The sequence below is a fragment of the Vigna angularis genome, chromosome 3 (assembly GCF_016808095.1).
Source record: "Vigna angularis cultivar LongXiaoDou No.4 chromosome 3, ASM1680809v1, whole genome shotgun sequence".
Lineage (NCBI taxonomy): Eukaryota > Viridiplantae > Streptophyta > Magnoliopsida > Fabales > Fabaceae > Vigna > Vigna angularis.
In genome coordinates, this window is record NC_068972.1 from 5836566 (window position 1) to 5891649 (window position 55084).

General features: G+C 31.7%; 5 protein-coding genes, 1 long non-coding RNA gene and 1 pseudogene across 13 annotated transcripts; 4 read left to right on the forward strand and 3 right to left on the reverse strand.

The window, feature by feature from the left end:
* Nucleotides 1–3539: 3539 nt before the first annotated feature.
* Nucleotides 3540–7072, forward strand: LOC108325308 (probable fructokinase-7). The gene is made up of 7 exons (XM_017558365.2): nucleotides 3540–3696; nucleotides 4806–5014; nucleotides 5175–5387; nucleotides 5471–5668; nucleotides 5762–5902; nucleotides 6154–6270; nucleotides 6709–7072. The coding sequence occupies exons 1-7, from the start codon at nucleotides 3675–3677 to the stop codon at nucleotides 6832–6834; spliced, it is 1026 nt and encodes a 341-aa protein (XP_017413854.1). The 5' UTR covers nucleotides 3540–3674; the 3' UTR covers nucleotides 6835–7072.
* Nucleotides 7073–10021: 2949 nt separating this feature from the next.
* Nucleotides 10022–14093, forward strand: LOC108324230 (uncharacterized). The gene is made up of 7 exons (XM_017557101.2): nucleotides 10022–10326; nucleotides 10404–10435; nucleotides 12043–12140; nucleotides 12255–12337; nucleotides 12958–13035; nucleotides 13108–13206; nucleotides 13593–14093. The coding sequence occupies exons 1-7, from the start codon at nucleotides 10243–10245 to the stop codon at nucleotides 13884–13886; spliced, it is 768 nt and encodes a 255-aa protein (XP_017412590.1). The 5' UTR covers nucleotides 10022–10242; the 3' UTR covers nucleotides 13887–14093.
* A 2292-nt stretch (nucleotides 14094–16385) lies between these two features.
* LOC108325257 (uncharacterized) lies at nucleotides 16386–19949 on the reverse strand. 2 transcript variants are annotated; one of them, XM_017558299.2, is made up of 4 exons: nucleotides 19651–19949; nucleotides 19387–19472; nucleotides 18165–19208; nucleotides 16386–17371 (listed from the first exon to the last, which is right to left on the reverse strand). In XM_017558299.2, the coding sequence occupies exons 1-4, from the start codon at nucleotides 19835–19837 to the stop codon at nucleotides 16673–16675; spliced, it is 2016 nt and encodes a 671-aa protein (XP_017413788.1). In that variant the 5' UTR covers nucleotides 19838–19949; the 3' UTR covers nucleotides 16386–16672. The 2 variants fall into 2 exon arrangements, with proteins under 2 accessions (XP_017413788.1, XP_017413786.1); XM_017558297.2 differs by having other exon boundaries at nucleotides 18165–19211.
* An 11291-nt stretch (nucleotides 19950–31240) lies between these two features.
* Nucleotides 31241–38321, reverse strand: LOC128195720 (uncharacterized). 5 transcript variants are annotated; one of them, XR_008247525.1, is made up of 4 exons: nucleotides 38110–38321; nucleotides 37730–37787; nucleotides 31577–31701; nucleotides 31241–31413 (listed from the first exon to the last, which is right to left on the reverse strand). It is a non-coding gene; the product is annotated as an uncharacterized LOC128195720 (long non-coding RNA). The 5 variants fall into 5 exon arrangements; XR_008247523.1 differs by having other exon boundaries at nucleotides 31241–31450; XR_008247524.1 differs by having other exon boundaries at nucleotides 31573–31701.
* Nucleotides 38322–44873: 6552 nt separating this feature from the next.
* On the forward strand, nucleotides 44874–46988 carry LOC108326149 (uncharacterized). 2 transcript variants are annotated; one of them, XM_017559455.2, is made up of 5 exons: nucleotides 44874–45093; nucleotides 45316–45563; nucleotides 45901–46123; nucleotides 46268–46422; nucleotides 46767–46988. In XM_017559455.2, exons 1-4 carry the CDS (start codon nucleotides 44947–44949, stop codon nucleotides 46388–46390), a joined length of 741 nt encoding a protein of 246 aa, XP_017414944.1. In that variant the 5' UTR covers nucleotides 44874–44946; the 3' UTR covers nucleotides 46391–46422; nucleotides 46767–46988. The 2 variants fall into 2 exon arrangements, with proteins under 2 accessions (XP_017414944.1, XP_017414943.1); XM_017559454.2 differs by lacking the exon at nucleotides 46767–46988 and having other exon boundaries at nucleotides 44877–45093; nucleotides 46268–46675.
* Nucleotides 46798–51416, forward strand: LOC128195774 (uncharacterized). Of its 2 annotated transcripts, XM_052874412.1 has the most exons (3): nucleotides 46798–46864; nucleotides 50007–50154; nucleotides 50228–51416. In XM_052874412.1, the coding sequence occupies exons 1-3, from the start codon at nucleotides 46819–46821 to the stop codon at nucleotides 50274–50276; spliced, it is 243 nt and encodes an 80-aa protein (XP_052730372.1). In that variant the 5' UTR covers nucleotides 46798–46818; the 3' UTR covers nucleotides 50277–51416. The 2 variants fall into 2 exon arrangements, with proteins under 2 accessions (XP_052730372.1, XP_052730371.1); XM_052874411.1 differs by having other exon boundaries at nucleotides 50007–51415.
* A 258-nt stretch (nucleotides 51417–51674) lies between these two features.
* LOC108326150 (peroxidase 66-like) lies at nucleotides 51675–52333 on the reverse strand (annotated as a pseudogene).
* Between the last annotated feature and the right edge of the window lie 2751 nt (nucleotides 52334–55084).

Sequence of the window (55084 nt, forward strand, 5' to 3'; positions counted from 1 at the left end):
ATAAATAATAATAAAAGTAGTTTAATGTTTTTCCCTAATGTTTTTATTTAATTTTTTTTATCATATTAATATAATTTATTTATATATTATAAAGTATAAATTTTATCATGATTCACATGCTTGCATTTTTTTATTTTATTTTATTTTTTTATAATGTTTTTGTATGACATATTGATAAACTTTTAAATATTAATAGGCCTTAATTGAGTGATTGAGATTTGCATAACCGTAGTTTATTGACTTAACCTAACTAGCTATTATATATATATATATATATATATATATATATATATATATATATATATATATATATATATATATATATATATATATATATTAAATAGTAAAAGGAAATCTCTTTCTTAAGTGGAGTATGTGTCCTATTAAAAATAGTTTTAGAGTTGAATATCAATATACTTGATGTGATTTGGATAAATTTTAGTATATGTTGAATAGTATTTTCAGTGGTTACGTTAATGATAATTTTTGAACTATTATTTAAGTGATAGCTAATTACTTAAAAGATGTCAAAGCAATATGAAATGATTATTTTTCACAGTTCATTATTGTGAAATAGGATTTGATTCTAATGATCAGTGTATTAAGTATAAAACTCATTAAGAAAACAAGATCATCAATACTTCACTAAATGTATGATCATACAGCTTAATATATCATGTACCGAAACCACCATCCAAATATAACAAATTGAGAACAATTTTTATATATGATATTTCCCATAAATCAATTGTTAATTTTTAACAGAACATGCTTGGTAATAAATGTCAAATGATACATTGAATTACAAATTGAAATATATTTAAAGATTCAATATTTTATTAATAATAGAATAACTTGTATTGCATATTGGGGGATATTGTGCATAACTATTTTTTAAAATATCTATAAATTATTTAAATTTTAAAAATAGTAATTAAAAAAATAAAATTATAAAAATAAAAGATACATATAATTATAGATAAAATAAATTTTAGTTATTGAAATAAAAAATATATAAGTAATATTGTGTAAATAATATTATGATTAGTTATTTAAATTTTAAAAAATAGTTACTAAAATAATAAAAGAGTAAAAAAAGTTACTAAAGTGATAAAACTAAAAATTATATTTTTTATTAGGAAGAATTATTTAAATTTAAAAAATAATAATTAAGATGGCAAAATTAAAAAAAAGAGTTATACTCGTAGATGTATTAAATTTGATATTTATGAGATATATTTAATTTAAATGAACTGACTGACTCTTTCATCTCTCTATGTATGAATTACTATGATACATAAATGATTTAAATTTATTTAATTAAAGGCTATAATATCATCATTAGTCATTAAAGCTATACTAATAATGATAATAAATTAGTATGTATTTACAATGTAGAATTTTAATTAATGTCTATATTACAAATTTATTAATTTTTAATAATGATTTTAAAAATATTTTGGATAAGTTTTGCTAACGTTGCAAGAAAGTTAATCATATAATGATAAAATAAAGAAGGGCTGTTCTAATAATTTTTATATTTAATTTTTTTATTTCTAAAATTTGGAGTAAATTTGTGTTTTTTTGTTAGGTTTAAACCCTTTAGTTCTTCCTATTTGTGTGGGTTTTTCCCATTTTGATCTCATTCTTATTAGGATTCTCAATTGAGTTCTTAAAAGTGCTAATTTGAATCAATGGAGCCCCTACCGTTAAATTTATTTAACGGGGTTAAGTTTGTGCACAGGTTAGAACGTTGACGTGACCAGTTTTTGCTATATCACTCATACTACGTTAGAGTCATCTTTTCCAACAGCACAAACCTAATTTCCCTAGCGTCGCCGCCGTAAAGCCGTTGCAAAGTCTTCAGTCTCGCCGTCACCACCTTGCTACGCCGCAACCGTAAAGCCATCGTGAGAACGCCAGTAGCGCCTTCGCTGCACCGCCACCTTCTTCACGCATCCACCATCTCGTCGCGCCTCAATGTTGAAGGATTTTAGTGGTCAACGACAAGAGTTAGATCCAAAGACAAAGGCAAAGTTAGATCTAAAGACAAAATAATAATCTTCGTTTTCTACCCTCACACCTCTTTACTTTCTTCCTCTTCTCATCTCTGTTCGTGTTTGTACTTTTCAATTCAAAGCCAGACTCAAGGAGTTCAAAGACCTCAACTTTGGATTTGATCTGCAAAATCTGATGTACGCCCTTTATTGCTTTTCAAGATTTTCTAGTCTTTATAGTCCCAAAAACTACCACAAGGACCACCACCACAACAACAGAATGAATATTTTTATGGTGGTTCTCATCATCAAAAATCCAACAACAAAATCAATATCCATTCTTATCATTTCTCAGTCACTTCAACACTGAAACTGACGTCTTTACCTTCTACCTTAATGCCCTTCAACTCCAAGGTATCATTTTTCGTTCACCTTTGGTTTCAATTTTTCAATCGATTCACGTTAAAGAGGGTATCTTTTTTTTAAAATTAGCATTAGTTAGAGAAAATTAAAACAAAGAAGGATAATAGGTATGGTAGGAGATTTGGAACCAATGTGAGTGGATTAAAATACAGATTAGAAGAAAAAAGTTAGCTGTTTTTGTTGAGAATGTCTTGAAGAAGAACAATTCTGTGGGCTTTGATTTCAATGTTAAATAGGGTTGCTGGATTTGTTTAGGATAAAGAAATTATGGGCGGATCAGTTTGATCTGAATGTTAAATGGTTCTTCCAGTACTTCTGACAATGCTTTTGGTGGCTCTTTTGATGTGGTGAACTCCATGGCCTCTGAAAATCCTCTTCAATCTAAAATGGGTGCCAGGAATTGCTCCAATCTCTTCAGGCAAAAGAGCTCCCATGCTGGATTTTTCTCCATTGAAAATGGTTTTTGCTGTTGGGGAAGATAATTTTTCTTCATTTACCCACATAAATATTAAATTATTATATTTTACCAAATTTCAGGTCTCACCATATCACGTTTCAACTCTCACCATGCCACGTCTTAAAAAATAGACACATCAACCTTCCACCTGTGTACAAACATAACCTCGTTAAGTAAATTTAACGGTATGGGCTCAATTGATTTAAATTAACACTTTTAAGGACTTAATTGGGGATTCTAATAAGAAGGGGATAAAAAGGGGAAAACCCCACGTAAATAGAAACAACTAAAGGGTTTAAACTTTTTTTTATTTAACCATAAAAATTAAAATTCCTTTCAAACACACTGACATGACTGGGGATATGAACTTACATAAATTTAATTATTAAAATATTTATTAATGAAATAATTGGTAAAATTGACGTTCATAAATTAAATAATTAAATGAGTCTACAAATTTTTATGTGTCAAATATCATTATTAAATTGACGTTCATTATTAAATAATTGGTAAAATTGACGTATTTTCATAAATATTAAAGATGGCCGTGGTCGTATTCCACGTTGTCAGGTATCACAGTGTAACATTTCACCTTTCTGTTAATCAGAACAATACAAATCTCCATGCTTTTATAAATCCAACCAATTTCCCTCTTCATTGTATTCCCTCGCTTCTCTTCTCTATCTCTATAAACTATCCACTTTCTCCATAACACATTCTCTTTCTTTCTTCTTATTCGTCTTCTTCTGCATTTCCAATACTCTGTTTCTTGGTTTCCAATTGTTTCCATCTCCCTGATGGCCCACGTTACCTCCTCAGGTTTTTACTCTTTCCTCTCTCACTCTCTCTCACGCATTCTCTTTTCTTTTTCTTCTCTTGTCTTTTCTTTTCTGGGGTGTTCTGTTCTACGTTTTCATACCTCTTATCGTTGTTCGGCCGAGGGCGTTGTTTGTTGTGTTCGTTGAAACTGCGTTTTTGAGTTAAAGATGGCATCTTTGATGTTTTTCTGGCGTTGGGTTCCCGTTTTTTATTGAATTCGTTTACTGAATCAGATTCGAGATCTTTTTTCTTTTGCTTTTGTGTTGATGTGCATGTGTTACTATATTTTCTTGTTAATGCACGAGGTGTGATTTACGTTATTGCATGAAGAGAAATAAAATCAGGCGTATGGATTCTTTATTATAAAGCCTGATATAATAACACACCAGGCCGTTGCGTAGTTGCTATGCGGTGGTTGATGTGAAGATCTGATTGTTTGGGTGGTTATTTATATTTACATTTTTTTGGCCTCTGTGTGTCTCTGGGATCTGTCTTTGATTTAGACCGGGCCTATTGGGGAGCATAATTCATTGAAATTTTGAAGAGCTTTATACTCAACTAGTTTGTTTCAAAGTTATAATCCAATGAATAATCTTTTACATATATTTATATTAGGTACCTATTAACAGTAAATTCAAGTAATAATATATATTTAATCAAATCACTACTACTATTATTCTTACAAAATTTACCATCTACTAAGCTAACTTGGCTCATCTAACAGACGTCTCAAAATTTTTACTCTCTGAGTTCTTAACAAATTGAGTTAGAGCTAGCTCACAAGATGCCTTGGCTCGTAGCCAATTCTTTGAAGGTCTGTTATTGGTTTATTTCCGAGCAATACTTGAATTCAAAATACTTACACTTTTGTTGTTATGGTTTTGGCTCCAAGGAAACAGAGAGCAGAAGTATAATGTCAATTTATCTATTTAGGATGTCATGTTACTCTTGGTATTAGCATAAGGAAGTTTATGGTATTCCACATTTGAATACACTAATAGAAGTCATCCTATTACGAAGATAAAACTTTCTCCTTTTAAAGTATTGAGTGTCTGCATCTTGCATTGCTTACACTTCACGTGGGTACCTCAGCTGCTCCATTTGTGCAGGTAAATCAAACGATCTCACAAATGATAACTGTAAGGGAAACGGTGGACCCGTTGTTTGCTTTGGTGAAATGTTAATAGATTTTGTGCCAACAGTGGGTGGAGTGTCACTAGCTGAAGCACCTGCTTTCCAGAAAGCTGCTGGTGGTGCTCCTGCCAATGTGGCTGTTGGCATCGCTAGGCTTGGAGGTTCATCTGCTTTTGTAGGCAAGGTGTATTTCTCTATCCATTTATTTGAATAAGACTGTTCCAGGACATCTCCTCGAACCCTTCCCCTTGAAAAGAAAGTATCAGAGAGATAGATAGCATGTTGTTTGCTTGATCTATTTGATGGAAAAATGATAGTTTAATTCTTTGTCATCTACATTTTAGGTTGGAGCAGATGAATTTGGGTATATGTTGGCTGATATTTTAAAGCGGAATAATGTTGACACATCTGGCATAAAGTTTGATCCTAATGCAAGAACTGCTTTAGCTTTTGTTACACTTAGAGCTGATGGCGAGCGTGAGTTTTTGTTTTTCCGAAATCCTAGTGCTGATATGCTTCTTCAAGAGTCAGAGCTTGCTACCGATCTCATAAAGAAGGTTTTTTTTTTTTTTTCTAATATCTGTTTGTACTTGTGAAATTGGTCTTAAGAATGTCCAGATACTCATGATATTGATCGCAGGCTAAAATATTCCATTATGGTTCCATCAGCTTGATTCACGAACCATGCAAGTCAGCTCATCTTGCTGCTATGAAAATTGCTAAAGACTCTGGTTGCATTCTCTCATATGATCCAAATTTGAGATTGGCACTATGGCCCTCTGCTGAGGCAGCTCGGAATGGCATAAAGAGTGTATGGGATCAAGCCGATGTCATAAAGGTATATTGTATGTGGCTGGAAGATTTCTGAAAATAAGCATTGTGTCATTTTTCCCCTTAGTAAACCGGATGTGCTATTTTTATGTTTGTGCAGATAAGTGAGGACGAGATAACATTTTTGACTGGTGGTGATGATCCTTACGATGATGATGTTGTATTAAAAAAGCTTTTTCACCATAATCTTAAGCTTTTAATCGTTACTGAAGGGTCAGGAGGTTGTAGATATTACACACAGGTATGTTAGTTTTGTCAAAATAATTTGATTAGTGTAAGTTTAGTCTGTACTGGTGTGTTTGCTGCGTTGCTTGTATTAACATCTGTGATTCGAATGAGCGGGCTGAATTGATGGCTGTGACTTATTAAGAATGTTTCATCATGTTGTAATGTATGTACTTGACAACTACTGGCTACTTGTAAATCCGATAACAAGGTTTTCTTTGATGTCCAATCTGTTAGGCTAATTGTTATTGCCTAATTACTGTGCAGGAATTTAAGGGCAGGGTTGCAGGTGTTAAAGTTAATGCTGTTGACACAACTGGTGCAGGGGATGCATTTGTTAGTGGGATTATCTATAACTTAGCTTCTGACCAAAGTATTTTCCAGGTAGTTCAGAATTTTTTTACGCACTCCTCTTTATTCTTGATGCATTTTTTACACATTTCTCTTGAATCTTGATGCATTTTTTACACACTCCTCTTGAATCTTGATGCATTTTTTACACACTCCTCTTGAATCTTGATGCATATTCCACTTCTACATAGTCTTGCCCAATATTTATGTAATCCATAATTAAATACCATTAACTATTTAAATGCCTTACATACTGTCACTTAATAGATTGGCTGGGACTATCTAAAACCATATGCTTCTAATCTTAGTTTTGTTGGTATTTAATTAATCTTGTTTCCTTGTCTCTTTTCTGGTATTCAGTACTATTTAATGGGATAGTACTCTTGAATTGAATTCTGTATAATATCAAAGAAAAAGAAACTCTAACAGTTAGTTTTAGGCATTAACTTGAACGTAAAATTTGTGTGGCAGAATGAGGAACGTCTCCGAAAAGCTCTGTATTTTGCGAATGTATGTGGTGCCATCACTGTAACAGCGAGAGGGGCAATTCCTGCACTACCCACAAAAGAAGCTGTCCTGCAATTCGCTGAAACATAACATCTTTCTTTTCTCATCAAATGTTAAGCTATAGCTTAGTTCTTACTAAGCTTCATGTATTGTATTCTCCTTCTTTTATGCCCTGTATTTTCCTTATATATAATAATAATAATAATAATAATAATAATAATAAATTCAATCTCTAGTTATGTCTTATAGCAGTTGTTGAGCAGCACAAAAATTAACGCTTGAGTTGAAATGTTGTATATTTGAGACATTTAACAAAATTCCAAGGTAAAATGAGAAATATGTCATTATATTTTTTTTCTGAACATCTGAGCTTGAATGATGTAGTCTTCCTTCTCTTTTCTAAGTAATAATTGTTTGCGACTGAAACATTTTCAACTAACCTATGTTCGTTGGTAGATTGAGTAATTAACCTGTAGCGATTCCGTTAAACTGAAAAATTGGTGAATTTCTTACGTCCAACTATATTAATACACGTCTAAAAAATGGTTAAAAAAAGTAAGTTGCACGAACTAGTTTAAAACAAGCCAAAATTAGGGGCAAATAATAAGCTTGGACTGATTCTTTTTAATTTTGTTATCTTTTCAACTTTTTTTTATTGGACATTGATTCGTGTACTAATTTTATTTTATTCTCATCCTACACTTAAATAAATAAATATTTTATTATAATATAATCTTTTATTAAAAAAAGTGGCAAATATATGTTATCTATGAACAGTGAGGTCAAATAATTTTTTTCCTTTTTTTTATAAACAGATTTTTTCAAATGCATAACGATTATTTTCTCTCCACAACTTTTTAAACTATAAAGGAAATACATGAAATGTATTAAGTTTAATAAAATAAACATAAATATTACATTTTTCATATATATATATATATATAAAAGATTAAGTGAAGGAAAGAAAATCAATGTTAATGAATATTCATATGTTTATTTTTTAAATGTCGTATTTTTATAAATATTTATTTATTTAACTTTTTTTTAAAACTTAAGATAATTATGATTTTTGTTATTTATACCATTATTTTGTATTGAATATATACATGTACTGTAAATTTAGGATTTAACATATTTTTTTCTAAATATATACTAAAGTACATGTATATTATTAGATATATTATATTTATTTTATATTTATCTTTGATTAATTTGTTATTATTTCTTATTTATATTATGAGTTTAAAGTCCACTTCTTAATATAATATTTACTCTCATCCTCGAGATGTATATACCTTGGTGTGAGGGGGTGTGTTAGAAATACCATATCGACTAGAGGTCAATTTAGAGTATATACAAGTAGTTTTGTGGTGTTGAGTTAGACTTAAAGTCCACTTATTAACCTAATATCAAAACGTTTAGAGCATTGAAGTTGCTCTTTTTCCTTTTTCAGGTACCTTGATTGGAGAATCTTGGAGTTTTATGCTTTCTCTCTCCTGTTCATCCACGACTTCTTCCACTGTCGTCTCTTATGACCTCCATTTTTTTCATCGTTGCGTTTAACTCGTCCATATATGCTTTTTCTCCCATGAAAAATGTGGTTTTTATTAGTTTATTTATAGCTGTGGTGGCTCTCTAACAATATCATCTTTATAGTCAACAATGCATTCCTCAACGGTGATTTGCAAGAAGAGATTTACATGAGTCAATCCTCCAGTGTAGAAACAAATATTTTCATTAAGACTTCATGAATTATATTAGTAACAAGCTTAGTACATATGTGTGTACTAGCTTGACAGGAATGTTAAATATATTATCTTTATTTTATATTTATTTTTTATCTTTAGTTAATTTATTATTATTTCTTATTCGTATTTTGGGCTTAACCGATACTTCTTTTATTATAAATAGAGAATGTATGTGTATATTCAACACAAAGAAGATTAATCTCATACATAATTTTCACTGTCTTGAGCGTGTATATAGTTAGAAACTTTTCAAGTTGTAATTATGCATTTATATCTATATTTATTTGTATATATTATATAATCACAAAGTTCACAACATATTAACAAAACAAATTATTAACATAACATAAAACAAATTATTAACATAACATATATTATATAAAACAAGATATTTTAACTAACAAATTACAACAATTAAAGTTTGTATATACATATATGACATATGTAATATATAAGAGTTTTTTCCTCAATTTTTTATCACATGATACTTTAGTCACATAGATTATTACTGAAACAAAAATATATCTGTTACAATATAAATATGAATACTTAATTAATAACAGTAAAAAACATGATTATGTCACAAAACTCGTTTCATGGTAAAAATCGGAAAACATAGTTTCCTTCACGCTAAACGGTTTGCACAACACTAAAAGCACCGTATTATAATCAATACAATCAATTTAATCGGTTCAATTTGAATCGAATTTTATTAAACAAAATTAAACTTCTTTAATTGATTCGATTTATATCATCATATTTGATTGGTTGGCCTAAATTATTAAATATTTTTATCTCATGCAAGACAATGGAAACATTCATAATAGTATGACTATTACAGATAACAGTGCTAAAACATTTTAGTAATATATATTGACGGATCTTTAAAAGTATTTTGGTATGAAGGATAATGATGATTTTTATAAAAAAATTACTATAATAATTGAAATTTAATTTTATAAAATCGTTTTACATATATATAATAAACAATCAAATACAATTTATTAAAAAGATAAAAGGAGAAAAATAAAGAAAATAAAAATTAGCTTAAACGAAAATTGACCTGTTTGAGAGAAATCTAAAAGTAAGGTTGATTTTTAGTTTTATTTTTGCTTAATAAAAAATAAGACCAAGAGTAAGGTCTCGATTTTTATTTTATTTTTGTTTTAGCGAAAATGTTGCTTTAAGCGAAAATATCATATGACCAAACTCATGTAGTATAGCAAATTATTTTTTCAATGTTTTATTCAAAATCATTCTATTAAATACAAGTTTAAAAATGTTCATAATGGTTAATACAATTCGTAATTTGTTCAAATATCATTCTTCAATTTTTTTCAATTCAATCTTGATCCTACTTTCGCCATATCTGATTTATTCTTACTGTTTAACATAACAAATATGATTGGCAGAGAAAGAATTCATGTTTTATGTTCATTTTCTTTAATTAAAATTAATGTAAATTTTAAATTTTAATTTAGTAATTTTAAAATATGATAGTGTTATAAACAGGGCGACTCCGGCTAACGTGCTATGCACGTGCAAAAGATTGAATCATCCATCCACGCTAACTGAATCTGTAACAGCGTGACACAGGCCATCTCCGCTTTGGGTTCTTCAAACCGCGTTTCTCTCGAACCGGACGTCGTTGGATACGGTCCAACCGGGTTGAAGCCGCTGCTTGGAAATCACAGACCTGGAGGCGGCGGCACACGACGGATTTGTGGAATGCGAGTGATTGGATTCCAAAATGACTTCGAACCCTTCACTTCTCCCTGAGATCGGACCTGACGGTCTCGCTAAAGAAGCCCCCGTCATCAGCTACACAGAGAAGGTTCTCCTCATCGCCATTTTGGTTTCGCTTTGTCATTGCTGGATTTTTTTTCATTGTTTTTCTTCTTGTTGTTGCAGATCATCGAAGCAGAACAGCTTCAATTGCAGAAGTAACCTCTCTCCCTATTTCTCTTTACTGGGATCTGATAATTAATTTGTTCTCCTTTGTGTTTGCACTTATTATGTGTTTGCACTTACAACATTGTTTGGATTTGTTGAAATCGAATTACTTGACTTAGGATTTTGTGTGTGCTATTTTCATGTGCTTATTAAGACTTTCGGTAGAAATTGGAGATTTTATAATGAATTTGTGTAATTCTGTGACTCTCCGTGCAATATCAAGTAGCCAATGGCTGTGGAAGATATAGACTTTATTTTGATATCTACTTAGCTATAAGCTACGGAATGACTAGAATGTTTTTTTACTGTAATCCCTGAGTGAATGGTTTTAGGTCAGTGATTGTGTTGTGAGGGATTCAGTTGGGTATATGAAGCAATGATCTTAATAACATTTTTTGTGAAATATGGTTTCGTAAAGCTTGAAGAGCAGGTAATATGTTGCTAGCAGAAGGAATTAAAGCCGCTGGTTTTTGCCGTGAAATGTTGGTTGGAATGTTAAGGTGAATGAAATTCATTGTGATGCTGTGGTGATAGTAACATTACTGATTTGTTTGGGCTGAGGGAGTGGAAAAGGAAATAGAAAGAGGAAAAGAGAGTAGAAAATAAAGTTGGTTGGATTAGATGAGAATTAGTGTAAATAACTGGAAAATGAGATATATCTATTCGTTATTTTGTAAGAAAGTAGATTTTAACTTGATCATAATTCAATATGAGATTTGCATCTTAAAAAAAATATTTTATGTTTAACTCAATGTCACAAATCTGTATTTAAGACGATGTTTGCGTTGTACATTATAATATGACTTTATCTCTAATAATATGACTTTATCTCTAATTGATATGAGATTTCTAACATTATTAGTAGTTTTCTCATTTATTATTTTAATTTAATTTAAATTAATTATTATTGTTATTATACTAATAAAGAAAATATAAATATTAATAAAATATTAGGGATATAATTGTTATGGCTCAATGGCCTCTTATCACCTTAATTTTTCAGATTTTTTATTTTGTTTTTCTTGTTTTCCAGTTCTCCACCCTTTTCGTGGCTTGTATAAACCTTCCTCACCCTGAAGCAAACCGCCCTTAATTCATTTTTATGATGTACCACAAGGATGGTGGCGGCAGGAAATATATATGGAATTTGAATAGTTTTGTTGGGTGTTTTCACTGTTCTGAACTTGTAATTTCGTGTAAAATATATAGATAATGAAGTAATACCTGTGTTTTGTGTTTAAAGCAATTCAATAGGGTTAAGATCGAGGAACAGAATCATTGTTAACTTTGTTGAGGAACTAATATCTAGCTGGGACATACAAGACATTTGGGATTATAGCAATTAATCTTGCAAAATGTGAATAATTGGGAAAAAAAAATTGCTGTCTTGTAGTACTGATAAAAACAGGATCTTGGGTAATTTGATCCTTTTTCAACTTTACTGCATGATGTGATTGATGGTTTGAAAAGGTCTTTATTTATTATCAGTTTTGATTGCGTACTCTATGTAGGCAAACAAGTAACTGGACTCAATCATCTTTACCACTCGTTATTGTTATTATTATTGTTGTCAGTATTATTTTGTTATTATCTTCAGATACATTCAAGAAAACTATTCTAAAATTCGTGATGTGGAGCGTGAGCTTGCAAATCTTTCACTGGAGATGAAACTTACAGCTGGTCCGAAAAAAGCAGGTTTCTACAAATTATTGTTGGCCTTTCTGGAACCAATTTAAAAAGGTTGTTATTCCCTGGTTATTGTAGTGAAATGACTTTGCTTTATTTTTTATACATGATGCATACTTTAAGCACTTGAACATTTGAGAAAGAAAATTGAGACGTCAACAGAAAGAATCCGTGTGGCCAAGCTAAAGGAAGAGCAGGCACGGAAGGTCTGTTACTATACTGATCTCTATTTTTCTCCTGCAATTTTCATAATATCAAATTATTTGTGATATTGATATTATGTACTGCATCATGCCAGTACTAGTATCAGCTTTCTGTACAATTTCTGATGTCAAGTTCACTATTAGTTCAATGAAGTTGCTGGAATAGATGACAAGGATATATATGTTAATAAATATAGTGTACCACTGAATAAGCTTCTAGGGTTAAAAGTTAAATCTATCAGTGCATTAGAGATACATTAGTTTCTTACTCAGTATTAATCACAAAAATTGCAGATAACATTATTTAAGCACTTTATCCAGAAAATGCAAATACATTTGTAGTAACAAAAACTCATTTGATCATCGTAAATGACATAAATTTATAGTTCGTTTTACGTAAGTAGTTTCCCACTTTCTGTTTATAGTTCGTTTTACGTAAGTACTTTTTCTTTTGCTCTTAGTTCAGTCTAATGATTAAATTAACAAATTGGTGCACTAAAGTAAATGTTATTTATATGCATATGGAGGAGTGTAGATGATCTGAATACTTTGATCTACGAAATCAATTGGTATGCTAAGTACCTTCTCAAATATAGTTGACATCTTAATTATATGTGCTGTAGGTGTGGGAATCAGCCTCACAAGTAGTACGAGATGAGGAAGCAATGAAACAAAAGCTATGTGAAGACTTGAGTAATCTGGTAATTAGTGTTAAATGAAGACATAATATACCCCTGTTTAGCTGGTTGTTTGACTGTGACAATTTTATACAGGTTCAAGAAAGCAGTAACTCTCAGTTTGCTCGGCTGGAGGAATTAAAAAGAAGATTGGAAGCTTTGAATCCAAGTCGTGCATCAACTAATCTTTATCATGTAAGTATTTTATCACTGTATTCATCATTATTAATTATATAGTGGTGGCCCCTAAGGTATGAACCTAATTTTGGGGTGTACGCTGCACAGTGTCCTTAATTAACAAACTGTTTTCAGAACTCCTAACTATATGTCCTCCTAAACTTATCAACAAGGAGTCCCTTTGCTGGGAAACTGATTATCTGCCATTTGGAATTGAAATTTCTTGAGAATGTGAACATGTGCTGAGAATGGAAACCTGCTTGCTTTTTCTGACTTCTCTACGGAAATGTTTTTTTCACACCATGTTGTTAATGCTACATTTCGTCGGTGTCGAGCACAATACACGCTTTTGCATATGCATCTTCATACTAAAGCATTGAATGTTAAAATCGTGCACATATTAGGATGGGAGATCGGCAGCTTCTTCTCAGGATAGTACACCCCAGCATGGTTCCTCTGTCCCCAATGCAAAGGAGTCGAATGAGGGATCAACCGAGAGCGTTTCCAACCAAAGTAATTGTCAGAAAGCTGCAGCGAGAAATGGACCTAATCAGCAGCCACATAATGAAGGCGAAGGAAGAAGTAAGAAGAAAGTCAACTTGCAATCAAAAGGGAAGGGAATTGGTGTTGTGACCAAGGGTAGATCTTCAACTCCTGGCTGGACTGGGGCTGGCTTCGATGTAGATGGCAGAACCTGAGAGCACTATACTATCGTAAGATATTACTGAACTAAATATTTTTTTGGGTGAGATGTCCATGGTAGGTACATATCCTTCCGTCCTTTGTTCTTGTTGCCCATTAACTTGGAAGTGTAATCTTCTTTCTCCCATTATATTATTTCCGTGACAGTTGGTTTAGCCATGATCCTATATAATCCTATATAAATCTCACGTGATCTTTTTGATTAGAAAGGAAGTATATTGTGTGGTATTTATGATTGAGTGCACAACCTGAACGCCTAGTAGTTATAATTATTTTTTGTTTTGTTTCTCAAAATAGTTGGGTGTTCTTGTCTGATACACTTCATATATGTGTATGGGATTTATATAGTGAAAAGATTAAAATCAAAGACACGCAACCATACTTGAGCGAGCTTATAGTTGATATTTATTCTTGTTACTCACAATATAAAAATTAAAAAAGTCTTTAATTTGATAAATAAGAGCCAAGCCACCATCGTTCGGACTGTCGCCAGCACAAAGGCAGCAATCATCACCAGCGGCATCGTGTTTGGGGTTTCTCTCTCCATCCTCTTCTCTAACGCGCCCAAGGGAGGAACAGTGCCTTCATTCTTCCTCCTCAAACATGATCAATGGAAGAATGGGAAGAAGATGGAAGGTGAGGTTGTTTTTGTATGGTGGGAATTGAAAGTGGGGATTGATTTTAGATGGAGATCATGGAGTGTCCAGGAGCCCGAGTGAAGTTCCAAATTGAAAGAGAGAAACGGTGGGACAAGTGTCATCTTCAGGAGGGTGTTTAGGTGGTGTCAAAAGAAAAATAGGGGAGTATGGATGTAGAAAATAACTTTTGACCCAATAGCCCATTTTAGAAAGGAATGTAAACAAAAAACACTTGTAGTTGTCAGACTGATTTTTTTATTTTGTTTCTTATTATTATTTTTCAAATTTTATTCCTTTTTTCTCAAATAAATTAAACACCAGTTTTTAATTGATTTTAGAAATAAAATGTATTTATCCGGATAAAATTTGAATGTTATGAATATAAATTTCAATTCAAAGACAACTATAAATATAATTAAAATCCATATATAGCATAATTACTTGTTATCTCAACCCACGAGCTTTGAATTACGTTTTAATCATAATACTTGTTAGCGCCACTTAACAATATACTTAACAGTTTCACCATTTGTATAAAAGTGTTGAGACACCTTATATATATATTCTTTTGTTGATGAAAAAGTTAATAATATCATGGTAGCTACCAATTTAATGTGTAAAGTTAAAAGTAATTATAATAATATATATCTACAAACAATCCACAAAGTTCCAATTGAGTCCACCATAAAAGCAATTGCTACCAACATTACTACGATTTCCTTTTTCAACACTACTAGTTTTACATTAAGAAAATCAAGTTTAAGTGGACTTTGATTAACCTTAATAACCCTTCTAACATCAATGATTCGGACCAAAAAAACCTCTCATTACTTATTTATGGATTATTCCTTCAACACTCTCCATACTTACAGATTTATCATTTATAATAATTATGCAAAATTTACTAGAAAAAATATATTTATTTAATTAGCTATATTTAAATCTTATATACTTTTTTGGGTGATATTGACATTGGTGCAAGTAGGACAACAAAACTTGAACTCGTCCAAAGAATAAAATAATTAACATACTCTGTATGAAAATATATAAATATATAAAATTACAACATACTAATAATAACTCATGTTACCTAATTTACGTTTAATAACAAAGAAGAAACTCATGTAAAGATAATTTAGTGAGAATCTATCGTGTCCAACATGAATATTCTCTTTAATATTATAATTATTATATCACAAGTAAATCTAATCTATTAAATAATAGATATTATTTTTAATATGGCTGATTGTTTTGCTTTAAAACAAATAACATAAAGCAAAGCGCAAGAGATTTTAAAATAAAATTATCAGTCAAGTCATGTTACAAAGACTTAAGTTTTTTTTTCAGCATATCATGATAATGATATATTTTACACATTAAAGTTCATTTCCATTCTCAATACTATTTTTAAATTGGTTGAAAGGTGTTTTTGTGGATCATATACTACCTAATATCATAATTTCATTTTCACTCTAACTTTCTTGTATTTTTTAAAATTTTTATTTTTTATAAATTTAAATATTTTCAATTGAATTTTTATTAATAATTTTCTAATATAGTTTCAATAAAAAATATTTAGTATTTTATACATCATAACATTATTTATATTAATTATAAAATTTTACATTAGTAAACAATAATACACAAAACATGAAAACAATTTAATTTAAAAAATATATAATTAGTGAATACTTAATAAAAATAAATAAATAATAACTTATTTAAAAATATTTAAATTTATAAAATACTTACAATTTAACTAATCGTATTAAGAATAATAAAGAAGTTTCAGGAAATCAATACCCGATGATTTACAGAATTTGATAACGTCAATCTGCTTCCTCGTACTGGAACTAAAGCAAAATTCATCGACCATTTGAAATTTTACATTAGCAACCTAGGAGATACAGAGAGAGAGGGAATAAAAAAAGGGAAACCTCTGCAAGAAAATCATGAGTTTTACAGAACAAGGTGTGAGGCCATCCTCGTTTTCATGGTTTCACAATGGGACCCACCGCCACGGCTTCCACGGATGAGGGATCCATGCCGTAGTCACAGCCAAGGGCATCGCATCTCTTCTGATTCATCACGTGAATCCTTTCCCATGTGAGCCCCACACTTACCCTTCCAAACGACGCCGTCACTTACGTATCCACGCCACCAACCATAACGGTTAACGTTTCATGCACCAACCACTCCACTATGTTCCCCTCCATCTCCTTCACCAACCCTTTTTCTTCCTCTTCTTCCCTCATCTCCTCCATCTCTACCAACCCATCAATGTCCTCCAAAACCTCGCACTTCGCACGTGGTAAACTCCGAACCCTCTCCCACACCGTCTCCAACAGCCTCCCTCTGAAACGCTTCGGCCTAACTAGAATCTCCGACAGCAACTCGTCCACCAAATCGAACAGCAATCTACGGTTGCAGCGCGGACCCAGCCCGTGTTTCCGCTCAAATACGCAATCTTTGTTGTCTTCTGGGAAAGAGACAAAGGAATGGGATGTTGGGTAGCGCTCCAGACTGTGAAAGAGTGAAGGGTCCAAGGGGTGGGTGGGAGAGAACCACTGAAAATGGAGGTGGGGTATATGTGTGGTGGCGTTGCTGTGGGACCCAGTGGCACGGGACAAGATGATCGTGACGTAGTGAAACTCTGGTCCTTCGTGGAGTGCGGCGGAGGAGATGGTGGTGAAGGCGCCGTGAGATTTGTCGTGATCGCAGGTTGTTGGTCCTCGGGGTGCGGGTGGTCGTGGCGCTTTTTCTCTGTACGTCTGGCGCGAACAACTAAATAACTGTGTGTTGCGTTTTGCATCTCGACATTCATCAGCATAACTCACCCGTGTCTGTGTTTTTGACCGTATGACACACGCAAGAGTTAAACGGAATGCACAGAAAACAGGGGCCAAATAAGATCAATACACTAAATTTGAAACATTTTTTTTAATGTTTTATGTACACAAAATATATATTTTTTATGGAAATGAAATTATTACTAAAATTACTAGTTGGATAAATAAATAAATTATATATTTCCATTTTGTAATAAATAATTTAGGTTTGTTAGATAAATGTAAAACTTTGTTAAAAGAAACCAATAATTTAAACGGCATCAAAATTTTTAGAAATTAATAATTTCCTTAATATCAATATATATATATATATATATATATATATATATATATATATGTATGTATATATTAAGTTAAAAAAAAAGAGTTTGATATTATTGGAGTATCTGTTTTCTATTGGAGGAATAGTATGCAAATGCAATTTAAGAGAAAAAATATGGAAAGAAAAAAAAGAAGGAAAAAGTGAACTAAAGTGTGTATTTTATAAGAATATGTATATAGTAAAGAAATAATATTATAAATGTAAGCTGTGTAATTGTATGTTGATGATTAAATTAAAAGTAATGATCATTTTAAAAAGTTAATTGTAACTATTTAAATATTATTCAAGTTATATTATTAAATTTCTGACTTGTGAAGTTGTTAATTAAATATAATATTCATGTAATGAAACTCAATAATAATGTATTGTTTCTTTTTTAACGAGAACAATGTATCGGTGTTTGAAATGAGAATAGATAATAGAGAAAGAAAAACTTGTAATTTATGAAATTCATTTAACGGGTACCTGTTTTTGAGGAGAAAGACCTATCTTGACAGGGAGAAGATTTGGAACCGTGTTGTGACTATTAAAAAGATCGCTTGAAAGTGGAAGAGTTCTCTTCTTTTTGGTTTTGATGTCATTGACTTTAGTGACTAATGGATAACGAATAATAAATGGCTCTTCTTGCTGGTTTCTAATTGATGTTTGTGGAGGCATATTGACTCTCGTACTCGACTTTCCAAAGGTTGTTTTCTTGTATTTTGTGACTGCTTTTTGGTTCTGCAACTCTTTCTTGGCCAATGCCTGAGGCTTTGGCTTTGTAGAAACTTCTGAAAGCTCAGTTTCAATGTTGATCGCACGTGGAGGTGATTGTGGTTTTAGCACTGAGTGTGTGCTTTGATTTTTTGGAGTTGTTGGCGATGGTTTTGTGCTTGATTTTTGTTTGGATTCAATAAATCTGCTGAGCCTTGGGGAATAAGACGAGTTTGAAAGTTTTCCAGGGCAAGATTCATTCACTGAAGTTTTTGAAGTTTTCTTGAATTTGATTTTGCTTACACATTCCTCTTCTTCATGGTCTCTGTTTTTGATAGTGTTGGTGATGTCGCGTCCAACCTTTCTGCTCACACTTTCTCTAACCTGTTTGACAATTTGCTTGGCATAGTGACTTGGACTCCGGCTATTGTTCTCATCATATTTTCTCTTTGTAAAAGAAAACAGAGGAACCTCAAAATCCTCATACGGAACTGTGTTCTCCTTGTTGATTTGGAGTGAGAGTCTATGCTCAACATCCGATTTTCTTGCAGAGGACATTTTAGGAACCCCAGGCAAGAAGTCACTTCCCGTGCTGTTTCTATGTTTGATTAGTTTGATATGTTGTCGTGATCTATAAAGGTTTGGAGTGGAAAGGCACGGGGAAGAAGGGGAGTGTGCATCAGGAAGAAGATCCAGACCCATTAACCTTGCAACCAAAGTCGGTGTCTTGGTCCCTGGAGAGACACTGATTTCTGACGAAAGATCACTAATTTCTGTTTTTGATCTTGAGCTCCCTCCTGTTCTGATCTGAATGTTCTTCTGGTTTTCAAAAATCAATAGTTAAATGATTAAACCATGATTATTACCATCCGCACTCAACTTTAGAGTACAAGAAAACCCAATAAAAACATATGTGAAAGTGAAACACAGAAAAAATGGTGAAAAGTTGGAGGTGATGTGAAACTTGTGAAAAGGTGCATGCTAATTAACTTACTGGTATTTTAAAATTTGCTTCTTTTGAGATTGATGACACTGTAGTACCATCTTCTGACTCCAAGCTATGCCTTGGTCCTTCAGCTCCTGAAATATACAAAACCATGAATTATCCATAGTTGGCCAGAATAAGTTGATTTAGGAGTATAAAGAAGTTAGTTTAGAGTTGTAGTAAAGTGGTCATTTAAGAGCATAAGGGCGTTTGAGAGTTGGAGAAAAGTAAGCAGTGGAGCGCTTAAAGTGAAGTGTAGTAGAGAGAAAGTACCTTTAGAGAGAGTGTGGTCTTCTCGGGTGCGAGACTTGAAAGAGGATGGCTGGTGGTTAATGGAAAAGTGAAATGGATGAAAATCGAAAGCCTGAAAGACTGCACACATGCAACCAGAAGGGATTTCTGTTTGAGCTTCTCCACCCCTCTTGGAGGACCTTCCACCCCAATGCCACTCCTTGCCCATAATTGGTAAACTTACGGCTTTGCTCAACTCTCAAAGTAAGAAAGATGATTTGTGTCAAAGTGACTATATAAAAGGAACCAGCCAGCGGTGTATTAGTTTGTTTAAGGTGTTGGCAAAATATTCTAAAATGGCTTATGGTATATATATATATATATATATATAGGCAGGTGAAGAAGCGAGAAAAACGGATCCGTTTTGAAACATAAAACGGTCACATCTGATGAAAGGAATTAAAGTACACAGTTGAACATGTTTATTTTGGCAAATCCATTTCTCTAAAGCTTAGGTCCAAACATGCAGTTAGGGTGAAGAATGACCATCGCTATTGTGGTAGACAAGTCAAAAGCGATATCTGGTTTAGTGCACACTTTCATGCTGTCGTAATCTTGAGGTGAGAGAGATTTTTTATGTATAGCACCAGTTCAGTGCTTCGTCTTTGATCTCTATATGTTCACCAAGCCCACGTTTCTACCTTGGATTTCGTTCTGTCAAAAACATGGCTTTTTCTCCTGACAGTATAGCTGCATTTTTTTCACCTTTCAATAATATAATTTTCATAAAATATCTTTTTAACACCACAGTCAATGTTCAGGACTATTTTACTTATTTAAAAAATTAACTTTTTTGTATTTGTAAGAAAACAAAATAGTAAATATAAAAATTATTTTTTATATTTGTAAAAAGAAATCAAAAAATAAAAATAATTAATGTAAAATGTTAGTAAAAATTTGTTTAATGTGAAAATAATACTAAACATAATTTTCAATAGAGTATTTCACCATTCATCTCTTTTCTTTCTTGTGTATCTTCAAAATTACAAATATAACTTTCAATATTTTATTAATTTTTTTTTCTTCTTTTCTCACTCATTACATCCATTTTATTTTTTAATTAGTTTTCAAAAATCAGTTAAAAATTCAAAGATTTAATACATTTTTCTTTTAATTGATTTTTGAAAGCCTGTGAGTTCTTAACCAATTTCAAAAACCGATTAAGAAAAAAAAACGTATTTTGAAATATATGTAATAAAAGAAATAGTTAAAATACGTTTAACAAATAAACGTATTTCAAAATATTCTATCAAATCAAAGAAGAACATGAGTTTGAGGACAGTTAAAAATCAATTTCAACTGCGTTATCAACCAAGTAAAAGTTTAAATTTAATACACGTTAATGGCACTGAAAACTAAATTCTAGTTGAAGAATAAATACCAAAAGTACCTAAAAGACTATTTATTTATTTTTAATCCGAAAGCATTAATTTAAATTATTTCAGTTGTGCATGCTATATATCAAAGTACTTTTTTAAATAAAGTACAAATTTCGTTTTGGAGTATTCAAATTTAAAGTAGAAACTGATAGTACAATTTTAAATGCCTTGGGAGAAAACTGAAATCTCAATTTATACATACATTTAAAAGAAAATCATCGTACACAAAAAATTGATGATTTCAAGAATAATAACGAAAGAAATTTTCAAAGCTCAAACAATTCAGTGCCATGACATCAGTATGCATAGTGTAATATGATAATTGGTATATCGTTTGAAATATTTGAAATAAGGAGACAAAAAATTGTAACTCCCGCTTTTGTTCTAAACCGTAATTTGAGAATTCCGGAGTAAAAAGCAAAGACAGTACCTCTATTATCTCATTGTTCTTGTACAGCATCCAAACAATTTGTTTGCTGCCAAGGCTTAAGCAAAAAATTCACACCAACCCATATTTGTCCCATTCTGTCCCAACTTTGGAAATATCAGTTTCGAAATATGCAAATATTTGCCTTATTAAACTTATTATGATAATAATTAAATTATAGGAATAAAATCAATTTATACAGTTTGTGTGTCATTATTTGTTTTAATCACAATAACATCATCGTAATTCGAACATGTGTATGAGTCGATCCAAAATTTAGTTCATAAATACTATAAAATTACATAAAGAAAAAATGGCGGGAGGGTAGGTTTTTGTTCTATTCCCAATGGGGTAGGAGGGAGCATCGAAATTTTATCCCCACACCGATAAGTATATTATGTTCATGGTGGGATCGAGTATTGCCATGCTTTTGAACGAACAGCATTATCACACAAGTTTGGAACATAATCATTCTGAAGCAAATTGCATCTTTTCTATTGACGATTTTCAGAAAATAAGAATTTTTGTTTTGTTGTGTAGATGTCCTAAAAAGAAAAGTGGTGAAAAAGAAAAAGGAAGACGAGTGATCCAACGTTAAAATCATGAATAGATTCATTCTATTATATGCCATATTTACATATAGAAGGTAAAGCAGGTGCATTACCGAATGGAAAATTAGATATAGTGTTTGTCACGAAGCTGAAATTGAAGGTGGTAAGTTTTTTATGGGTAAGCAGAATAGTGTGGCATTATAATTTGACGATGGGAGAGTGAGTGTACAGTGAAAAAGAATGAAGAGAGGGGAATCGTGCAGAAATAGGTCTGCAGTTGTAGGAAGTACGAAGTAAGTGGTGGGACAAGAACAAGACAAGGGCTTGAATTTTAATATGATGAAATTTTTGGTTGAGAAGAAATTAACTCAAAATTTCTACTCTGCTTTCATGCTATTAAGATGGTCTGCATCTGTATTGGGACTCAGTGTCAGCCTGGACCTGCACCTGCAACCATCATACTCTAATTGCAACAACACAGTCCTGCTACAATCACTTATTTCATGATGCTACCGCTATTTCTGGTAACACTCGCTCTGTAACTTATTTCACGTATCATATTACGTTATCATTACCTTCTATTTCTTCTCACTCATCCATTCATTCAACGCACCCTTCTCTCCTTTTCCTTCGCATTTCATGTTTTTAGTTTTTACTCTTTCAAACTTTACCGGTCTAATAACTCTCTTCTTTCCATAATCTATAAAAACAGTTACAATAATTGAATGTACTACTGTGCTACAACCTCTCTGTCTAAATTTTTCAAAACTTATCCCTCTCCTCATAATATCAACATTTTCATCTTTCACTTAGTTTTTTTTTTTACATCAAATGTTTTATATAATAACAACGATAAATTAAGTTAGACTCTCTAATTTAACAGTGTTTAACTTTTACATTACTGACAGTGAGAGGGAGCGAGGAGTCACATGCTTCTGTGGCTGTGATATATGTGCACAATAATTAAGGAAAGACTTATAAATGGTAATTAATTTATCAGTTATTTGAATTTGTGTGATCCCCAAACAATATCGGGTCTAATTAAGTCTTGAACAATAATGATTGTTGGAGAATGTAATGTAAGTTTTATTAATGATATACATTATCTGAAACTTTGTATAGTTTGGCAACGGCAAAAAAGTGGTGATGTCCTGAAGAACTTTGTAGGTAACGAAATGAACATTTCGTACAAATTTATAGGTTGCACCGCTTAACTGAAACAGAATAAAATCAGATTTAGCATGTGTGGTGTTGCAATTTGTGTTTTCGATAAACTAGGAAAGATTCCCTTTACTTTCCTTTCACCGCACACCATAAACCCTTTTGTTTTTTTAATTTGTTTCTTGTCTGGGCCAGTGTGATAAAATCTTTAGCACTGATAATTGGAATGCGTTTGCCCTAAACAAAAAGTGTGGGCATTGCACTTTGTTTCTTTTTTGGTGTTAAATGAGTGTCAGCTTTCCCTATCTGAGTCTTTTCACCCAATCAATGACTCATAATTGTTGAATTGGTGTTGATGATGTGAGGAAAGTGGAGTTGATGATGAATGTGAATAATTGATAATGCATGGTGCATAAATGCAGGCGTACAAGTACTACTGTAATGTGAGGGCATGAAAGAGTGAGTAACTTATTAGATTAAAAAGCGTTGAAGGATAGGCACAAAGAAACAGATCTATAAGCGAAGCATGTGTTGGCTCTCTCAACAGGTGAACATTAAATTGGACAGAGTTCTCAGTCTACTTACCTGTTCCCACCATTTTCGATCAGACATATATGGTTAATACCACATGCACATATTAATTAACTATTTAATGAATTCTTGTTTGAATTTCCCGCTTATTTTCTTAATATACTTTTACTTTCACCTCCCACACAATCTCTTTTTGAATTTCAACCATCTTTTTACTATAACTTTTATACATACGTTATTCTTACGAGAAAAGAAAACAGAGATAATACAAACAGTTATAAGTCTTACAGAAATGGTAAGTTTCTATGTAATTACTCCAATTATTTTATCTATCTAATTTACTTATTTGCTTTTGTTTTTGTATTCTACCTACTTGGTTTCTTTGATACTGTCATATTTCTTTTACATTCAAATTATAATTTTACTACAATACTTTATATATAATTATTATTATTTAAATATAATATTTTATTATTAAATGTAATTTTCAAATGAATGTAATTAAAAATAATAATGTCAGAAGAGTATTTCTCTTGCTTTAATGTTATCTTTCTTTTCTTTCCTTTGTATCAAACAAACTTATCTCCATTTTCTCAAATTTTGGTTTGAAGAAAAGGATCGTTTGCTTTTGGACGGAAGCTCTTTAACTTTTAAAAGAAAACGAGAAAAAGTTTATTGTGTTGGTTTCCTTTTCAACCTTTAACATTTTGTTTTCAACAAGGAAAATGGAAAAAAAAAATGCTTGCATCGAAGTTGGCAAACGTTTTCATGCAAAAAGTTCCTTTTATTTATTTTTGAAAATAATTGTTATTGCATGCTAGCCTACAGTCTCAAAGTTCCACGAAGTAAGAACCAAACAGAATATGATTCTCTGAGCATTTTCCACCTTTTAAGCCTTCTTCTTGTTCAAAAGGTGAAGCATCCTTTTTATAATCTTACCTTTTCTTCTTTGTGGTACGATAACAGTGTCTGTGCACTAACCTATTATTCCATCCACTTTATATACGAGTTAAAAGATATCATGCTGTTATCCATCTTCAGAAAATAAAAGAAATTATATTTTTTTAAATATTATTTTTATGTTCTTAAGGTAAGGACAATGGATAGATATTATTGGCGTATTTACTATCAAATTTTCAAAAAAATCAATTATGGATGGATTAATTTAACAAAAAAATAACCGTGGAAAAGCAATCAATGTAGTCAACGAAAAATGCAATCATTGCCAGGATCACTGGTTATTAAGATTTTCTTAGAATTTTCATATATTTTTAATTCAATTTAAGAAAATTATTCTATATAATAAATTTTTGAATCTCTGATTTTCACAAAATTATAATAATCAAATATCAATTATTAGAAGAATTGAAGAACTTATCTAAATTCATTATAAAATATCTATTAATAATGATGAAATTTTTTTCAAGAAGATAAAGAGAGAACCATATAAAGTGCAGAGAAAGTAAGAGATTTTCAAAATAAAATTGACCAAAGTCATATGATAAAGAATTAAGTAATCTGAAGTTAAAGATTTTGAAGGGAAATTCTGTTTTCTTCTGATTTGAATCTCATAGGATTGAATGATTAACTGTTTTCATTTTGTTGGAAATAACCTTTTATATAATGATATCTTTTACGCATTAATTCATTTTCATTTTCAATACTATTTTAAACTTGATTGAAAAGTGTTTCGTAATAGACTGGAAATGAATCAGCCAAGACTATTTCATTTTCAGTTTTTTACAGTGGGGAACCATGTGCAATCAATACGATTTGATCTACCTAATTTCATAATGTCAATCTGCTTCCTCGTACTATAGGTAAAGCAAAATCCATTGACTTGTTTGAATTTCCTCGAACTATAAACCAAATATTAACAAAAAAAAATGAAATATACACTGTAGAGCAACCTAGGAGATAGATAGATAGAGGGATGGAGTAAAAAACAAAGCAGGCGGAAACCTCTGCAAGAAAATCATGAGTTTTACAGAACAATGCCCTCTTTTTTTTTTCTTTTCATGGTTTCAAACTGGGACCCACTGCCACGGCTTCACGGATGAACGATCCATGCCATAGCCACAGCCACAGCCAAGCCATGGGCATTAAACTGCATCTCTTCTCACTCATCACGTGAACCTTCCCATGTGGCCCCCACACTTTCCTTTCCAAACGACGCCGTCCCCTCCACCAACCACTCTACTATGTTCCCTCTATCTCCTTCACTAACCTTCTTCTTCCTCTTTTTCCCTCATCTCCTCCATCTCTACCAAACCATTAATGCCCTCCAAAACCTCGCATTTCGCACGTGCCAAACTCCGAACCCTGTCTCTGAAACGCTTCGGCCTAACCAGACTCTCCGACAGCAACTCGTCCACCAAATCCAACAGCTATCTACGGTTGTAGCGCGGACCCAGCTTGTGTCTCCCCTCAAAGACGCTATCTTTGCTGTCTTCTGGGAAAGAGACAAAGGAATGGGATGTTGGGTAGCGCTCGAGACGGTGAAAGAGTGAAGGGTCCAAAGGGTGGGTGGGGGAGAACCAATGAAAATGGAGGTGGGGCATACGCGTGGTGGCGTTGCTGTGGGACCCAGTGGTACGGGGCAACATGGTTGTGACGTAATGAAACTCTGGCCCTTCGTGGAGTGCGGCGGAGGGGGTGACGGTGAAGGCGCCCTGAGATTTGTGGTGATCGCTGGCGATTGGTCTCGGGGTGCGGGTAGTCGTGGCGCTTCTTCTCTGTACGTCTGGTACTGCGAACAACGAATAACCGCGGGCTGCGTTTTGCACCTCGACAATCATCATCATCACCCACCCATATCTGTGTTTTTTACCCTATGACACAAGGACCAAATAAGATCAATACAAGAAATTTGAAACATATTTCTTTAACCTTTTTTGAGTTATATGTATTTATTTTTATTAACTTCCATTCGATTTTTCAAAAAATCTTGACAAAGGATGTCTTCAAGAAAAATAAATAAAATTAGTTTTATCATGAATTAAAAAGTATAAAGATAAATATTTGATAGAATTATTAAAGTTTCAATTAATTTTTAAAATTTAAGTTTAGTTTATATATAGTACATGTTTGATTTCCTTTCAAAACAAATAAACGACAAATCTATGATCCCGTTAAAATTGAATCTATTTTGAATGACTGTTATTTTTATAGATGAAATTTGAATAATAGGTCCAAACCAAAAACCAATCAGCCGAATATTGGGGTCCATCCTACGTTGTGCAGTAAAGTGGGAATGGTGTTGAGATTGAACGTAGGGTAGTCCAAAGTAAGATACCCTTAAAACGAGTGGATGGAAATACCAAAGGAGAATGACGGCTACCAAAAAAAGGATAAACAAAAATTCTACCTTATTGGAGAATACTATTGTTTGACGTTGAGATAGGTAAAATGATTGCAGTTACAACAGTTGAACGAGATACAATGATTCAGGGCTTTGTTTCATATTTTAAGCAATCAAGCCTCGCCAGAATGTGACATAAATTATGATAGCATAGAATGTGAAATACATTATACTTTAATCTCATATTAACGGAGAAGGAGATTGTTTAGATGCAAAATGTAAAGTAAAATGAAGAGGGAATAGTAGTAGTACTTTGATATCAGAATGGAAGTAAGCAATGAATATAAGAGCACCTAATCCGTAAGAGCAATAACAAATGCAGAGGCGGGGATTTGACTGTGTTAATTTGTTGCAGAATACTAATGTCAGAAATTATCTCATTATTTTAAAATTCTTGTCCAATTTAGGTAGCAACGTCACTTGCAATACCTAACATAATACAATGCCATTCAATATTTTGCAATTGATGGATGAACAACAGCATTTAAATCGTCTCAGTAAGTTGCCTCTGTCCCAAACCAACCCAATTCGGTTCCAAACACAATTGACATATGCATCAACTCGTGTTCAACTTAAAATCATTCATGAATATCTCAGACACAGAAATGAAGAGGGCCCCCCCTCAGTTCCTTAACTTTCCTACACCGTGCGCCCCCACAATGTGTGTGCAGCTTTGCCGACAGTTTTTCTGTTTGATTTAATGGGCGTTTAGATTTAAAGATGGATTTGAAAAAAAATGAAGTGAATATGAAATTGTTTGGATTAAAAAAATTATGTGATTTGAAGAGATTTGATATAAAAATTTGTGTATAATATAATAAGTATGATAGATTAAAAAATATTTTGAAAAAAAAAACTAATTTTTCTAATTATAGTTTTCACATGTGACTTTTTCAATATTTTATTGCATTTCTTCACATGTGAAAGTTATCAATTTGATTTCAGTTTTATTCTATAAATGTTTTTTTTATATGAAAATAGATAATCTATTCGGCTCTCGACTCACAACGGGTTAGTAACTTGAGCTAACTCAACCTAACTCATTTATAAACAAGTTGATTTATTCATTTAATTATAAGTTTTTTTGAAATAAAAAAATTATAATTTTTTTTAAATCAAATCTAAATAAATATCACACTAAAATGATGTTAAACTCCAAAGATAATTCAAAATAAATAAAAAAAGTAACATACAATCCAAGCTCCAAAAACATTACAAAAGACGAACAAATAAGGTTTTAATATTGATAATTTTTGTATCAGTTGTCCATTTATAATATTAAAGTTTTGAATAGATAAATCTATAATACTTTTCTCTCTTGAAGCATCTTCTTCTTTATCACCATCTACAATATAATAAAAAATCAATCCGGTGAACTGGGTTCTAAGTGAGACAGGTTAAAAACTAATCCGCATAAAAAAATTACATTTTTTTAAACTCAATTCGACTCAAATCCGTGATGAACCGGATTGACTCGCGGATTACAACCCAATTTTGACATCACTGTATACGTATGTATATTTATATCTATTTATATGTATTTAAAGATTATAAATTTCGAAGGTTTGTCAAAGACAAGATTAAAAATCTTATATTTAGAGAATAAAGTTAACATTGTATAGATTGAGACTTAAGTTGTTGAAAGCAATCAGTTATTGCTGCTGATAAATTTACCCACTGAGTTTTGTAAAATCTTACATTACCTTAGTACTTGTAATGATGATGATGAAAGGGACCACCAGTTCTTGCTCTCAAATGCTTCTGTCACCTATTCAGATTCGAAATCAGTTTCTTATAATTCTCTCATAGCTCCCAAATTGAAATTGGTGTCTTCTTCGAACGTGGCTACTTCTAGTGTGGTCCCAGTGCCTGTCCTCAAAATTTAATTACACCAAAATTAAACAACAAGTCGGTGCTCAAACTCTTCAATCTCCTACCTCAAAATTAAATTACATGAATAACACAATAATTATGTGGCCCCAGACTACTAACTATGCATTTGGTATAATATATTGAGATGAGATGAGATGCTTCTTTTGTACCATTCATCTTCACCTACGATCTCAACGTACTGATTTTCGCAAATCAAATCGTTGGATAGACATGATAACATGATTCATGCATTGAACTATTGGTCTCAATAAATAAACAATGATGTATGTATTTTGAAAAGGAACATGCTAATATATCCGTTATTAGATTTGCATCATGAAAATTTTGAAATTTAATACATTTTTTAATCGAGCACGTGATGTCATCTTCAGAACTAGATTCAGTTTCACATGATACATATTTGACTCTTACATCATTCCTGACCCTCTTACACTGAGCTCCACCGTATTTGAAAACTAAAAAAAAAAACTAATATACTGTGTGGGAATCAATAGTCTGCAGTGTGCCATATAATTCGATATTATCATATACATTTTTTCATCTCCTTATATTTTTCTTTTCTCGCATTGTCAGTTGTTTATATTATCATTCTTTGAGATTTGCGTTTTGCAAGGATGAAAAACGTAGACGAATGAGGCGAAAACAGGAGGGTAAAGCATCCTAGACAAGAGGACACATTGATGCATGACATTTACATAACCTTTGAATTTTTGATCTTTGAAAAGAACGATTGTTGAGCATGGTAAATAAAATGAAATTATGGATGAGGCCCATTTCTTCTTCATGCAAATTATCCAAAAAAATTATCAGACAGAGGTGTGGGGGCATACATTCACATACATATATAGAATCACTAATTGACTTCGTACGATGTGGGCCTAATACATGTCGGCCTTGTGTGTTCCCTCTTGAGATGAAAACTAAAGCCCAAATTGAGAATTAGTATGTGGGCAGGTTAAACTTCTATTTCTAAAAATGGACCAAAACTATTCATCTAAACCCCTTCCCATCTTCATTTTCTAACATTTAGCCCTCTTCTTTTTAGGGTATTTATTGTAATTGTGAGAGAGTAGGTGAGAATAATATGCTTCTTCCTTTTAAAGATTTGATGGTGGACTGGGGAGAGTATACGAACAAGAGGTGAAATTCTATTTTGCGAAATAATTTGAGGGAATAAAAAATGTAATTATCAAATGATTCTTGACTTTTTCTAAAATTTACAATCATGATAATTAATAATCATTGTAACAAAAATAAAATTAAATATAATTTAATGACAAAACTAATTAATTAATAATAGCATTAATTTTGTTATAATTCAATATTTAATTAAAATTACTTTTAATCAATCCTATTTCATTTTAATTTAATTACACCTATTAATTTGTTTTACAAAAAACTATTCAGGTTTCATTTTAAATTAATTTTAACTAATTACATTTAATTTTATATTAATTTTAATCACAAAAGACAAACATGTAATCTTATTACTTGGTCTATTAAAACATTTTTTTTATCTCTCACATTCATCAAATCTTTCACAAACTTTTATAATTTTTCCCTTAAAATTTCTTCATTTTCATTTCCAAAATTCCTTAAATGAAACAATACTGCTTTATTCTTTATTTATTTTCAAATTCATCCACTTGCCCTTGAATTATTTTTAATAAATATAAATTAACAATTTAGTATTTAATATTAAAATGTTTCTTAATAATGATTAAATATTTAATTTATTTTGTTTGTCAAATTATTTAAAATTGAGACTTTGATTTCAACTTACTATTTTTATAATATTACTTCCAAATTGTAATTAATATTTCATAAAATAAGTTAATATTTTAATGGTACTGTTTTAAATAAGTAAATTGTCAATGTCAAATTATAATATTTCTGACTAAAAATAATTAACCAAATTAAATAAACATCTTTTCATGTTTATAACCAAATTTGAGATAAGTAAACCTTTTGGTCACTTTAATACTACCATAAAACTAACATGCATATCAACATTCTCAAATAAATACTATAGAATTCTGAAATCTTTATAGCTTTATAGAATTCCCTACCAAAGTTTAGACCATAACCTAAACATATGGTTCAGAACTACTATAATCATTAAGGTTATACACTGATACAGCACCAAAAGAAGGTAAAAAGATGAAAAGAAAATTAAATAAAAAGATAAAATACACCTTATTATAAAAGTTGATCTTATAAAAATCACGTTTATATTGATTGAGTGATTAACTCAAACGTGATATCTAACTCTTATTCCAACAGAAATATTCGTAATATGGTAGCAGAACAACGTAGAGGGAAAGAGAATAAACATGACTATGGTATAATGTACAAATTCGGAATCAAAAGACTCCATTTCGTGTGTCTTCTTAATTCATACGTGTATACATCTTCTCTTCTTCATGCAATGTCCTTATTTATCTAGAATTCAAATGAATAAGAACAAATAAGCAGTGCCCTGAAATATTATAAAGAATTATATCATCATTTATTAATTCATGATCTCTGATAACACTCTGAGAACACTGAGATTTGTCATCAATCTTGAAAAATGATTAGTGGACTTATATATATAAGTACCTACAATGAGCAACCCTGCTTTGGCAGTCCAATAAATAATTCTGTATCCACTTCTAAAATCTGGCTACTCGAACAGTAAGGTGCCGCTTCTTCTTCTGCTTCAACTTGTGAGTTTTCCGCCCTCTGCCACTGCCATTAAAAAGAGAAGGTACATGTGCTGAAGGAAGGATATTCCCAATTTCTTTAATAAAATACAATAACTGAAACAATCATACTACAAGATTTATCACTAAGAAATAAACAGTTATTTCTTTTGTAACAAGTCAGGATATTAATAAAAGGATTTTGTAACGAGAAAAATTAAACAAGTATGGCATGCTTGTAGAATGTCTTTTTCTCATATTTTATATTAAAATTAATTGGCATTAATTGAAGTAAGATAACCACATTACTAATTAATCAGTTCTAAATCACTTGCTTTCATTTCACTGTATAAACATGGTGTCTCTCTAAATTGTTTTAGGTAAAATTTTAAATCTAAACATTGCAATTGGCGCTAACAAGGTTTTTTATCTTTGCAATTGATTAATCAAAGAGTTTATGTAACTAAACAAATTTTTAACAAGAATTCTATAGCTGATTCACGTTACCTATGACTTATATGTATGTATGGTTTAGTTTATTTATTTAGTTTAGATTACTGGAACATAGGAAATGAATCTATTGGAGTATAGAAGATTCACGACACAATAAGAATAATTCTCTCAACAAGGATTTTCTGCGTTAAGAAGTCAACTTTGGTATTTTTCTTATTAGATATATGAAGCATTTAGTTATATGGTGTTTCATTTTGTTTAGATCGAGTAATTTTTTTCTCTGAAAAAACCGGTCTAAGAAAATTATTAAAGTTATTTAAAAATAATTTAAATCAAACATCCATGAATGTTGAATTGCTATCCTCATTATATTTCTAACAATAGAGATAACTCTTTCTCCAGGGTATACTACTATACACGCAAGTATGTTGCCCCACATATATATGATATCAAATATACATTAAAAGTATAAAAAATTAATTTTGATTTTCCTATATGAAAGAGAAAATAATTATAATTAAGCACAAATGAAATCACCTATCCCTTACTTGTGTCACCCAATTATAAAAATATTACTTAAAAGATAGAAATGAAAATAGGATATTATTTGTTCATAGTGTATCATTTTTAATAATGGAACAGGAAGAAATTAATCATGCGATTACGTTTCTAATTTAATATTGCATGACACACTATTTATTAGTGGGTTTATTGTACTAGCTAACATAATCAAATTCATTGAATTAATTTCTAACACAGGATTGGTAGGATGATAGTCCACAATAAGTTGTGTGACATCAATAGAAGGGATGGATACACAGTAGAAGATGAGGGAGTAAAAGATGAAAACAAGGGTTCAAAAATATTAGGAGTGTTTTTATATGGAAAATTAGTTTCATTGAACCACACATCACTAGAAATATAAATCTTTTCCGCTTGGGTGAAGACACACAAACCATTCTTACTAAGGAGCATCCAAGAAATAAGCATGCAAGGGATTTAAAATCAAATTTGTGTTTAGTGTATGATCTGAGTAAAGGATAACAGGTGCATCCAAAAACCCGAAACATATCATAATTCGATGCATGCTTACAAAGAACAGTATGAGGTGTTTGATAATGGAAAGTTGAAGGGGAAGATTATTAATAATGAACACAACTGTTTGAAAAGCATAACTCCAATATTTAAGAGGCAAAACAGCATGAGCTAAGAGACTTAAGCTAGTTTCTAATATATGTCGATGCATGTGTTCTATATTACCATTTTGTTAATGTGCGTGTGCACAGATATAACGATGGTGTATGTCAGCAGAAGCAAGGAAAGTGTCAAAATACATAAATTCTCAAGCATTGTCACTTTGAAGAGCCTTTATTTTATAGCCAAATTGATTTTCAACTAAAAGTTTGAACCTACGAAATATATCAAGAGCTTGGGATTTAGCATGCAAGAAATAAATCCAAGTGTACTTTGAAAAAACATCTACAAAAGATAGGTAATAACACCATTCAAAGAGCAAACATGGGAAGGACCCCAAATATCCATATAGTCTAATTCAAGAGGATGCATATACGTGGTTTGGGAATCAACATATGGTATTTGATGAATTTTTTATCGACCACAAGAATCACAGAAATCAAGGTCAGCTTTAGCATCTATATTACATTAACTAAGAATTCTTTTAATTGTTTTAACAGAGGCATGACCCATACGAGCAGGCCATAAGGAAAAAAAGTACACGGATTAGCAGTCAGAGTGGAGTGATGAATCGTGGGAGATGTCGAGAGCTCTTGCTCTGCAACGTGGGAAAAATATATATTCCTTCTTTAGGAATGCCTTTGAGCAGGATCTCCTTGGTTTCATGATTTTTAACAAAACAAAAGTTAGGGAAGAATTCAAAATACACATGATTACCTCGTGCAAACTGAGATACACTTAAAAGAATTTTTGTAACTGTTGGAACATGTAAAAGATTGTTTAAGACAAAACTGGATGAAGAAGAAGAGGTAGAGAGAGTGGTGGAACCGATTTGAGTGATTTTCAGACCTGCACAGTTACCTAACTTGATATTTTCAGAGCCAGTATATGAGGATTTTGAATTGAAGTTACTGGAGTCATTGTGACATGGTGTGAAGCCCACTATCGGGGTACCACAGGGGATCAGGCAAAGAAGAAATATTAGATAGTTGATCATAAATCTCAATACTAGAAGACGAAACCTGGAAGTTGTGAAGCTGAAAATCTTGATTGAATCTTTGCCAGCATTCAAGAGCATGATGACCGAACTTGGAACAAATTTGGCACTGAACTCTATTGTTGGTTTGAGGAGTAGATTGTTGATGAGGCCAAGATTGACGAGGCTGCTGGCGTTGGTTAGAAGAACGAGCACAACGAGTGTAGAAAGAACGTGAGCAAGCACAACCACCCCGTTCAAAAGATCTCCCACGTGAAGAATTATGTCAAGAAGACGTGGTAACGTTGACTTGTGGAACCAAATCAGTATTCAGATTTTTCTCAAGGCGCTCTTCTTGAGCAAATGCTTTATTTTCTTCAACAGTGTAGGGTTCTCGACGTGAAAGAATAGAGGTAACGAAGCCGTCGTAATTGTCAAGAGGACCGCAAGAACGCATCCACGGATTTCTTGATTTCAAGAACATAGGCAGAGACAGTTTTATCCTTCTTGGTGCTTTTGAGTTGACTCTTGATCTTTTTTATGCGAGCACGAGATTGACTTGCATAATGCACAGTAAGAGTTTTCCAAATATTATAAGATGTGTTTAAACCTATAATTTTGGTGAGCATTGTATCGGACATGGAGGACAGCAACCATGCTACAATGAGTTGAAGGTGATGGAGGTCAAGGGGGTTGACGGCATCTGATGCAGCTGCATCAGGAGTGACATATTTGGGAGGGTATGAAGAACTCTCACGAAATTTCATAAGATGCAGACCAGTAACGGTGGCTAAAGCTTGGTGTTTCCAAACCAAGAAGTTATCTTCATTTAGTTTGAGACTAATGGGAGAAGTGAATGTATGCGGTGTTGGCATAGTAGAAAGAGGAGGCAGCGTGAAGGGAAACACCAGAATCTGCAGAAGTCATATAGAAGAAAAAAATCAACTCTTGATACCATGTAAGGTTTCAGAGCAAGAGATGGAGAGATGGAAAGCATGAAAGAAAAGCTGATAATATCATGTATATCGTAAACAAAGGAGTCTGATACATATACAGAAGACAGAGGAAAACTGACTGATGCAGACACACGTAATGTGTGAGTTTTAAGAGTTTTAAGAGTGTTAAACGTGATAGTTTACGCTCGTGGAAATATGGTATACTCGTAGAGTTTTAAGAGTTTACTTTAGATAAATAAATATTAAAATATTTATAAAAATTATAATAATTTATTATTATATGATATTTATTATAAATGATTTTTATATTTTTCTTATTGAAGTATTATTATTAGTTCATCATATTATACATTTTTAAATACTTTTTTATATTTTCCTAATTATTATTTTTATAATAACTTTAATTAATTATATATAACATTTAATATGATAAAAAATGTGTCTTAACTTTCAGATCTAAAAACTATTTTTGAAGCTAAATAGGTTCAAATGGTTAATGTAACATCCCAAAAATACAGCAATAAACTATATAATAGAATAATTACATTTAATAATATTTCAGTTTAGTCTCACACTAAAGTAGAGCGAACGGTCATGGCCGAACGACCTTACATAAAAGAGTTATAAAAGTAACTAAACAGGTTAAGAAAGTTTAACCGAACGGTTTACAAAACTCATACCGAACGATCAAAAATGAAATCAAAAGGGGAGGTAACTGAACGACCACCTTTCTATACTAAACTACTGACCGAACGTCCTATTGTTCGGTCTTCACTTCTACCTCTACCAAATTTTCTTCTTCCAACGCTTCTTCCAGCAGCTCGTCTCCTTCTGCTCACATCCACGCGGATGATCATTGCAATGACAAGGACGGACGTACAAAACAAGACATGACAAGAAAAACACAGGGTAAGCTTATGTAATTTAATTCATGCATAAACATACATTTCAACCAATTCAACACACAAGGTACATTTCATCATACATATCATACGAAGCCTATTACTAGACTGACTGTCCGGACTGTATGAAATCTGTGTAGCTACGACGTTCGTGCACCCGGGTGATGTAGTAACTGGAATACCCTCATCAGCTGCCACCCGAGGTTAGTCCTATATGTCCAGAATAACCCTAAGGACTAGGACCTCCTGTCATTCCCACACATGACCTACTCCCCTCTACGTGAAGACGAGTACTCACGGAACATTAGGATGAACTGCTAGCTTAGCATAACCACATTCATACTTTACCAATTTCAATATTCATTCATGAGTCGTTCCTCCCCGGAACGCTCGTCCAAAATCAACATTTTTCCATCCATATCATATTCTCTTTTATTTCATTAATTATCATCTCACTTAATATTTCACCCAAAAATTCATTCGGATACAATTTACCGAACGTTCAATCCTGACTCAGAACGAGATCGCACAATTGGAACTAGACCTAGGGGTCTCCAGTTCCAAAATGGATTTAGACCAAGAGGCTTACTATCGGTTTGAGAAAGAAACCGAGTACAATCATACATCACGAGAAACGAATAGAACGAACGTAAATTACAAAATGAGCCAATTAGATGAACTGACTCTTAAGTGATCCAACCGAACACCTAAATAATCTTGCTCAATACTAAGGCTTTAGGCCGGAACCAATGGACACAGACACTTCAAGATATTCAAAGAATAGTACGTAGAGGAATTCCCATGAAGAAACCGAACGCTTATGAAAACTTAGATTATTTAGGTTTAGTATCAAGAAATACGAATGTCAGTTAAAGACTGAACACTATTGTGAGCGAATCCTAGTGGGCTTGAACGAACGCTCTTATTATGAAGTTTAGCTTAAGGAGTTAGAACGAGTGTCTGGCGTAAGACCAAACACTTGTTGAGGACGAACACTTGGTATAATACCTAGTGCTACTAAACCTTCAAGAGAGGGTCTTGATAAATATACCAAAATACTATTGAAGTAGTGTTTAAGACAACTAGAATATACAAATACATATATACATATATATACTTAAGCTTATCACGGAATATCGAGACATAACTATGCTTTGGCCGAATGCTCAAACATAGTATTACAACATGAAGACACTCGCACTCAACTAGGATTCTTCCCAAATGAAAGAATCCAATTCTAACCAAGTTCACTCAGAAAACCGAACGATCAAAGACTGTTCAGTAACAAACATATACTATCTTAGGGGAATTTCATATTCAGAATTCATATATATTCAAACTCATTTCTTAACATATAACTTCATAACTTTACACATTCATATCATAATCACTTTCATATTTCATACCATCCAAACATAGAGATTCCATACATTTCATACATCATAACATAACCATCATTTTTCATATCAAATCATCTAGTCAACGAACGTCAAGCCCTAGTGAGAAGAAATAAAAATGAAGTAAAAACTTTAAAAGAACTAAGAAATAAGATACTATAAAAAAAATTGAAAATGTAAGGGGACAAAATATTACCAAAAATTCTCCTCCAGAAAATTTTTCCTTTAAGTTGTGTTCTTTCTAAAGCTGGAAACTGTAAGATTTTAGAAAAAACCCATTAAAACCCACAATCCAGCCTGGACTGAGCAGCAAACATTCAATAGAAGAACATGGTTAAAAGGGGGTATTTAGTTTTATCAGAAATAGCGCTACTGATCCTCCAACTCCAGAATGGATCTTACAGACAAACATTTCGTTCAGCTTATTTTGGACATGTACCGATTAAATTAATGCGGTGGAAAATATTGACCTCCAGTATGCTTGAAATTAAACCATTTCGATATGAGCAGAGAGAAAGCTAAAAGAGCTCAAGACTTCATCATAGGTCAAGGAACACAGAGAAAGACAAAACTCACCACTTTATTTAGGTTAAAGTTAAAGAAGAGAGCAGAAACTGTGGCTAGTGGAAGAAAGAACTGAAAAATATTCCAGAAACCCTAGCCAGAAGGATCCCACTTCCAGCAAAGTGGCATTCATTGTAGCTGTTTCTCAGACCACAGAAAAGGAGGGTGTTGCCTTATTCCATCCATTTTTGTCATCCTCCCAGTGGTTACCCCAATAGTTGACTTGAAAACCCATCAGAAAAACAAAATGAAAACGAATTTTGTTTTTTCTTTTCTTATCACCTCGTTGTCCTCGTTGTCTGTCTTCTTTTAGCAAAATTACATTAACTATTTAAGGCAAAATGTTCTTTTTATAAAAAAGAAACACTCCCCTTTGGTATTTGAATAAAAGGTCTGAAGAATATTAATTTAAACAATACACTATAAAACTCTGCTACTACATATATTAAACATTAAAGCTACCTTAATCATATTTTAGTTACTTATTCTAGTCAAAATTTATTTGGTCAATAGTGTGAGATGTGACAGTGGAAGATTGCAACTTTTCAGGAGTTTTAAACATTCTAGATTAAAAAATTATAAAAATGATGCAAGTTTTAAAAATAATTAAGTTTTTGACAAATTGTATTAACTTGACACGATTTTAAAATAAAAAAGATATATCATATTAGGACATTTTTTGTGAATAAAGTAAAGTTATGTTATATAATCGTACAATTTTTATTATCATGATACCATTTTGGCTGTTAAGGCATGACATCATTTTAGTTCATTTAATTGTATAATTAAAGTTATGTTACAATTTCAGTTCATTCATATTAAAATCATTTTAGCATGATACGATGTATCCAAACTCGAAATACTTTTAAAATTTGTATTATTCTTGCAATTTTATAATAAAATTATATTATAATGGTGAAAAGGCAGTGGAATTGCGTGTTGTCAAAATAACCATGACAAAATCATTAATTAGTATATAGTTTGCATATTAAACGCAAAAAAAAAAACGAAGGTGCAATAACGAAGCAACTAAACGTTTGTAACCTGATATGGAATAAAGTTGATCATCAGCATAATACTTTGACAAAGAAATAGTAATACAGTGACAGAAATAAACATATATATAATTAGCACAGGAAAAGTACAAAACGTATAGAGGTTGAATTAGTACATGAGCTTATTTAGAATCCGCATCTTGATACTCATAATATATCACAATATCAAAATATTACTCGTAACTTTTCGGCAAATATACTAAATTGTTGCAAGTAATATAGAATAAGTTCAGAGTATTGTTCTCCCAAAGAACTTGTGCAATACATGACAATTTTTCATTTTATAACTCAATTAGACATCAAAATGCACAAAACAACACAAGAAACTCTTTTTGATATTTTATCAAACAATTGGTGTGCAAGGAATTATATTTAAAAGAAACTTTGTTGGAATTGGATTTCATGAATCATATGAAGATAAAACTCTATACAATATATCATTATTTCATTCAAACATTCACATCAAGCCATATTAGTCTAATCCCTTAGCAACTAGTTCTAAATTTATATATCAAAATGTTAATCCCTTAGTCAGTTTACATACAATTTGCATTAAGTCGGATGCTAAAAATGACCAAGTTATTGAGTCTATCCCTATATCCCAAATCACTTAGGTGTTCTATCTATGTTCATTTTCAAAGTTACTTTTCAGTAATCAAAGACATTCCAATAACATTATATTTTCATACAATGTTAGTAAATTCAAGAAAGAGCATATGAACGAACAACGATATATTGAACAGGAAAATTATATCAGAATGAGTTCATTACATGCAATTCCAACTAAAGAAAACTTTAACTACTCATAGACATCTAGAACGTACACATTTAAAGCAATCTCATGCAACAATGATGCCTTGAAGTAGTCTCCAAGAAGTTCCTGAGATGTTTTCATTTATTTCCTTTGTTCGAAACTTCTATCCGGAGTTATTTCTGTCTATTCCCCCACTTTAAAAGCCAATTGAAAAAATAACTAATTCGCTAAGCGCACAACTCTTTATGCGCTAAGCGAATATTCAACTGCAGCATATCTTTAATTGTCTTTTATTTGCTCAGCGAGTTGTGTTGTTGCGCTAAGCAAACTCTATTTAGCTGAGCAAACTCTATTTAGCTGAGCGATTTAATGCTGGATTAGCAAGAAATATCTGATAGCACTCCACTTTGATGTATAAATTTCTGTACAATTTACTACACATTTTCCTACTTCTAATTACAACTTTTCAATGAGAAAAACACATTATTTCATGAATAAATATAAATTTTGAGTTAATTAATAAGTATGAAAACATGTATTTTTCATATTTATCACTTAGCCATATTATTGAAGCATTTTAATTTCAACCCAAAAGATAACCACCTAGTAGGTACTTTTCTTATAAATTTGTGCTTTTTATAATCAAAATATTAAAAAATAAAAAATAGTAGAAGATAATGAATGATGAAATGAAATTCTAAAATGATAAAAAACACATTTTTTTTTAATTTCTTATATTGCATACGGAGAAAATGTTGAGAATCTAATTATCATATATTAAATAAAAATGAGCAAGTTGAGCACAGACTAACAAACTCATTCTTTTAAAGTTTTAAGAGAGTGGTCTGTGAATTAAGTTCAGATTTTTATAATCCATTTTTTCTAAAAAAAAATCCATCACAAATATTAGATACTAGGTATATTTATTAGGTGAAACATGCTGGCAACTTGATATCTCTGGAAAAAAAAAAAAAAAATATATATATATATATATATATATATATATATATATATATATATATATATATATATATATATATATATATATATATATATATATATATATATATATATATATATATATATATATATATATATATATATATATATATTAATGATGAAGGAATTTAATCAAAGAAAAATGTGTTGATTGTAATAAGAATTTCTCACGTAAAAATATATTTATTGATGTTGCGTTAAGTTTATTTGTTATTTTTTATGTGAAGATAGAGTAAACAAATATGAAATTTTTTTCTCGTAGTTTTTTTCTTCATTAGTAATAACTAGTATATAATTAAAATAAGAAGACATTAGGAATGGGTTAAACTCATATACAAAAAATATCACAAAAAGAATATCAATAGATAAATATCAATTTGGAAAGAGAGAAACATAATATGCAAGCAGATATAGTTTTCTTGTTAAAGGCAAGAAAAACTATGTTTATAGGTTTAAAAAAACGTATATTATTTGAAACATTGCAAGAAACTACGATGATATTGTCTTTTATTTGTTATGATAATTTCATTATCATTTATACCATTAAGTTTTACCTTATTAAGTGACTTTTTATTTAAATTTAACGGATTTTTAAACTAAATTAATTACTTATAATAATAAAAAGGTTACACACATATGCAGATATATTCTCACCAGTATTATTATATGTGGATGACATTCGTATTGTGAAAAAGAATATTTCTGAGATTGAATTGGACTGTTGGACAAGACATCTTGAGGAAGATAGGAACCACTAAAATGAAAAAGAATGATGCATAATAAAAAGAAAAAGAGTGTTGTAGGGTAGAAAAGGTCATGATGATGAAAACTTCCTTGCTACTCATTTTAATCGAGATCTACACAAAAATCCACAGAATGAAACACAAAATACAACAAATTGTTTAGAACTCATTTGTATTGTTTATTTAAGTGAAAAGTGGCCAAACTAAAAATTTTGTATAGAAGACTTGATATTCAAAATACAATAATAAATAATAAGAAAAAAAGAGAGAGAAAGTTGTGATTTTCACATATTCACAAAAAAAAAATAGGTTTGTGGTATTCTAAGTTATTTTATCTCTTTCTTAGTTGTTAATATTCTTGTTTGGCTGGCTGATTGTATGCCTTAGTTAAATATATTTGTTAGGAAGCGTCATATAATTTATACAAATAACTTTGTTTACCCTTACATTTATAGATTTTGACATTAAAAGTGTTGTGATTGATGTACTCTTGTCTTTCTTAACTTTTATTGTGTTCTACTTTTATATTTAATCATCACATATTCTTACAAGTTCGTACAATTTTTATTTTACTACTTATTATTCGTGTTTTTATGATATACATCTTTATTGGATTCTCTTGATTTGTTTGGGAATAAAACAATGACTGGTAGGAGGAGATGATGCTGTTTATGACTGCCACTGTATATATATGCCATGAGTGAAAATAAATCAACATGGCTTCCATGTTCTTTTTGGCTGTCCTTTCGTGGAATTGACCATTTGTCTGCTCTTCCATTGTCGATGTCATGCCATTCTTATCAGTTCACCTTCTTCTGCATTTTCACGCTATACTTTAGTCTTTACTGTGCTGCGTACTATTGACAGCAGACCACTTTTAGAGCATGTTTCATCATATTTTTTTCATCAATTTCGTATCATCACAAATATTATTTTATTGCAAATATTGTAAATATGAACTGTTATATAAAAACATAGTGTTATTTTGGTATACATGATAGATAGAAACTACTGTAAAAAAAATTGCTATTGGAGAAAGACTTGCTGAGACCCAATGTGTATGAGTTGTTTCTGGTAGAAAGTACTTCTCTTCATAGAAAAGTAGGCTACAAATAGTATATGAAATATTCAAATATTATAATTTTCATATTTGAGGTCCATTTGAAAATTTTAAATGGGTTTGCTGGTTGGAGTAAAACACTGATTGAGTTGCTTATAATAAGAAGTGTGTGAAATACTATTAAAATACAGAACAAGAAAGTTTGAGGAGTTTCTGCCTTAGAAGTTTCTGTAAAGAATTTTCTTTAATTTTAAGAAATTTATCTTTATAAGATCCATTTTAAAACAATATTTTTACTTATAGGGAGTTTGGGAGGGAAGTGTGAGAGGCTTTTATGGCTTCTTTACTTTTTTCACAACTCTACAAAATTAATGTGTTGTTTTAATTTTGTTTCACTTCAATTTAGTTTCTATTTTTTTTTTCCATTTACAATGAAGTCCTTTAACCAGCCTTCGTTTCCATAAACCTCGAATATTCTTTTTTTTTTACTTAAAATAATTAAAGAATTCGGATGTTTTGGAAATTTTGATTAAATTTAGGGGATTTTCATGTCAAATTAAGTAGTTAAACTTTGGTTTTTTATATAACGCAAAATTTAAGACATTTTCATAGGAATGATAAGGTTGGTTGATTTTTTCCATTTTGACTTGTTTTGTATTTGGCTTATAAAAAGAAGTTGAGTTAGTTTATGTTATGTAAGAAATATAGACTAATTTATCTCCATTTATCTTAAATAACATTTGATATGCGAGCTTGTGGACTAACCTACATAAATATATTTGTTTTATAACTTTTTCCTTCAGTTATAACATGTAAAATACCATGTTATTAAATCATAATAATTTTATTTTCATTTAATTAAATTGACATAAATAATATATTTTATGAGGTTATTTCTTAAAATAAATAATATTTATAATTTCATAGTTTTTAAGTACAAACATGTTAGAATTTTTATAACAAATGTGTATAACTAAAACAACACCTCAAACTAGATTTTAAATAATTAAAGTTGTTAATAAAAGATTGCTCTGGAAACAAACCTAATGAATGAGAAATTCACACAATTCTCAATAGACATATTACATGGTATGGACACAATTAAAACAAATTCACGTAATAAAGATTATATGAATTAATAAAAGTAAAAATACACCGTTCAGCCCATTATTTTTCTAGAGGTAGAACAATTAATTCATATAGCCTGCCCCACATTTTCTTCCTACATTTTTAGGGATAAATTTATGTGAACATAGAAAAGTTTAACAAACTAAGTTGACTTGAATATACCCGTTGCAATCCAAAACACGTTTTTCTTTCATCTAATTTTAATAATTTTAAGTGAATATTTATTTAATGATATGGAGTTAGACTTTTCAAAACGGATAATCCAACTCGATTCGGTCCGGTCTAACTCGGGTTGGTCACTTAGCGAGAATCAACCCAACCCGGTTCACTTATTAGTGAGACCCATCACGGGTTAGTGGGTTAAACAGGTTGACTCACTAACTCATTTAAGTATAATTTATTTTTAAATAAAAAAATTATATATTTTTTAATTTAAATCTAAATAAATTTTACTCTAAAATGATGTTAAATTTCAAAGAGAATTACAAGCATAAAAGACAAACAAATAAGTTTTTAATATTTATAATTTTTGTATCATTTGTTCATTTATAATATTATAGTCTTGAATAGATAAATATATAATATTTTTCTATCTTGAAACATCTTTTTTTATCTCTATCTACAATATAATAAAAAAATGCTAACTAATAATATTAAAACAAAAAATAATAAATAATTAAATTAAATTAGGTGGGTTGGTGAACCAATCCATTTTATCATGGATTCAACCCGGGTGAACCGGATTTTAAGTGAACCGGATTGAAAATTCATAGTGAGCCGAGTTGACTTGCAAGTTATAACTCATTTTAACATTACTATATGGCATGTGGTGATAACTTGAACATCCAAACTTTTTTAGCTTTATATTGTAATACAATATTTATTTTTTAAAATAAATTAGTTTAAAGTATTTTAGCACATACTACCTTCTGTCATCTGTTAAGTATAAAAATGCTACCAACTTATAAGTTGCGCATAAAAATGATAGCAAACAAATGATAGTGTGGGAGAAAAGAATTAGGGGTTGTAGAGAGAAAAACCGTATGTACTTAACAGAAATTGGGCCGAACACTCAAACATAAATTGAACAAATAAAGAACGTTGGTGGCGATGTCGGAGGGGCCAACACCAACGAGGAAGAGGAAAATGGGAGACGCAGAGGATATAACTCCCAAGAAACCTGCGGCAAAATGGCCTCTCATCAAACCCAAAAAGAATCTTCAGATTACCCGACTCCGAGATTTCGATCTCTTCACGGTTACAATTCTATCTTCTTTATCCGTTCAATTCTTTCTTTGTTGGGGTCTAATTTGATACAGGACTTAGATTGTTTCCCCGTACATTGATATTTTTTTTGTTTGCTTCAAATTCAGTTGAAATTTTAATCTTTCAAAGAAAATTGAACAGTTCCACAGTGTCTGCTAAAAGTATCCAGGTGCTTATTGTTTTCTAAATAATTTTTATTTTATTTGGGTTTAGGTCCAGAATTTTTTCTCCTCTGCTGAATCGAAGGCATTCGTTAAAAATGCCGAGTTAATTGGTTTTGCTCATCAAGGGAGTCTAGGTCCTACTTATGGTGAAGCTTACAGAGATAATGATCGAATCTCGGTGGATGATCCTATCCTTGCAGATACTATTTGGGAGTCTGGACTTAGCAAACTATTCTCTGATATAAAAATTCGTGGAAAGGTTGCTGTAGGCCTGAATCCAAATATTAGATTCTATAGGTTTGTTTATTTCTGTGGCAAAGGTTTCTTGTGGATAACTTATTAAAAATACTCAGTTTGCTAAAGTTCTTCTTGGGCCATTGTATTTTCAATTAGGATTGCTAAAAATTGATACTACATTTGACACCATGCTTAGTTACCTCTGTCCTGCAATTCCTTTTTATCTTTAGCATCGTATACACACACCTTAAAAACACCTCCCAAAAGACACATTGGTTTTCGAACGTTTCCCTTTCATATTTGCTGTCCTAGAATTGGACCACCGGTCTCTTTAAGTTTGGTTACGAGAAACCTGTTGATAATTTAAATGCATCACCTTGGACTTCTGTACTTTCAGGTACAAGACTGGCCAGCGGTTTGGACGGCACATTGACGAAAGTGTTAATCTTGGAGATGGAAAACGCACTTATTATACTCTTCTAGTGTATTTGAGCGGTGGGCCTGGTGAACTTAAATCAAAGCCCAAAAATGACTCCGGCAATTCCTCAGTTCCATCTGTTGATCCTTTAGGTGGAGGAGAAACCGTCTTTTATGGTTCAAGAAATAAGATTGTGGCTGAGGTAAATTATTGATTTTCTTTTAGTGAAATATGGTTTGGTAGGTATATTTTTTTCTACTTCAAGTGAGTTTGAATCTATGTTTCATGCAAATTTTGGAATATGACTATATGCTTTGGGTGATAAAATACAATATTAATTTCGCAGGTGTCTCCTATTGAAGGGACAGCACTTCTTCACCTTCACGGAGATAAATGTTTGTTGCATGAAGCCAGAAATGTTACCAAGGGTATCAAGTATGTCTTTCGTTCAGATGTAGTATTTGCTTGAAGAATGGTTCAAGAATAGTACCAAATAATCTGGTATTTTCATCTCCTGAGGGTTTTTTTTTGGTTAGCCTATTGCTCAAGACATTGTTGTGTTATCTTGATTTTCAGTGTCGGTAATATGTTCAGTGTGGAAGTTTATGCAGTAGATAATGTACCTTTACGTGTGAACAGATTAGGGAAGTTATTTTGAAAAACTCGGATAGTAGTGAAAATCAGGTTATTTAAACCAATTATGGAACCTGGTACTGTAATATAAAGCTTGACTAATGAATAATTTTTTTCGATACTTGAAGTTGAATTTTGGGGAGAAGTATTATCTTCTATACCCATTGAAGAATTATGACAATATTTCTTAATTTCTGTATATCTATTTGCAGTATAATGTCTGTGGGATCCGTTGATTGATCCATCAAAAACACGGTTTCTTTAATGGGCATGGATGAAAAGTTCGTTGACTTTCCTATGAGATGTTTAGGTGAAATTTGAAAAACCCGTTATCTATTTGCCTTGTGTTCTCTTTAGTATAGCACGCTTTTATGTTATTTACATATCATCATGAGCAGCACATTTTTCCAATGAAAATCCTTTACAAATTTAAACGGTTGCATATATTTAATAATCAGACTTTTTTAGTGTAGGACATCAGCAAACTGAGCCCAAGTAGTATTTCTCACAGTGTTAATTACTATTTGAAATTCACATATTGTGTGCTTATTGCATATCCTTCTAGTTTCGGGGTTAAAAGTCTGGACATTGTTGGTCTTAAGTTATCATAGAATGAAAGAGACGGGGTATATGCAAAGGAATTAATGAGGAAATCTGCTGGTCATTAAAACCAGCATTAATTGGCAAAAAGTCTGGTCAGCAAAACCAGCTGGACATTTAAAGTTAGCAAATTATATGCCATTGTAATTGTAATTTTGTATTGTAACTGTTATTCTCTTTTATTAGGATACCCAACTGTAGAATAAATGTATATGTGGCAGTTTAACTAATTTATAGGGCAGAATATCAGTCTGTATAAAACAATATATATATATATATATATATATATATATATATATATATATATATATATATATATATATATATATATATATATGAGAATTCTCTTGCAGGAGAACACACAATTTTTCCTACACATTTCTGAAGTTTAACATGGTATCAGCCAGGCTACGATCCTAGCCTAAACTTGTCAAAGTTTTCACAACCCTAGTTTTTTTTCTCAGCTTATCTTGTCCTTTTGTCTTATTCAGACCTAGTTCTTTCAACTTTTTTTTGGCTTCATTCCTAGTCCAGATTTAATTCTGAATCATGTCTTCTGGAAAGTATGAAGTTTTATTGATTCGCCTTAATGGCAAGAACTACTCAGCTTGGGCATTCCAATTCGAGATATTTGTCAAAGGAAAAAATCTTTGGGGTCATGTTGATGGCAGCAAGTCTGCTCCTAACAAAGATACACAGAAGGATGGCCATGCCAAATGGGAGGTACAAGAAGCTCAAGTCATGGCATGGAACATAGGTTCTGTTGATCTCAACATTGTCCTCAATCTTCGGCCCTTCAAAACTGCAGCTAGCATTTGGGCCTACCTGAAGAAAACTTCCATCAGAACAACACTGCCCGAATATTCCAACTCGAGCATGACATTGCAATTACAGGATAGTTTGTCCATCTCGGAATTCTATTCTCGATTCATGAATCTTTGGTCTGAATACATTGATATCGTTTATGAAAATCGGTCTTCTAAAGGTCTTTGCTCAGTTCAATTAGTTCATGAAACCACTAAAAGAGATCAATTTCTTATGAAATTGAGATCTGATTTTGAGGTGTTAGGTCCAATCTCATGAATAGAGACCCTGTACCTGTATGCCTTAATGATTTGCTTCGTGAATAACAACGCCTTCTCCAAAATCAACCATGGAACAACAAAAATCCACAACAGTTATCGTGGCATATGCAGTACAAGGAAAGCCAAGAGGTCGTGACTTGAGTATTGTCCAATGTTTCTATTGCAAAAGATTTGGACATTATGCTTCAAACTGTCTCCACAAATTTTGTAATTACTGCAAAAAAGATGGGCACATTCTTAAAGATTGTCCAACGAGGCCGCCAAAGAAATCTGCAACAACTTTCATTACCTCTGTTGGTCTTCTGATCTAAGTAATTCTGTAAACACATCTTCTGTTCAACAAACAACTCCTGCCTCTCCTCAAACCTTGACTCCTAAAATGGTTCAACAAATGATCATTTCTACATTTTCAGCTTTGGGACTCTCAGATAAACACTATTCCATATCTTCATCTTGGTACTTTGATTTTGGTGTGTCCAACCATATGACCAACAATCCACAACTCCGTACTAATACCACCAGATATTTTGGAATATCAAGGTTCATACCGCTGATGGAAATCATTTGCCTATAACAAATATTGGTGATATTTCATCATCTCTAACTGATGTCTTTGTCTCTCTTGGCCTCACTTCTAATCTCATTTATGTTGGCCAATTAGTTGAGAATAATTGTCGTGTCGAATTCTCAAAATATGGTTGTCTTATGTAGGATCAACGATCAGGGAAGATGGGGCCTAAAGTCGGACGCATTTTTCCACTTAATTTATCTTTCTCTCCAAATATTTGCTTGCCTTTCATTTCTTGTAATTCTGCTAATGTTGATTACCAATTGTGTCATAAGCGTCTTGGACATCCAAATTCAAATGTATTTCATGACATGCTTAAATCTGGTTTTCTTGGCAATAAAGATTCTCCACCCCTTCATGTTGTTCAATTTGATTGCATTCCTTGTAAACCTTGAAAAAGTAAAATTTTACCTTTTCCAACACATAAATCAAATGTAGGACAACCTTTTGATATGATCCACAATGATTTATGGGGGGTAGCACCTGTTACATCTCATGCAAATTACAAATACTTTTTCATATTTATTGACGATTATAGTCGTTTCACATGAGTCCATTTATTGCCATCTAAAAATGAAGTATTCTTTGCAATCAATTTTTTTCATGCTTATGTCCAGACCCAATTTTCTTCAAAAATCAAAATTCTTCCATCTGATAATGGGGGAGTACACGTCTAACTTATTTCAGGAATTCTTGCAAAGTAATGGTATCGTATCTCAATGATCATGCCCTTCAACTCCTCAACACAATGGGATGGCCGAAAGAAAAAACCTTCATTTACTAGATGTTGTCCGTACTCTTTTGTTGGAATATTTGGTGCCATCAAAGTTTTGTTATGAAGCTCTATCCATTGCTGTTCACCTAATGAACCGCTTGCCATCTCCATCATTAAACAATGATTCTCCTTTCACTAGGCTATTTGGCCACCCATCTGATTATTCCACTCTTTGTACCTTTGGTTGTGTGTTATGTCCGTCTTCCTCCACAAGAACGTACTAAACTCACTATCCAATATGTTGAATGTGTTTTTTCTTGGATACTCTTCTCACCAAAAAGGTTGTGTTATGATCTCAATCTTAATCGGATTTGAGTCTCTAGAAATGTCATCTTCCAAGAAAATAAATATTATTTTGCAGCTCCCCATGACTCTCCTTTTTTCCCAATTTCTGTTATGCCACTGCTTCCTAATTCTTCTGCAGAAAGAAATCTCTTGGTGTACCAAAGTAATGCCACTCAAAATCAGCCATCACAACCTCCTGGGTCCCCTCAAGATCATCCCCTGGCAGATGATCCAGTACCAGCAGCAGAGTTAGCACCTCTACGCAGTCTTCGTAAACCTCCTAAAAAGTATGGTTTCACCTCTCCCTTATCCTTGACAACAACTTTGTCATCTGTTTCTATTCCTTCATCTTATAAACAGGCAATGGAGCATGAATGTTGGCAGAAGGTTATTGAAGCAGAACTCTTAGCACTAGAAGAAAATCAGACATGGGATGTTGTGCCATCCCATGTCCCCCATCTATTAAACCTTCAACAACAAGTTTGTGTTTTCAATTAAACTCCGTTCGGATGGATTAATCGATTGTCACAAAGCCCGGTTGGTTTTGCCAGGAGTAAGCAAGAATATGGACTTCACTATGACGAGACTTTCGCATCAGTAGCCAAGATGACCACTCTGCGCACAATTCTAGCCCTCGCTGCATCTCAACCTTGGCCTTTACATCAAATGGATGTCAAAAACTCATTTCTCCATGGAGACCTCAAGGAGGAAAGTTTACATCAAACTTCCTACCGGTGTGCCCACACCACTTAATATGTTTGTAGACTAAAACGTTCTTTATATGGTTTGGAACTGACACTGAGTGTATGGTTTGAAAAGTATAGATCCACACTAGGTTTTTCATTCACACAGTCAATATGATCCATCCCTTTTCCTACAGAGGGCTTCTACAGGAATTGTTGTACTACTTGTTTATGTGGATGACATTGTGGTGACTTGTTCTAATGAAGAGGCTGTTTCTAGAATTAAACAATTGCTGGATTCAACTTTTCACATGAAAGAACTTGGCCGACTCAATTACTTCTTGGGTTTAGAGGTGCATTATGAACCTACAGGCATATTTGTAAATCAACACAAATATATTCAAGATCTGATTGAGCTAGCAAGCCTCACCAATTCAACCGCTGTTGACACCCCATGCAAGTTAATGTAAAATAAGCCTATGATTGCATAATTATCACTCTTCCTCATGTTTCAACCTCTATTCAGATTGCAGACATATTCACCAAATCATTGACACGACAACGTCATAATTTCTTAGTTGGCAAATTGATGCTGGTAGACTTACGAGCATAATTTGAGGGAGGTGTCAAAGGAATTAACGAGGTAATATGTTGGTCATTGAAACCAGCATTAATTGACAAAATATCTGGTCATCAAAACCAGTTGGACATTTAAAGTCAGCAAAGTCTATGTAATTGTAATTCTGATTCTTTATTGTAACTGGTATTCTCTTTTATTAGGATACCCAACAGTAGAATAAGTGTATATGTGGCAGTTTAACTAATTTATAGGGCAGAATATCAGTATGTATGAAACAATATATATTTATATATATATATATATATATATATATATATATATATATATATATATGTGTGTGTGTGAGAATTCTACAGCATGACACAATTTTGCCTACACATTTCTGAAGTTTAACAGTATACATTGTACATTGTCTTGAGCACAAACGATTTTATTTCAACATTTGTAACAGGATCTTTGTGATGAGACTGTAAACTGTAATTAACTAAAGCGGTGGGAAAGAAAACAAAAACCAGGGCAAATTGGTTTCTGTTCACTGTCTCTCTCAGTTTGCCATCCTGCAATTAACTCTTCTCCGTTTCTAGAGCCTCTTAGATTTCCAAGTTTCAACATTGAAGCTGTGAACTCTTTGAAGATCAAGCCCTGATCTTTCGCAAATGCTTCAACAAACCATTTAGTCATGTGATCACCAACAAGTGATTGATCCGAAAAAAACACACCTTTTACAGCCAACAGTTGTTTGTAGTAGTCATTGTCAAACACTAATGCTGTTGAGTCCAGGAACTGTCCCTGCATTGTGGTTGCGGTTTGGTTTTGGACACTTCTTTCTTAGGTCTAAAGCAAACTCAGCGTTCATACTTGGGTCTGTGTCGTGTAATGAACTAAAATTACGAAGAAATGCTTCAAAGGAAGAACAATGTGAAAAGCCTAAAGTGTGACCTCTCGATAAAGTTTCCAAGTCTTTAACTATCAAACCTCTCTTGGCAAAACTCTGAATTAGTTGGCTCACATTGAAGTTTGGAGCAGGTAAGTAGATAGTATCAGATGCCTTTGATACTCATCCATCTTTCCTTCCTTTTAGTACATTCCAATACGGGCCTCCTGAAACAATCATGGAAGAACATTCTCAAGATACGAGCTGGAACTTTTGGATCATGCTTGGAAGCTTTGAGAGCAGTCTCTGAAATTATTTTTTCCAATTATGGGCAGGTTTGGTCGTAGTAATGAGCATGTTCAGCTTTGGATATAGAAAATGTTGTCAAAAGGAGGAAAATGATTGGAAAGATGTTTTTTGCTGGCAGAAGGGCCATGTGATAGATCAGAATTTTTGTATTTTGAAAATGAGGCTTGGATGAGAACTTCATGAAAGATGCATTGCGAAATTTATATCATGGAACTGTACGATTTACCAAAAAGATGCTTAAGTGTGATTCACTATACTTCAAAAGTTAGAATATTAGCCTAGAAGTACAGATTTTGACCTGTCTTCTGTTCTGCTTTATCAAACAACCTACGCACATCTTCTGTTGCTAACAGAAGTACAAACACAAGGTTTCTATCCTACTTAATTGTTTAGTGAGTAAGGCTTCTTAGGTTTCATTCCTTGTAATTAAGATAATATTTTCGACAAACATCCTGGTTAGGTTACATGTTACTTCATAAGTTGTTCTGTTGGTGTATGACTCTCGGGTTGGTATAGTAATGTTGTAAAGTTTATGAAAGAAGTGCGTAATTCTGCAGTCACAAATTGCCCGCATTGTGCCCCGAAGTTTTCGTTTATAATTTCTACCTTGAGACATTTTAAAGTATTTTTAAGTTCAGTATTATTTTAAATTTTCTATTTAATTGTTATTTTAGAAGTTCAAATAATATTAATTATCTTTTATCTTTTATAATGATGTTTTTATTTAATTTCTTAGTTACATATATCTGTTTATTATAATGTAGAAATTAAAAAAATTATAAATATTTTATTAGAATCAAGAAAAAAAATTAAAAATTTTAAATGTCATTTTAAAATAAACATTGAAAGCATTTTAGTAAAATCAATAAAATTTATTACATTTTTTATTTCTTCAAAAAAGAATTAAATAAGGAATTTAATGGGTAGAAAAGAGTGGTTTTGAAAAAAAAATGGAATGTTGTTCAAACTTCAAACATTCATGTTACTTTTTTGGTTATTCGTTCAATGTTATAAAAATCAAATCGGTTATGGAACCAGACAGCAAACTGGCTAATTTACCAGCACAGGTAGCCTTTTATGTAATTATAAAGCTTGGAAAGTGATGAGACAGGTTAAAGCTAAACGATCAATCCAGAGTGGTGATATTTGTGTATCAATGTTTTCAAAAAATATTTGATACTGCAAAATCCTCATTCTACATTTTGATGTCTATTGAATTTAATGCTTAAAGTAACAGCAATTGCACCCAGAACAATTACAACTGGTTTGACCGTTCAGTCAATGGTTGAATCAGGAGTTGAGTCATAATAAGTTTAGTAACACTGAAGATCTCAACAACAGTTATTTATAAGTCATTTTGAAATATTTAATTTTAAGAAACGGATAGAAATTTGAACATTAAAAAAACAAACTGATTAGTTTTAGAATGAAAAAATTAAACAAACACTTAAAAATAACAAGGGCACTTATTTCCAAGAGGAAAAAACAACTTAAACTAATAGGTCCAATAAGACATTCACGTGTTGAACTATTTATTACCTTTAACATTTTTCTTAAATACACATTGTCTTTAATATATTAAATTTTGTTTTTAAGTTATGAAGAATGTTACTTGAAACCGTATTCTGTGAGCGTTTGCCACGTTACATTCTGTATTGATAACACGCAATATCGAATAATAAAGGTAACAGGTATGACCATACAACACTATAGAAGAACTCCACTATTTGATAATTTTTTTTTCTTTTAATACTTAATTTTATCATTTAAGAAGTTTTAATATGACGCTAATTGAAATGAAGATATATTTGTGAGAGCCAAAATTTCAAATTCATGAATTCAACCAAACAAATGTCTAGTTAATGAAATTGAACTTTAAGAAACTGTTCAATGTAACTTGTTTGGAAGAAAGAAACGTAATCTCTGTTAAACATAAACACACTTATATAAAACGGATCTTAAAAAAATATTTTAAGGGTGTCAAAATTAATGTGTAAAAATTTTGAAAATATCAAATACATAAAATATATTAAAATTAAAATAAATTATTTTTATATATTTATTAATGTACATATATTAAAAACAACTGGGATCAAAGTTCTCTCAAGGGGAACAAGGTTCAGCCACTGTATACAACAGCACCTGATTCTGGTAAGATATATAAATTATATTTAGTTTGAAAACTTTATCCCAGCATGTCGGACAATATTTTAAGAATTAATATAATGTCTAATTATTAAAATTTCTATTAATTATTTAGGCAGAACTTTAAACTTAATTTAATCATATTTTTAATGACATAGTTTGAGTGTTATAATTGAAAAAATAGATTTAGTTTTTAAAACGTCCGAAACAATTAAAATCATATATCTCTCTTTAAAAAATCCATTTAAAACGTCCGAAAAATAGATTTAAGATGGTGTATCTCTCTTATTAATAATATATCTAGTGAGCTTTTTTAGAAAAGAGTTATATATAAATAAAAATATCATTTTAATATGAAATTTATTAATATAAATTATTTTCAAATTAAAATTCTATTCAATTTTAAATAACTTATAAGTGTAGAATATATATTAAAATAATATGTTCACTGATAACTACTTTTATTATACATCGTTTTTAAAGATGTTTTGATTTTTATTATATAGGATAATCCAACTTGTGTTTGGCGTGTTTTAGTTGACGAGTCCATTTAGTTGACTAACTCTTTCAAATTGACTTTAAGAACTATAAAAAACAGCTCACACTGAGACTGAAAATCGTAAAAT

Coding starts and splice junctions, on each gene's coding strand:
- LOC108325308 (XM_017558365.2), top strand. CDS start 3,675: ATGGCCCACGTTACCTCCTCAG. Junction 3,697..4,805: donor GGCCCACGTTACCTCCTCAG/GTTTTTACTCTT, acceptor CCATTTGTGCAG/GTAAATCAAACGATCTCACA. Junction 5,388..5,470: donor CTACCGATCTCATAAAGAAG/GTTTTTTTTTTT, acceptor TATTGATCGCAG/GCTAAAATATTCCATTATGG.
- LOC108324230 (XM_017557101.2), top strand. CDS start 10,243: ATGACTTCGAACCCTTCACTTCTCCCTGAGATCGGACCTGACGGTCTC. Junction 10,327..10,403: donor TCATCAGCTACACAGAGAAG/GTTCTCCTCATC, acceptor TTGTTGTTGCAG/ATCATCGAAGCAGAACAGCT. Junction 13,036..13,107: donor GTGAAGACTTGAGTAATCTG/GTAATTAGTGTT, acceptor AATTTTATACAG/GTTCAAGAAAGCAGTAACTC.
- LOC108325257 (XM_017558297.2), bottom strand. CDS start 19,837: ATGGGCAAGGAGTGGCATTGGGGTGGAAGGTCCTCCAAGAGGGGTGGA. Junction 19,212..19,386: donor AAGCAAATTTTAAAATACCA/GTAAGTTAATTA, acceptor TTTGAAAACCAG/AAGAACATTCAGATCAGAAC. Junction 17,372..18,164: donor GTCTTTCTCCTCAAAAACAG/GTACCCGTTAAA, acceptor TCAAAAACACAG/ACACGGGTGAGTTATGCTGA.
- LOC108326149 (XM_017559455.2), top strand. CDS start 44,947: ATGTCGGAGGGGCCAACACCAACGAGGAAGAGGAAAATGGGAGACGCA. Junction 45,094..45,315: donor GAGATTTCGATCTCTTCACG/GTTACAATTCTA, acceptor ATTTGGGTTTAG/GTCCAGAATTTTTTCTCCTC. Junction 45,564..45,900: donor CCAAATATTAGATTCTATAG/GTTTGTTTATTT, acceptor CTGTACTTTCAG/GTACAAGACTGGCCAGCGGT.
- LOC128195774 (XM_052874411.1), top strand. CDS start 46,819: ATGGGCATGGATGAAAAGTTCGTTGACTTTCCTATGAGATGTTTAG. Junction 46,865..50,006: donor CTTTCCTATGAGATGTTTAG/GTGAAATTTGAA, acceptor ATTCTTCTGCAG/AAAGAAATCTCTTGGTGTAC.